This window comes from Manacus candei, unplaced genomic scaffold (assembly GCF_025592945.1).
Source record: "Manacus candei isolate 608988 ecotype Guabito, Panama unplaced genomic scaffold, ASM2559294v1 h1tg000300l, whole genome shotgun sequence".
NCBI lineage: Eukaryota > Metazoa > Chordata > Aves > Passeriformes > Pipridae > Manacus > Manacus candei.
In genome coordinates, this window is record NW_026138348.1 from 1 (window position 1) to 69,477 (window position 69,477).

The following is a 69,477-nucleotide window of genomic DNA, read 5'->3' on the forward strand; positions in this document are numbered from 1 at the left end:
GGATATTCGGGAATTAAGGAGAATTCCTTGGGAGTGCCTTGGGAACGGGATGGTTTGGGTGGGAAGGGATTTTAAGGATCATCTCATTTCAGCCCCCCTGCCATGGACAGGGACACCTTCCAGTAGATCAGGGTGCTCCAAGGGAATCCAAGCTGGCCTTGCACACTTCCAGGCGTGGGGCAGCCAAGGAAAAAGGGGAAGGAAAGGAAAATAAAGGGAAAAGGGGGAAAGGAAAGTGAAACAAAAGGAAAGGAAAGACAAAAAAGGGAGGAAATACGGGGGGAAAGAAAGAAGGGGAAAAAGAGAAAGGAAAGGGGAAAAAAGGGGGAAAGGGGAAAGAAAAGAAAAAAAGGGAAAGGTAAAAAGAAAGAGGAAAGGGAACAATAGGGGGATAGCCAGGAAAAAAGTGGGGAAAGGAAAAGGAAAGACAAAAGGGAAAGGGGAAAAAAAGGAGGAAAGGAAAACGGGAGAATTCAAAAGGGGGGAAGGGGAAAAGAAAAGGAAAAAAGGGGGAAAGGAAAAAGCAGAAAAGGAATGGGAAAGGAGCAAGAGAAAAGGGAAAGAAAGGGGAATTAGAATTTATTATATGATAAAAGCAAATCCAGCTCTGGGTGATCAGGGAGGGGGGTTCAACAGCTCCCAATGCCTGTCACACCCAAAGGAGACAGTTGTTCTACATTTATTTCCAACTAATTAATGAATATTCATTATACATAAACAGTACACATTGTTAAGTCATACATTCAACAGATGTTTTTTTCTTAGACAAGAATATTATCTATAAGTATCCATAATATATTGCCAAGTCAGACATTCAGCAGATGTTTGCTTGTTATCTATACAAAGTTATAAATTTTTAAGAAAGGTGCTATTATCCAGCTAACTAAACAAAATTCCTTCACTATAAATCTTACACAAGGTAAAAGGGAGGTAACTTGTTTTATCTCTTCACAGGGGCCCAATTAAGTTTTACGATTTGTTTTTCTTTTCTCTCTCCAGGTCATATTGACCTTACAGTGTTTTCTTTTAATTAGCCCGAATCATTTTCTCAGTTTACCACAAAAGGGGAAAAAGGGGGAAAGGAAAGGAAAGGAAAAAGCAGAAATGCAAAAGAAAAAAGGGGGAAGAAAAAGGGGAAAAGAAAAAGGGGGGAAGGGAGGAAAAGTGCAAAAAAGGCAAAAAGAAAGGGGGGAAAAGGGAAAGAAAGAGGGAAATGGGAAGGGAAGGAAAGGAAAAAGGGTTAAAGGAAAGAGAAAAGGAAAAGAGAAGAAAACAGGGGGAAAGGGAAAAGGGGGTAGCTGAGGGGAAAAAAAGGAAGGAGGGAAGAGAAACGGTAAAGGAGAAAAAGATTGGAAAGAAAAGGGAAGGAAAAGAAAGAGGGGGACAGGAAAGGGTAAAGAAAGCAGGAAGGGGGGAGAGAAAAAGGGAGAAAGGGGAAAAAAAAAGGGGAAAAGGCAAAACCGGAAAAGGGCAAAGGACGGGCCCTCCCGGCCTCGGCGCCCTCACCGCGCATGCGCGGCGCTCCTTCGGCGCCCTCGGCGCACGCACAGGGTCCCTTTGCGGCGTCGCCTCCCTCATCGCGCATGCGCGGCGCCCAGTCGTCGCCCTCGGCGCACGCGCAGCCCCCCGTTGCTGCCTCGCCGCCCTCACTGCGCATGCGCGGCGCCCTCGGCGCACGCGCAGGCCGCTTTTGCGGCCTCAGCGCCCCCACTGCGCATGCGCGGGCGCATGCGCCGAGCGAGGCCACGCCCCCCCGCCCGAGCCCCCTCCCTCAGGCGGAGCCGGCGGAGCGCCGGGAGCGGGAGGGAAAAGGGCGGTCCGGGAGCTCCGGAGAGCCCCGGGAGCTCCAGCGGCGGCCACGATGGTGTTCTACTTCACCTCCGGCGGTGAGGGGGCGCGGCGGCAGCGGGGGCGGGAGCGGCGGGGGGTTTGAGGAGCGCGGAGCGCGCGTCGGGTGGGAAGGGCCGTGGAATTCATCCGGTCCCACCCACCGGACACCTGACACCGGACACGGTGGGGTGTTCCAGGGAATCCAACCCGGCCCGGGACACTGCCAGGGATCCAGGGGCAGCCACAGCTTCTCTGGGAATTCCAGCCCAGCCCCTCCCCACCCTCCCAGCCAGGAATCCCTTCCCAATCTCCCCCCCAAATCTCCCCTTTCCCACTGGGATCCATTCCCTGGGGCCTGGCATTCCAGGCCCTCATCCCCAGTCCCTCTCCAGCTCTCCTGGAGCCCCTTCAGCCTCTGGAATGTGCTCCAAGCTCTCCCGGGATCCTTCCCTTCTCCAGCCTGGCCATTCCCAGCTCTCCCAGCCTGGAGCCAGAGCCTGCCATTGGATCCATCCCCAGCCCAGCTCCTCCCTGGGAAGGAGTTCCGGGAACAAGGGGGTTCCCTGGGAATCTCGGCACTCAGGGCAGGGTCTCCCTTCCCCTTTCCTGCCTTTTCCATCCCCACATTCCAGAAAAACCCCTCTGAATGGATTGTGAGTGTCCTTTATCCTGGAATCCTGGAATGGTTTAGATGGGAAGGGCCCTTAAGGATCATCCCATTCCATGTTCAGGGACACCTCCTGCTATCCCAGGTGGCTCCAGCCTTTCCTTGGACACTGCCAGGGATCCAGGGGCAGCCACAGCTTCTCTGGGAATTCCAGCCCAGCCCCTCCCCACCCTCCCAGCCAGGAATCCCTTCCCAATCTCCAAATCCCTTCTCCAAATCTCCCTTTTCCCACTGGGATCCATTCCCTGTGTCCTGTCCCTGCATCCCTTGTCCCCAGTCCCTCTCCAGCTCTCCTGGAGCCCCTTCAGGCTCTGGAATGTTCTCCAAGGTCTTTCCCAGCCTGGATCCAGCCCTTGGAGCACCCAGAAATCCATGGGCTGATCCATCACCTTTTTGGTTTCCCCTCCCCTCATTTTCCCAGTGAAACCCCCCCTGCAGAACCTTTCACTGTGGGTTTTTTTTTTTTTACCCCTTCCCCTTTTATCCCACCAGCTGGAATTTTACACCATCACTTTCCTCTGGCTCAGGGATGGAATTCCTCAAGGAAAAGGGTCCCATGGGTGACTCCCCTAATTATGGGAATAACCTCCTTCAATTTAAAATTGTAGTTATTCCAGGGGTTTCTCACCTCATACACGGGCCCTTTCCTGCGTATCCAGGGTGGATTTATCCCAATTTTTCCCTCTGATCCTTGGATATCTTCCCATTCCCGTTGTCCATGGAGCCCTTAATAAATTAAACAGCTTTTTTGGGGGGGCTTTTTGCTGCTGGTTTGGGGGATTTTTAATTAAAAACACTCCAAGGAGAAGGGCTGGGACAGGAGAAATTTTGGGATCTGTGTTGGATTCTGTTGGATTTGGGAAGTTTTGGGAAGCAGGGAAGGAGTTAATTCCAGGCTGGGATGTGCTGTCAGCCTTCCTTAATTAACAGCACCAATTAAAGAGGGAGAATTAGAACCACTGAGGGGGTTTTTCCCACAAATCCACGGGAAAGGCGCTTCCCAAACTGCAGGGAAGAATCTGGGGCAGAAAAACTGGGAGAAATGGGGGGAAAAAAACCTCCTTTACCCCCTCCAGGAGGGAAGGGGGAGGGATGGGATGGTTTTCCTCGGGATCCCATGGTAGGAGTGGGGTTTTTTGGGGGGTTTATCCCGATTTTTTGGGCCCTTTTTAACCCTTTTTTCCCTTCTTTCCCTCCCTCAGCCGTTCCCTCCGTGTACACCATTTACATGGGAAAGGACAAGTACGAGAGTGAGTGCCTGGAATTCCCTGGAATTCCCTTGGGAGGGGGGTTTTGGGGGGATTTCAGGAGAGTGAGTGCCTGGAATTCCGTTGGGAGGGGGGTTTTGGGACATTTTGGGACATTTTGGGTGTGTTAATTCAATGTATTGTTGGAAAACCTGGCCCTCCTGTGGACTGAAACCCGCTTTCCTTGGGATAAATCCGTGTGGGAAACCCTTTGGGCAGCAAAAATACCTTTGGATATGGATCAAAATTAAATTTACTGGGGGAAAAAACACCTTTTGGAGAGAAAAATCCCATTTTTTTGTGGTCTGGTGATTTTTCCTCAACATTTTCCTGCTCCATCCATGTTTTTTCCCCTCTCTCCAACGAGTGTTTCCCTAAGTTTTCCATCCTCTCCTGTTTTCTGCCCACTGTTTTCATCCCCTGGGTGTCCCAGAGCGGGAGATTCCAGGTGGAGAAGGAGTTGGGAATGTGGGGTTGGAGCTCCCGGAATTCCCTGGAAAACCTGGCCCTCCTGTGGACTGAAACCCACTTTCCTTGGGATAAATCCACGTGGGAAACCCTTTGGGAAACAAAAATACTTTGGGATCCGGGTCAAAATTTAATTTACTGGGGGGAAAAAACACCTTTTGGAGAGAAAAATCCCATTTTTTTGTGGTCTGGTGATTTTTCCTCAACCTTTTCCTGCTCAATCCGTGTTTTTTCCCCTCTCTCCAACGAGTGTTTCCATAAGTTTTCCATCCTCTCCTGTTTTTTTGCCCACTGTTTTCATCCCATGGGTGATTCCAGCCAGGGAAGGAGCTGGGAATGTGGGGTGGGAGCTCCCGGAATTCCCTGGAAAACCTGGCCCTTCTCTGGACTGGAACCCGCTTTCCTTGGGATAAATCCACGTGGGAAACCCTTTGGGAAGCAAAAATACCTTTGGATATGGATCAAAATTAAATTTACTGGGGGGAAAAACCACCTTTTGGAGAGAAAAATCCCATTTTTTTCGTGGTCTGGTGATTTTTCCTCAACCTTTTCCTGCTCCATCCATGTTTTTTCCCCTCTCTCCAATGAGTGTTTCCCTAAGTTTTCCATCCTCTCCTGTTTTCTGCCCACTGTTTTCATCCCCTGGGTGTCCCAGAGCGGGAGATTCCAGCCAGGGAAGGAGCTGGGAATGTGGGGTGGGAGCTCCTGGAATTCCCTGGAAAACCTGGCCCTTCTCTGGACTGAAACCCGCTTTCCTTGGGATAAATCCGTGTGGGAAACCCTTTGGGAAGCAAAAATACCTTGGGATATGGATCAAAATTAAATTTACTGGGGGAAAAAACACCTTTTGGGGAGAAAAATCCCATTTTTTTGTGGTCTGGTGATTTTTCCTCAACATTTTCCTGCTCCATCCATGTTTTTTCCCCTCTCTCCAATGAGTGTTTCCCTAAGTTTTCCATCCTCTCCTGTTTTTTTGCCCACTGTTTTCATCCCATGGGTGATTCCAGCCAGGGAAGGAGCTGGGAATGTGGGGTGGGAGCTCCCGGAATTCCCTGGAAAACCTGGCCCTCCTGTGGACTGAAACCCACTTTCCTTGGGATAAATCCATGTGGGAAACCCTTTGGGCAGCAAAAATACCTTTGGATATGGATCAAAATTAAATTTACTGGGGGAAAAAACCACCTTTTGGAGAGAAAAATCCCATTTTTTTGTGGTCTGGTGATTTTTCCTCAACCTTTTCCTGCTCCATCCATGTTTTTTCCCCTCTCTCCAACGAGTGTTTCCATAAGTTTTCCATCCTCTCCTGTTTTCTGCCCACTGTTTTCATCCCATGGGTGATTCCAGCCAGGGAAGGAGTTGGGAATGTGGGGTTGGAGCTCCCGGAATTCCCTGGAAAACCTGGCCCTCCTGTGGACTGAAACCCACTTTCCTTGGGATAAATCCATGTGGGAAACCCTTTGGGCAGCAAAAATACCTTGGGATATGGGTCAAAATTAAATTTACTGGGGGAAAACCCACCTTTTGGGGAGAAAAATCCCATTTTTTTCGTGGTCTGGTGATTTTTCCTCAACCTTTTCCTGCTCAACCTGTATTTTTCCAGTGAGTGTTTCCCTAAGTTTTCCATCCTCTCCTGTTTTCTGCCCACTGTTTTCATCCCCTGGGTGTCCCAGAGCGGGAGATTCTGGGTGGGGAGGGAGTTGGGAATGTGGGCTTGGAGCTCCTGGAATTCCCTGATGGATGTTTTTCCCTTCCCACAGACGAGGATCTCATCAAGTATGGATGGCCTGAGGACATCTGGTGGGTGCTGGGAATCCCTGGAAAAACACCCTTCCCGTGCTCACCCTCGGGGAATCAACCACTGCCAGGGCTGGAAAAGCCCTTTCCATGTGGGAATTGTTCCCAATATCCCAGCTGAGCCTGCCCTGGGACAGCCCTTTCCATGTGGGAATTGTTCCCAATATCCCAGCTGAGCCTGCCCTGGCACAGCCCTTTCCATGTGGGAATTGTTCCCAGTATCCCAGCTGAGCCTGCCCTGGGACAGCCCTTTCCATGGGGGAATTGTTCCCAATATCCCAGCTGAGCCTGGAGGGATGTTGGAGGTTGTTCCCTCTCCTCCTGTCCCTCGTTCCCTGGGAATTGGGGACCTCCTGGAATGAACTTCCAGGGAATTGTGGAGAGCTGGGACAGTGCCAGGATGGCACAGGATCCTTAGGGATGGGTCAGGTTGGAAAATCCCTCTGGGATCAAGGAATCCAACCATTCCCACCCCTGCCCCGTGTCCCCAAGGGCCACATCCACAGGGATCTGAAATCCCTCTGGGAATGGCGACTCCAGCCCTGCCCTGGGAAGTTCATTCCAGGGCCTGACAGCCCTTTCCATGTGGGAATTGTTCCCAATATCCCACCTGCCCCTCCCCTGGCCCAGCTGGAGGCCGTTCCCTCTCCTCCTGTCCCTCGTTCCCTGGGAATTGGGGACCCCTGGCAGGGAGTTGTGGGGTGGGAAAAGGTCCCTCCTGATCCCTCTTTTCTCTGGGATGAGCCCCTCCAGCTCCCTCAGCCATTCCCAGATTTCCAGCCCCTTCCCAGCTCCCTCAGCCATTCCCTGTTCTCCAGCCCCTTCCCAGCTCCGTTCCCTGCTCCAGCCCCTTCCATGTCTTGGATTGAGGATCCCAGAACCCCTCCCAGTCCATCACTGTCCAGGTGAATCCATCACCTCAGACTCTCCAAACATTCCTCCATCCATGCTGGGAAGGAAAAAGGAAACTCCCAAGGCTCCCTCACAGATGCCAGGAATAAAAACACTTTTCCCACCCTCAAACCATCCCAAATCCCAGACTGGTTTGGGTGGGAAGGGCCCTCAAATCCCATCCCATTCCATGGGCAGGGACACCTCCCACTATCCCAGGGGATCCAACCCAGCCTTGGACACTGCCAGGGATCCAGGGGCAGCCACAGCTTCTCTGGGAATTCCAGCCCAGCCCCTCCCCACCCTCCCAGCCAGGAATCCCTTCCCAATCTCCCCCCCAAATCTCCCCTTTCCCACTGGGATCCATTCCCTGGGGCCTGGCATTCCAGGCCCTCATCCCCAGTCCCTCTCCAGCTCTCCTGGAGCCCCTTTGGGCTCTGGAATGTTCTCCAGGCTCTCCCTGGATCCTTCCCCTCTCCAGGCTCCCCGGGGATGTTTTCCCAGCCCTGGGCACTCCAATATCCCTTTCCCAGGGAATATTTTCCCTGTTCCAGCAGAACAGCCTGTCCTTGAGCTGGGAAGCCTTTCCTGCCCCTGGATCACATTCCTGTCCTGGCTCAGGTTCATCCCGTTCCTGAATAATTCATGGCCCTGCCTTTATTTAGGGATGACCTTGGGATTCAGCCTCGGGTTTCCTGAACCATCCCAATCATCTTCTCCCATCCTTTTTCACCCTTCCCTCCCCTTTTTCTTCCCTTCCCCCCTTTCCTCCCTTTCCCCCCTTCCCTCTCCTTTTTTCCCCCCTTTTCCCTCTCCTTTTTTCCCCTCTCCTTTTTTCCCCTCTCCTTTTTTCCCCTCTCCCTTTTCCCTCTCCCTTTTCCCTCTCCCTTTTCCCTCTCCCTTTTCCCTCTCCCTTTTCCCTCTCCCTTTTCCCTCTCCCTTTTCCCTCTCCCTTTTCCCTCTCCCTTTTCCCTCTCCCTTTTCCTTCTCCCTTTTCCCTCTCCATTTTCCCTCTCCATTTTCCCTCCCCCTTCCCTGTCCCTTTCCTTCCCTTTCCCCCACTTTCCCTCTTTTTCCCCCTCTTTCCCTCTTTTCCCCCCTCTTTCCCTCTTTTCCCCCCTCTTTCCCTCTTTTCCCCCCTCTTTCCCTCTTTTCCCCCCTCTTTCCCTCTTTTCCCCCCTCTTTCCCTCTTTTCCCCCCTCTTTCCCTCTTTTCCCCCCTCTTTCCCTCTTTTTCCCCCTCTTTCCCTCTTTTCCCATTCCCTTTTCCCTCTCCCTTTTCCCTTTCCCTTTCCCCTCCCTTTCCCTCTCCTTTTTTCCCCCCTTTCCCACCCACCCCTCTTTCCCCCTTTCCTTCCCTTTTCCCCCCTTTCCATTTCCTCTCCCTTTTCCCTCTTTTTCCCTCCTTTCCCATTCCCTTTTCCCCTCCTTTCCCTCTCCTTCCCCCCCCTTTCCCATCCCTTTTTCCCCCTTTTCTCCCCCTTTCCCTCTCCTTTCCCCCCTTTCCATTTCCTTTTCCCCCCTCTTTCCCCCTCCCTTTCCCTCTTCTTTTTTCCCCCTTTTCCCACCCCTTCCCCCCCCTTTTCCCCTCCTTTCCCATTCCCTTTTCCCCTCCTTTCCCACCTTTTTTTCCCTCCTTTCCCACCCCCTTTCCCACCCCCTTTTCCCCCCTTTCCCATCCCTTTCCCCCCTTTCCCACACTGACACAATCCCTGGTTTTTTTGGTATCCCGAAGCCACATCAAACAATTTTGCCACATCCTCTCCCAAAGAAACCCCAGGAATTCTCCTCCCAAAGAAACCCCGGGAATTCTCCTCCCAAAGAAACCCCGGGAATTCTCCTCCCAAAGAAACCCCGGGAATTCTCCTCCCAAAGAAACCCCGGGAATTCTCTTCCCAAAGAAACCCCGGGAATTCTCCTCCCGGGGGTGTCTGGCACCTCTCAGATGGAATTCCCTGTGGGATGGATCCCGTGGGATTGGGCTGGGAGGCTCAGGAAGTGGCAGTGGGAATTCCTCGGGATTCCTGGGGGTTTTCCTGGGCTGGAGCAGGGAGGGAAAAATTCCTGCTGGGAAAAAATGGGGTTTATGGGGAAAAATGGGGTTTTATGGGAAAAATGGGGTTTTATGGGAAAAATGGGGGTTTATGGGAAAAATGGGGTTTTATGGGAAAAATGGGGGTTTATGGGAAAAAATGGGGTTTATGGGAAAAATGGGGTTAAACTGGGAAAAATGGGGGTTTATGGGAAAAATGGGGTTGGACTGGGAAAAATGGGCTTTTATGGGAAAAATGGGGTTTTATGGGAAAAATGGGGTTGAACTGGGAAAAATGGGGTTTTATGGGAAGAATGGGGTTTTATGGGGAAAATGGGGTTTTATGGGGAAAAATGGGGTTTATGGGAAAAATGGGGTTGAACTGGGAAAAATGGGGTTTATGGGAAAAACGGGGTTTTATGGGAAAAATGGGGTTGAACTGGGAAAAATGGGGTTTTATGGGAAAAATGGGGTTGAACTGGGAAAAATGGGGTTGAACTGGGAAAAATGGGGTTTTATGGGAAAAATGGGGTTTTATGGGAAAAAATGGGGTTGAACTGGGAAAAAATGGGGTTGAACTGGGAAAAATGGGGTTTTATGGGAAAAATGGGGGTTTATGGGAAAAATGGACTTTTATGGGAAAAATGGGGTTGAACTGGGAAAAATGGGGTTTTATCAGAAAAATGGGGTTTTATGGGAAAAATGGGGTTTTATGGGAAAAATGGGTTTTTATGGGAAAAATGGGGATTTATGGGAAAAATGGGTTTGAACTGGGAAAAATGTGGTTGGACTGGGAAAAATGGGGTTGGACTGGGAAAAATGGGGTTGGACTGGGAAAAATAGGGTTTTATGGGAAAAATGGGGTTTTATGGGAAAAATGGGGTTGGACTGGGAAAAATGGGCTTTTATGGGAAAAATGGGGTTTTATGGGAAAAATGGGGTTTATGGGAAAAATGGGGTTGAACTGGGAAAAATGGGGTTGGACTGGGAAAAATGGGGTTGAACTGGGAAAAATGGGGTTTTATGGGAAAAATGGGGTTGAACTGGGAAAAATGGGGTTGAACTGGGAAAAATGGGGTTTTATGGGAAAAATGGGGTTGGACTGGGAAAAATGGGCTTTTATGGGAAAAATGGGGTTTTATGGGAAAAATGGGGTTTATGGGAAAAATGGGGTTGAACTGGGAAAAATGGGGTTGGACTGGGAAAAATGGGGTTGAACTGGGAAAAATGGGGTTTTATGGGAAAAATGGGGTTGAACTGGGAAAAATGGGGTTGAACTGGGAAAAATGGGGTTGAACTGGGAAAAATGGGGTTTTATGGGAAAAATGGGGTTTTATGGGAAAAAATGGGGTTGAACTGGGAAAAAATGGGGTTGAACTGGGAAAAATGGGGTTTTATGGGAAAAATGGGGGTTTATGGGAAAAATGGACTTTTATGGGAAAAATGGGGTTGAACTGGGAAAAATGGGGTTTTATCAGAAAAATGGGGTTTTATGGGAAAAATGGGGTTTTATGGGAAAAATGGGTTTTTATGGGAAAAATGGGGATTTATGGGAAAAATGGGTTTGAACTGGGAAAAATGTGGTTGGACTGGGAAAAATGTGGTTGGACTGGGAAAAATGGGGTTGGACTGGGAAAAATGGGGTTTTATGGGAAAAATGGGGTTTTATGGGAAAAATGGGGTTGGACTGGGAAAAATGGGCTTTTATGGGAAAAATGGGGTTTTATGGGAAAAATGGGGTTTATGGGAAAAATGGGGTTGAACTGGGAAAAATGGGGTTGGACTGGGAAAAATGGGGTTGAACTGGGAAAAATGGGGTTTTATGGGAAAAATGGGGTTGAACTGGGAAAAATGGGGTTGAACTGGGAAAAATGGGGTTTTATGGGAAAAATGGGGTTTTATGGGAAAAAATGGGGTTGAACTGGGAAAAAATGGGGTTGAACTGGGAAAAATGGGGTTTTATGGGAAAAATGGGGGTTTATGGGAAAAATGGACTTTTATGGGAAAAATGGGGTTGAACTGGGAAAAATGGGGTTTTATCAGAAAAATGGGGTTTTATGGGAAAAATGGGGTTTTATGGGAAAAATGGGTTTTTATGGGAAAAATGGGGATTTATGGGAAAAATGGGTTTGAACTGGGAAAAATGTGGTTGGACTGGGAAAAATGGGGTTGGACTGGGAAAAATGGGGTTGGACTGGGAAAAATGGGGTTTTATGGGAAAAATGGGGTTTTATGGGAAAAATGGGGTTGGACTGGGAAAAATGGGCTTTTATGGGAAAAATGGGGTTTTATGGGAAAAATGGGGTTTATGGGAAAAATGGGGTTGAACTGGGAAAAATGGGGTTGGACTGGGAAAAATGGGGTTGAACTGGGAAAAATGGGGTTTTATGGGAAAAATGGGGTTGAACTGGGAAAAAAATGGGGTTGAACTGGGAAAAAATGGGGTTTTATGGGAAAAATGGGGTTGAACTGGGAAAAATGGGGTTGGACTGGGAAAAATGGGGTTGGACTGGGAAAAGGTGGAGAAGAGTTGGGAAGAGAAGTGGGATCAGCTCCTTGGAATTTTGCAGGGCTGAGTCTTGATCAGAGTGGGGGATTTTGGGAGGGAAAAGGAGCTTTTTGGCACTTCCATAAAAAAAAAAAAAAGGGGAAAGGGAGGGGGAAAAGGGGGTTGGTTTTTTTCCATCTCCCAAGGAACAGGAATATTCCCTGGCAGTCCCTGTTCCATGTGCTTCCCATCCCACAGGTTCCACGTGGATAAACTCTCCTCTGCCCACGTGTACCTGCGGCTGCACAAGGTAAAATCTGGGATAGGTCACCAGGAAAAACCCTTCCCTGGGAATTCCAAACCCGGCCTGGAAGGGTCTGCCTTCCCCTTTCCTGCCTTTTCCATCCCCAGGTCCCATAAAAATCCCTCTGAGTGGATTCTGAGTGTCCTTTATCCTGGAGTGGGTTGGGTTGGATCCTCATCCCGGGAATGCCACAGCCCTGGGGGGGTTTGGGTGGAACCTGGGAATGGTTTGGGTGGGAAGGGACCTCAAAGCTCATCCAGGTCCACCTGGAACAGGGACACTTCCCACTATCCCAGGGAATCCAGCCCGGCCTGGGACACTGCCAGGGATCCAGGGGCAGCCACAGCTTCTCTGGGAATTCCAGCCCAGCCCCTCCCCACCCTCCCAGCCAGGAATCCCTTCCCAATCTCCCCCCCAAATCTCCCCTTTCCCACTGGGATCCATTCCCTGGGGCCTGGCATTCCAGGCCCTCATCCCCAGTCCCTCTCCAGCTCTCCTGGAGCCCCTTCAGGCTCTGGAATGTGCTCCAAGCTCTCCCGGGATCCTTCCCTTCTCCAGCCTGGCCATTCCCAGCTCTCCCAGCCTGGAGCCAGAGCCTGCCATTGGATCCAGCCCCAGCCCAGCTCCTCCCTGGGAAGGAGTTCCGGGAACAAGGGGGTTCCCTGGGAATCTCGGCACTCAGGGAAGGGTCTCCCTTCCCCTTTCCTGCCTTTTCCATCCCCACATTCCAGAAAAATCCCTCTGAGTGGATTCTGAGTGTCCTTTATCCTGGAATCCTGGAATGGTTTGGGTGGGAAGGGAACTTAAGGACAATCCCATTCCATGTTCAGGGACACCTCCCGCTGTCCCAGGTGGCTCCAGCTTTTCTTTGGACACTCCCAGGGATCCAGGGGCAGCCACAGCTTCTCTGGGAATTCCAGCCCAGCCCCTCCTCCCATGGAAGGCCCATCCCCATATCCCGATATCCCGATATCCCGATCCCAGCCCTTTCCCTGCTCTCCCCCAGGGCCAGACCGTGGATGACATTCCCAAGGAAGTGTTGATAGACTGTGCCCACCTGGTGAAGGCCAACAGCATCCAAGGTAATCCTCATTCCCAAGAAATGCCTGGAATCCAGGGGGGGCTCTTTCCACTCTTGGATCCCGGATCCGATTCCGGGACGTTCCCCCGTTAATCCCGTGGGATTTAGGGAAGGAGATGTTGTTCAGAATTCCTTGTGAAGAGGGATTTTAAATTCCAACAGGGATGTTTGGGACAGGCAGAAATTCCAGCAGGGATTTCTGGGACAGGGAGGGAGAAATTCCACAGGGATGTTTGGGAAAAGGTGAAATTCCATCGGGGATGTTTGGGAACAGGGAGAAATTCCATCAGGGATGTTTGGGACAGGCAGGAATTCCATCAGGGATGTCTGGGACAGGCAGGAATTCCAGCAGGGATGTTTGGGACAGGCAGGAATTCCATCAGGGATGTTTGGGACAGGCAGGAATTCCATCAGGGATGTTTGGGACAGGCAGGAATTCCATCAGGGATCTCTGGGACAGGCAGGAATTCCATCAGGGATGTCTGGGACAGGCAGGAATTCCATCAGGGATGTTTGGGACAGGCAGGAATTCCATCAGGGATCTCTGGGACAGGCAGGAATTCCATCAGGGATCTCTGGGACAGGCAGGAATTCCATCAGGGATCTCTGGGACAGGCAGGAATTCCATCAGGGATGTCTGGGACAGGCAGGAATTCCACAGGGATGTCTGGGACAGGCAGGAATTCCAGCAGGGATGTTTGGGACAGGCAGGAATTCCAGCAGGGATGTTTGGGACAGGCAGGAATTCCCTCAGGGATGTTTGGGACAGGCAGGAATTCCATCAGGGATGTTTGGGACAGGCAGGAATTCCATCAGGGATGTCTGGGACAGGCAGGAATTCCATCAGGGATGTTTGGGACAGGCAGAAATTCCATCAGGGATGTTTGGGACAGGCAGGAATTCCATCAGGGATCTCTGGGACAGGCAGGAATTCCATGAGGGATGTTTGGGACAGGCAGGAATTCCAGCAGGGATGTTTGGGACAGGGATGGAGAAATTCCACAGGGATGTTTGGGACAGGCAGGAATTCCATCAGGGATGTCTGGGACAGGCAGGAATTCCATCAGGGATGTCTGGGACAGGCAGGAATTCCATCAGGGATGTCTGGGACAGGCAGGAATTCCATCAGGGATGTTTGGGACAGGCAGGAATTCCATCAGGGATGTCTGGGACAGGCAGGAATTCCATCAGGGATGTTTGGGACAGGCAGGAATTCCATCAAGGATGTTTGGGACAGGCAGGAATTCCATCAGGGATGTTTGGGACAGGCAGGAATTCCAGCAGGGATGTCTGGGACAGGCAGGAATTCCATCAGGCATCTCTGGGACAGGCAGGAATTCCATCAGGGATGTCTGGGACAGGCAGGAATTCCACAGGGATGTCTGGGACAGGCAGGAATTCCACAGGGATGTTTGGGACAGGCAGGAATTCCATCAGGGATGTCTGGGACAGGCAGGAATTCCATCAGGGATGTTTGGGACAGGCAGGAATTCCATCAGGGATCTCTGGGACAGGCAGGAATTCCATCAGGGATCTCTGGGACAGGCAGGAATTCCATCAGGGATGTCTGGGACAGGCAGGAATTCCACAGGGATGTCTGGGACAGGCAGGAATTCCATCAGGGATGTTTGGGACAGGCAGAAATTCCATCAGGGATGTTTGGGACAGGCAGGAATTCCATCAGGGATGTTTGGGACAGGCAGGAATTCCATCAGAGATGTTTGGGACAGGCAGGAATTCCATCAGGGATGTTTGAGACAAGGAGAAATTCCACAGGGATGTTTGGGAAAAGGTGAAATTCCATCAGGGATGTTTGGGACAGGGATGGAGAAATTCCACAGGGATGTTTGGGACAGGAGAAAATTCCAGCAGGGATCTCTGGGACAGGCAGGAATTCCAGCAGGGATGTCTGGGACAGGCAGGAATTCCATCAGGGATCTCTGGGACAGGCAGGAATTCCATCAGGGATGTCTGGGACAGGCAGGAATTCCATCAGGGATGTTTGGGACAGGGATGGAGAAATTCCACAGGGATGTTTGGGAAAAGGTGGAATTCCATCAGGGATATTTAGGACAGACAGAAATTCCATCAGGGATGTTTGGGACAGGCAGGAATTCCATCAGGGATGTCTGGGACAGGCAGGAATTCCATCAGGGATCTCTGGGACAGGCAGGAATTCCATCAGGGATTTCTGGGACAGGGAGAAATTCCATCAGGGATGTTTGGGACAGGCAGGAATTCCATCAGGGATGTCTGGGACAGGCAGGAATTCCATCAGAGATGTTTGGGACAGGCAGGAATTCCATCAGGGATGTTTGGGACAGGCAGGAATTCCATCAGGGATGTTTGGGACTGGGATGCTCTCCCCCCCCCCAGGGTGCAAGATGAACAACGTGAGCGTCGTTTACACCCCCTGGAGCAACCTGAAGAAAACCTCGGACATGGACGTGGGGCAGATCGGCTTCCACAGGCAGAAGGACGTGAGTGTTGGTTCCTGGGGCATTCCTGGGGCATTCCTGGGGGCATTCCTGGGGGCATTCCTGGGGCATTCCTGGAGAACTCCTCGTTATCCAGCCCTGGCAGTGCCCAAGGTTGGATTCCCTGGGATAGGGAATTCCCTGGATAGGGAGGTGCCCCTGATCCAGGGGGAGTTAAATGAGCTTTAACGTCCCTTCCCACCCAACCCATTCCGGGATTCCAGGATACAGGACACTCAGAATCCACTGAGAGGGGTTTTTATATTACAATCTGGCAGTTTGAGCCACATTAGGGACCTCAAATCCAACTTCCAAGCTTCCCCAACCCCTTCTCAACAGTTTATCCCAACACTTTGAGGCCAGAGGCTTCTTGCAGGGGAAGGGGGAAGTACATACATTTATTTGCACAAACAAACACTGTACAAACTAAAGGCAACTATATATATATATATATCTATTACATTGCTATCAGTCAGTCCTTTCCAGCCCCTCCTTTAACTTTAGTCCAGGAGCAGCCTTTAAGGCTGATGTGTAACTCAGTCTTTTGCTGTGGGAGTGTTCTGGGCTCCTGAACTCTCCCTCCTCACCAAGTTCCAGCAGTTGTTTGTAGTCTCTCCTCCTCATGAAGTCCAGGATAGCTGTGAGTCCTTGCTCTCCTGCTGCTGGTGATCTCTCCCTCTGGAATCCTCTGGAATCTTCATTCCTCTGAGTCAGGTTTTGGCTGCCCCAGCTCAGCTTCAGTGGCAGCTCCCGAGCCTCTCTTGGCCTGTCTCCCATTTCACCTGGGATTCTTCTCCCAAGCACCAAGCTGATTTTATCACTTGGCTCTGCTCAATTGCTGAGCCTCAAAATCCACCCCCCACCAGCCTAAATGCAGAGGGGTGGAAAAAAAAAGCCCCCCAGCCTTGGCCACAGGCAGCTCGGGTCAGTTGTGCACTGTCCCCAGCATCCCACGGCTGCAGGGGCAGGAAAGAAGGGCTGGGCTGCTCCCTCTTACCCCAGGGGCTGTGAATCTCTCCCTTCACAGCACACACCCCAAATGCTGACTCTAACTCTAGCCAAGGGCTGAGCTGGGGGGGTCACAGGGCTCCCCTCTGCCCCTCCAGGAGGAAGAGAGGGAGCCCAGCCTGGCCTTGTCCACCTACCTGCAGCAGACACCAACAGCAAAACAACCCAGACAGAACTACCAACAGCTCCCCGTGCTGTGACATGTGATTTTTGAGCAGAAACAAACCACATGGACAGTGACTGGCTCTGCAGGGAACTCTGCCCTGGCACCCAAACACCTCTGAGCCCCCCCCAGCTCTCAAGGGGGGGCCAGTTTCAAACTGTGACAAATGTGGGGGATGGAAAAGGCAGGAAAGGGGAAGGGAGACCCTGCCCTGAGTGCCGAGATTCCCAGGGAACCCCCTTGTTCCCGGAACTCCTTCCCAGGGAGGAGCTGGGCTGGGGATGGATCCAATGGCAGGCTCTGGCTCCAGGCTGGGAGAGCTGGGAATGGCCAGGCTGGAGAAGGGAAGGATCCCGGGAGAGCTTGGAGCACATTCCAGAGGCTGAAGGGGCTCCAGGAGAGCTGGAGAGGGACTGGGGATGAGGGCCTGGAATGCCAGGCCCCAGGGAATGGATCCCAGTGGGAAAGGGGAGATTTGGGGGGGAGATTGGGAAGGGATTCCTGGCTGGGAGGGTGGGGAGGGGCTGGGCTGGAATTCCCAGAGAAGCTGTGGCTGCCCCTGGATCCCTGGGAGTGTCCAAGGCCGGGCTGGATTCCCTGGGATAGTGGGAAGTGTCCCTGCCCATGGAATGGGATGGGATTTAAGGTCCCTTCCCACCCAACCCATCCCGTGATCCTTTGGTATCCAAAGAGCCCAATCCCTGTCTGTTGACCATGGAATTATATCCTCAGGAATCCTTTTCCTTATTGTCCCCATAATTCCAAGTTCTGGGAGAGGGGCTCTCCATGCTCTTCCACAACCTGACTGGCGGGGGTTTTCCTCAGGCTCTGGTTTTATGGGATCCAGTCCCATGACAGGGATTTTCCCCAGGCTCTGGTTTTGTGGGATCCAGTCCCGTGGCAGGGCTTTTCCTCAGGATCTGGCCTTGTGGCAGGGATTTCCCTGAGGCTCTGGTTTTGTGGGATCCAGCCCTTTTGGCAGGGATTTTCCTCAGGATCTGGTTTTGTGGGGCTTTTCCTCAGGCTCTGGGTTTGTGGGATCCAGTCCCGTGACAGGGATTTTCCTCAGGCTCTGGTTTTGTAGGGATTTCCCTCAGGATCTGGCCCTTTTGCCAGGATTTTCCCCAGGCTCTGGTTTTGTGGGATCCAGCCCTTTTGCCAGGATTTTCCTGAGGCTCTGGTTTTGTGGGATCCAGTCCTTTTGGCAGGGATTTTCCTCAGGCTCTGGTTCTGTGGGATCCAGTCCCGTGACAGGGATTTTCCTCAGGATCTGGTTCTGTGGGGATTTTCCTGAGGCTCTGGTTTTATGGGATCCAGCCCTTTTGGCCAGGATTTTCCTCAGGGTCTGGGTTTGTGGGGATTTTCCTCAGGTTTTGGGTTTGTGGGGACTTTCCTCACTATATGATTTCGTGAGATCCAGTCCTGTGACAGGGATTTCCCTCAGGATTTGGTTTTGTGGGATCCGGCCCTTTTGGCAGCGTGAGAAATAGAAACCCAGAGTCACTTGATTTCCAATCAGAATTTATTAAGTGATAAAAGCAAATCCAGCTCTGGGTGATCATGGAGGGGGTTCAACAACTCCTAACACCTGTCACACCCAAAGGAGACATTTGTTCTACATTTATTTCCAACTAATTAATGACTATTCATTATACATAAACATTACACATTGTTAAGTCAGACATTTAACAGATGTTTTTCTTAACAAGAGTGTTATCTATAAACATCCATAATATATTGTCAAGTCAGACATTCAGCAGATGTTTGCTTGTTCTCTATACAAAGTTATAAATTTTTAAGAAAGGTGCTATTATCCAGCTAACTAAACAAAATCCCTTCACTATAAATCTTACACAAGGAAAAAGGGAGGTAACTTGTTTTATCTCTTTAGAGGCTGTGGTTCTGTGGGATCCAGTCCCATTGCAGGGATTTCCCTGAGGCTCTGGTTTTATGGGATCCAGCCCTTTTGGCAGGGATTTTCCTCAGGGTCTGTGTTTGTGGGGATTTTCCTCAGGTTTTGGGTTTGTGAGGACATTCCTCACTGTATGATTTTGTGGGATCCAGCCCTGTGACAGGGATTTCCCTCAGGATTTGGTTTTGTGGGATCCAGCCCCATGGCAGGGATTCTCCCCAGGCTCTGGTTCTGTGGGATCCAGTCCTGTGGCCAGAATTTCCCTCAGGATCTGGCCTTTTGGCAGGGATTTTCCTCAGGCTCTGGCTCTGTGGGAACCAGCCCCGTGACAGGGATTTTCTCCAGGCTCTGGTTCTGTGGGATCCAGCCCTTTGGCAGGGATTTCCCTGAGGTTCTGGTTTTGTGGGATCCAGCCCCGTGACAGGGATTTTCCTCAGGATCTGGCCCTTTTGCCAGGATTTTCCTGAGGCTCTGGTTTTGTGGGATCCAGCCCTTTTGGCAGGGATTTTCCCCAGGCTCTGGTTCTGTGTGGTCCAGCCCTTTGGCCAGGATTTTCCTCAGGCTCTGGGTTTGTGGGATCCAGTCCCATTGCAGGGATTTTCCCCAGGCTCTGGTTTTGTGGGATGTAGCCCTTGCGGCAGGGATTTCCCTGAGGCTCTGGTTTTGTGGGATCCAGCCCTTTAGCAGGGATTTTCCTCAGGGTCTGGGTTTGTGGAGATCTTCCTCAGGTTTTGGGTTTGTGGGGATTTTCCTCAGGCTCTGGTTTTGTGGGATCCAGTCCCATGGCAGGGATTTTCCCCAAGATCTGGTTCGTTGGGATCCAGCCCTTTTGGCAGGTATTTTCCTCAGGATCTGGTTTTATGGGATCCAGTCCCATGACAGGGATTTTCCTCAGGATTTGGTTTTGTGGGATTCCACCCTGTGACAGGGATTTTCCTGAGGCTCTGGTTTTGTGGGATCCAGCCCTGTGGCAGAGATTTTCCTCAGGATATGGTTTTGTGGGGATTTCCCTGAGGCTCTGGTTTTGTGGGATCCAGTCCCATGACAGGGATTTTCCTCAGGCTCTGGTTCTGTGGGATCCAGTCCCATTGCAGGGATTTTCCTCAGGATCTAGTTTTGTGGGGCTTTTCCTCAGGCTCTGGTTTTGTGGGGATTTCCCCCAGGATCTGGCCCTTTTGCCAGGATTTTCCCCAGGCTCTGGTTTTGCAGGATCCAGCCCCATGGCAGGGATTGTCCCCAGGCTCTGGTTTTGTGGGATCCAGCCCTTTTGGCAGGGATTTTCCTCAGGATCTGGTTTTGTGGGATCCAGTCCCATTGCAGGGATTTTCCTCAGGATCTGCTTTTGCGGGGATTTCCCTCAGGCTCTGGCCCTTTGGCCAGGATTTTCCCCAAGATCTGGTTTTGTGGGATCCAGCCCTTTGGCCAGGATTTTCCTGAGGCTCTGCTTTTGTGGGATCCATCCCTGTGACAGGGATTTTCCTCAGGCTCTGGTTTTGTGGGATCCAGTCCCATGACAGGGATTCTCCCCAGGCTCTGGTTCTGTGGGATCCAGCCCTTTTGGCCGGGATTTTCCTGAGGCTGTGCTTTTATGGGATCCAGCCCCATGACAGGGATTTTCCTGAGGCTCTGGTTTTGTGGGATCCAGTCCCGTTGCAGGGATTTTCCTCAGGATCTGGTTTTGCGGGGATTTTCCTCAGGTTCTACTTTTGCGGGGATTTTCCTCAGGCTCTGGTTTTGTGGGGATTTTCCTCAGGATCTGGCCCTTTGGCCAGGATTTTCCCCAGGCTCTGGTTCTGTGGGATCCAGCCCTTTGGCCAGGATTTTCCCCAGGCTCTGCTTTTATGGGATCCAGCCCTTTTGGCCGGGATTTTCCTGGGGCTCTGGTTCTGTGGGATCCAGCCCCATGGCAGGGATTTTCCTGGGGCTCTGGTTCTGTGGGATCCAGCCCATTGGCATGGATTTTCCTGAGGCTCTGCTTTTGTGGGATCCATCCCTGTGACAGGGATTTTCCTCAGGGTTTGGTTTTGTGGGATCCAGTCCCATGACAGGGATTCTCCCCAGGCTCTGGTTCTGTGGGATCCAGCCCTGTGGCCAGAATTTTCCTTAGGCTCTGGCCCTGTGGCAGGGATTTCCCTGAGTCTCTGGGTTTGTGAGATCCAGTCCCATTGCAGGGATTTTCCCCGGGCTCTGGTTCTGTGGGATCCAGCCCCGTGACAGGGATTTTCCTCAGGGTTTGGGTTTGTGGGGCTTTTCCTGAGGCTCTGGTTTTGTGGGATCCAGTCCCATTGCAGGGATTTTCCTCAGGCTCTGGTTTTGTGGGGATTTCCCTCAGGCTCTGGCCCTTTGGCCAGGATTCTCCCCAGGCTCTGGTTTTGTGGGATCCAGCCCTTTGGCCAGGATTTTCCTGAGTCTCTGGTTCTGTGGGATCCATCCCTGTGACAGGGATTTTCCTCAGGCTCTGGTTTTGTGGGATCCAGTCCCATGACAGGGATTCTCCCCAGGCTCTGGTTCTGTGGGATCCAGCCCTGTGACAGGGATTTTCCCCAGGCTCTGGTTCTGTGAGATCCAGCCCTTTTGGCAGGGATTTTCCTCAGGCTCTGGTTTTGTGAGATCCAGCCCTTTTGGCAGGGATTTTCCTCAGGCTCTGGTTTTGTGGGATCCAGCCCCATGGCAGGGATTTTCCTCAGGATTTGCTTTTGTGGGATCCAGCCCTTTTGGCAGGGATTTTCCTCAGGATTTGCTTTTGTGGGATCCAGCCCTTTTGGCAGGGATTTTCCCCAGGCTCTGGTTTTGTGGGGATTTTCCTCAGGCTCTACTTTTGTGGGGATTTTCCTCAGGCTCTGCTTTTGTGGGGATTTCCCCCAGGATCTGGCCCTTTTGCCAGGATTTTCCCCAGGCTCTGGTTTTGCAGGATCCAACCCTTTGGCAGGGATTCTCCCCAGGCTCTGGTTTTGTGGGATCCAGCCCTTTTGGCAGGGATTTTCCTCAGGCTCCGGTTCTGTGGGATCCAGCCTTTTGGCCGGGATTTTCCTGAGGCTGTGCTTTTATGGGATCCAGCCCTTTTGGCCAGGATTTTCCCCAGGCTGTGCTTTTATGGGATCCAGCCCTTTTGGCCGGGATTTTCCTGGGGCTGTGATTCTGTGGGATGCAGCCCCGTGCCGGGTGGGCAGCCGCGCCGGGGCCGCTCCCCAAATCCTGGCGCCATTCCAACATCATTCCCAGCATGATTCCCAACGTGTTTCCCTCTGTGATTCCCTCTGTGACTCCCAGGTGAAGGTGCTGACCGTGGAGAAGAAGGTGAACGAGATCCTGAACCGGCTGGAGAAGACGAAGGTGGAGCGGTTCCCGGACCTGGCGGCCGAGCGGGAGGCGCGGGACCGGGAGGAGCGCAACGAGAAGAAGGCCCAGATCCAGGAGATGAAGAGGAGGGAGAAGGAGGAGCTGAAGAAGAAGAAGGAGCTGGAGGAGCTGAGGTGAGGGTCACCGGGCCCTGCTGCTCCCTGTTCTCCACGGCCCGGCGATTCCCTTTGTCCCGCGGCGCTCCCGGAACGACCCCGGCCGTTCCAGCCGCTGCCCGAGGGCTGGGCAGTTCCAGAGCCTTTGGAAGCCTGAGGAAATTGGGGAATTACTGCCCTGGTCCACTTCCAGCTCCCTGGGAGCTTTGGGAATCGCTGAGCCTTCCCCTGGAGCTCAGCGCCTGCCTCTGCCTCCGTTAACATCCCTCTAACTTAATAAATGGCCCTTTTCCTTAAATCCCTCTTCCTTAATATCCCTCTTCCTTAAATCCCTCTTCCTAAATATCCCTCTTCCTTAATAAATATCCCTCTTCCTTGATAAATATCCCTCTTCCTTGATAAATATCCCTCTTCCTTAATAAATATCCCTCTTCCTTAATAAATATCCCTCTTCCTTAAATCCCTCTTCCTTAATAAATATCCCTCTTTGTTAATAAATATCCTTCTTCCTTAATGTCCTTCTCCATTAATATCCCTCTTCCATGATAAATATCCCTCTTCCTTAATAAATATCCCTCTTCCTTAATAAATATCCCTCTCCATTAATATCCCTCTTCCTTAATAAATATCCCTCTTCCTTAATAAATATCCCTCTTCCTTAATAAATGGCCCTTTTCCTTAATAAATATCCCTCTTCCTTGATAAATATCCCTCTTCCTTAAATCCCTCTTCCTTAATAAATGGCCCTCTTCCTTAATAAATATCCTTCTTCCTTAATGTCCTTCTCCATTAATATCCCTCTTCCTTAATAAATATCCCTCTTCCTTGATAAATATCCCTCTTCCTTGATAAATATCCCTCTTCCTTGATAAATATCCATCTTCCTTAATATCCCTCTCCATTAATATCCCTCTGCCTTAATAAATGTCCCTCTTCCTTAATAAATGGCCCTCTTCCTTAATATCCTTCTCCATTAATATCCCTCTTCCTTAAATCCCTCTTCCTTAAATCCCTCTTCCTTAAATCCCTCTTCCTTAAATCCCTCTTCCTTAAATCCCTCTTCCTTGATATCCCTCTTCCTTAAATCCCTCCTCCTTGATATCCCTCTGGCTTAATATCCCTCTTCCTTAATATCCTTCTTCATTAATATCCCTCTTCCTTAACATCTCTCTTCCTTGATATCCTTCTCCATTGATATCCCTCTTCCTTGATATCCCTCTTCCTTAATATTCCTCTTCCTTAAATCTCTCCCTATTAACATCCCTCTCCATTAATATCCCTCTTCCTTAAAATCCCTCTTCCTTGATATCCCTCTTCCTTAATATCCCTATTAATTAATATCCCTATTAATTAATATCCCTCTTCCTTAGTATCCCTATTAATTAATATCCCTTCCTCTCCCATCCCTGCTGCTCGTTAACAGTTAATTAAAGCCCTCAGTCCCCCCCTCCTGGGAGCAGGGAACGAGGGAGGAGGGGCTGGAATGTCGCCCTGACCTCGTTCCCGGGGATTTCTCGCTCCAAAAACTCCCCTTGGAACCTTTCCCCGAGCTCCTCTTTGTCCCTGAAGGGCATCAAAGGGGGGATTGAAAAGAAAATGGGGGATTTCCTGAGCGATCCAACCCCTGGAGAGGTCAGGGAAGGGGGATTGGAGGGGCTGCAGCTCCCGGAATCCGGGATTTCCCACCTCCGGGGCCGGTGGGTCCTGGAGAAAAAAAACACCTTGGAAAAGGCAGTCAGGCATCCCTGAACCTCCCTGCCCCGGGTTTAATTAGCGAGGAGGACGAGGTGAGCGACTAATTATCCCCCCTGGCTGAGCTCCAGGAGGAAAACAAGTGTGCATTTCTGGGATTGTGGGATTTTTGAGCCCGAAATGGCCCCTTTTGGGGGCTTTTGAAGGGATCGGGTTTGGGATAACGGTGGGATTTTTCCTGGCAGGAGCTACTCCTCCCTGATGAAGGCAGAGAACATGTCCTCCAACCAGGTGAGTGGGAGCTGCTGATCCCATGGAATCCCCGGGACGGGGATGGAATTCCAGCCTCCTGCCCAGCACAGCACTGCCTGTGATCCCACTGGGAATGACTTTGGAACTGGGAGGACACTGGGGATCAGTGGGGCTGAGGAAATAGGGATAAAGTGCTCCCAGGTCTTTCATCCCAAGGGAAAAAAGAGGTTCAGGGTGAGGATTAACTGGATGCTCCATCCCTGGAAGTGTTGGATGGGACTTGGAGCAACCTGGGATAGTGGGAGGTGTCCCTGAACATGGAATGGGATGGGATTTAAGGGCCCTTCCCACCCAAACCATTCCAGGATTCCAGGATAAAGGACACTCAGGATCCACTCAGAGGGGTTTTTCTGGAATGTGGGGATGGAAAAGGCAGGAAAGGGGAAGGGAGACCCTTCCCTGAGTGCCGAGATTCCCAGGGAACCCCCTTGTTCCCGGAACTCCTTCCCAGGGAGGAGCTGGGCTGGGGATGGATCCAATGGCAGGCTCTGGCTCCAGGCTGGGAGAGCTGGGAATGGCCAGGCTGGAGAAGGGAAGGATCCCGGGAGAGCTTGGAGCACATTCCAGAGCCTGAAGGGGCTCCAGGAGAGCTGGAGAGGGCCTGGGGATGAGGGCCTGGAATGCCAGGCCCCAGGGAATGGATCCCAGTGGGAAAGGGGAGATTTGGGGGGGAGATTGGGAAGGGATTCCTGGCTGGGAGGGTGGGGAGGGGCTGGGCTGGGATTCCCAGAGAAGCTGTGGCTGCCCCTGGATCCCTGGCAGTGTCCCAGGCCGGGTTGGATCCCCTGGGATAGTGGGAAGTGTCCCTGCCCATGGAATGGGACGAGCTTTGCGTTCCCTCCCACCCAACCCACCCCAGGCCCCCTTTGCTCTGCTTTCCTGGGGTGAAATCCAAGGAACGGGAACAAACGGGAATTCTGCGATGATCCACCCACCATTTCCCACTTCTAACATTCCCAGTGATCCCGATTTTCCCTCTTTTTGTTTCCCCCCTCCCCAGGATGGCAACGACTCCGACGACTTCATGTGAGCGGAGCCGCTCCCGCCCGGCCCCGCCGCTCCAATGCCAAAAAAAACATCCCAAAAAAACCAGCCTGGGAGCCCCTTCCCTCCCGGCTCCGGGCCAGGGACACCCTCTGGAAGGAGCAGCCGGATCCCTGGGATGGCCTCCAGCCCCCTGTGCCCCGTGGTTTTTCCCAGAGACAGTGGTATTTATTTTGGGGAAGGGATCCCCAGGGGCTGGGCTGTGCCCTCGGGGCCCTGCTGGAACTGCTGCTGCCTCTGGAATTCTGCTCTTCCCGCTGGGAATCGCCGGGAAAACCGGAGGGGGGGATCCCTCTGTGATAGATGGGGGGGGAGGGAAAAATCGGGATGAGCTCGGTGGTGGCTCCTGGATGAACCTGGTGGTGAAGATCCAGCTCTGATTCCCGCCCCCGAACCCCCTGGAATCCCACTGCGTTCCCGCTTGGAATCCTCCTCTGGAGGGAGGGGTGGAAGGAGGAGGTTGAGTTTTCCACGGGATTCGCCAGGTGGATCCTCCCACCCGGGCATTCCATGGGGTTTGGGGGGGTGGAATCCCTGGATAATCCTGGTGTACATATCCCCATTAAATTGGTGCCGTGCAGGCAACACCCTGGAGCAGCGGGAATTCTGGGAGAGGGGAAAAACAGGGAAAAGGGCCCCCTCAAGGGGCCCAAACCGGCACGGGCTCGGCGAAAAATCGTGGAATGTTCCGGGAGAAAAGGGCCAATCCCGGTGATAACACACCTGGAAGGAGCTGCTTCCTGCAATTCCCGGCATTCCCGAGGGGAAAAGGGGGTGAAAAATCATGGAATGTTCCGGGAGAAAAGGGCGAGTCCCGGTGATAACACACCTGGAAGGAGCTGCTTCCCGCAATTCCCGGCATTCCCGAGGGGAAAAGGGGCCTAAGGAAAGGCCCAGGCTGCCCTTGAGCCCTCCCCGTTCCCTACTGGGAAGAGCAGGAGGAGGGTGTGGGTTGTGTTTTCCTCTTTTTAGGGATATGGGAAGGGGGGAATCCATGGGAAAACCGAGGCCTGGAGCAGCCACGGGGGTGCTCCCCCCCCCTCCCTTTTCCCAGGAAAAGCAGGGAGAGGGTGGGAGTGTGGGAATGGGGGGTGAGGAGCCGGGGGGCCCCTCCCTGTCCTGCCCCACAAAGGGCCCTTTCATGGATGGGGCGGGAGCGGCTCCGGAGGCTCCGGCACCGCCCCGGCCTGGCAGCTCCAGGGATTTTCCTTGGCGCCGGAATCCGGCGGCTCCAGTGGCCTCGGGAGCCCTCGGGACAGGGAGGCACTGCCTGGGGATCCATGGGAATAATGGGGGGGCCGGCACCCCAGGGGTCCGAGTCCGTGGGCACAGATTCCCAGACACCCCCTGGATCGCTGCTCGTGGAATGGGAGTCCTTGGAGCACCCTGTGGATCACTGTCCATGGAATGTGAGTCCTTGGAACACCCCATGGATCATTGTCCATGGCCATATATTCCCAAACACCCCCTGGATCACTGTCCATGGAATGGGAGTCCTTGGAACACCCCATGGATCATTGTCCATGGGAACATATTCCCAAAACACCCCATGGATCACTGTCCATGGAATGGGAGTCCTTGGAACACCCCATGGATCATTGTCCATGGTCACATATTCCCAAACACCCCCTGGATCATTGTCCATGGAATGGGAGTTCTTGGAACACCCCATGGATCACTGTCCATGGTCACATATTCCCAAAAAAACCCCTGGATCATTGTCCATGGAATGGGAGTCCTTGGAACACCCCATGGATCACTGTCCATGGGAACATATTCCCAAAACACCCCATGGATCACTGTCCATGGAATGGGAGTCCTTGGAACACCCCATGGATCACTGTCCATGGTCACATATTCCCAAACACCCCCTGGATCATTGTCCATGGAATGGGAGTTCTTGGAACACCCTGTGGATCACTGTCCATGGGAACATATTCCCAACACCCCATGGATCACTAATCCATGGGTCTCATATTCCCAAACATCCCCTGGATCACTGTCCATGGTATTTGAGTCCTCAGAACATCCTGTGGATCATTGTCCATGGGAACATATTCCCAAACACCCCTTGGATCACTGATCCATGGGAATGGGGGTCTCAGCACCCTGTGGATCACTGTCCATGGTCTCATATTCCCAAACACCCTCTGGATCACTGTCCCTGGAATGTGAGTCCTTGGAACAGCCCATGGATCATTGTCCATGGAATGGGAGTCCTTGGAACACCCCATGGATCATTGTGCATGGTCACATATTCCCAAACAGCCCCTGGATCATTGTCCATGGTCTCATATTCCCAAACATCCCCTGGATCACTGTCCATGGAATGGGAGTCCTTGGAACACCCCATGGATCACTGTCTATGGGAACATATTCCCAAACACCCCATGGATCACCGTGCATGGAATGGGAGTCCTTGGAACACCCCGTGGATCACTGTCCATGGTCTCATATTCCCAAACACCCCATGGATCATTGTCCATGGACCAGATGTCCCAAACACCCCCTGGATCACTGTCCATGGAATGGGAGTTCCTGGAACACCCCGTGGATCATTGTCCATGGTCTCATATTCCCAAACACCCCCTGGATCACTGTCCATGGGCTGTGAATCCTTGGAACACCCCGTGGATCACTGTCCATGGTCTCATATTCCCAAACACCCCCTGGATCACTGTCCATGGGCTGTGAATCCTTGGAATACCCCGTGGATCACTTCCCATGCCCACACTGTCCCCCCACAGCCCCCTTTGGGACAATCCCTCGGGAATGACCGGGAACGCCGAGCCCCTTTTCCCACCCCTCTCCCTCCGCGGATCCCCCTCTGGAATCCCGCCCATCCCGCCGCCCCCAGCGCTTCCCGCCCCCGCTCCCGGTGGGTTTTTTTTCCCAGGAATGCTGTGAAATCCAATCTCCCGCCGCGGCCGGGGGGAAATTCCCGCCCTCGCACATTTTTTTTCCCTGCCCGGTGTTATCCCGAGGCTGCTCCCGGAGTTTTCCGCGGACTCGGGAGTTTTTGGGAAGGGCCGGGAGGAGTTTTGGGGTGTCCGTGTCCCCCCTTCCCGGCACCGGGCGGATTTTGGGGTCCCCTTTTCGTCCCGTTCCCTGTCCCGTCCCGGGATACCCCCAGCCCCCAAATCCCAGCGGGACGATCCCAACACTTTCCAGGGTGTGTGTGGGGGGTGTCTCCCCCAATCTCTGGGATACCAGGACACCCAATCCCTGGGATATGGGGACCCCAATCCCTGGGACACGGAGACCCCCCAGTCCCTGGGATACCAGGACACCCAATTCCTGGGATATGGGGACCCCCAATCCCTGGGACACCAGGACCCCCAATCCCTGGGATACCAGGACACCCAATCCCTGGGATACAGGGACACCCAATCCCTGGGACACTGGGACCCCAAACCCTGGGATACGGAGACCCTCAATCCCTGGGACCCCAATCCCTGGGATACCAGGACCCCAATGCCTGGGATATCAGGACCCCCAATCTCTGGGATACAGGGACCCCAATCCCTGGGACATGGGGAAATCCCTGGGATACAGGGAACCCCAATCCCTGGGATATGGAGACCCCCAGTCACTGGGATATGGGGATATGGGGACCCCCAATCCCTGGGACACCAGGACACCCAGTTCCTGGGATATGGGGACCCCCAATCCCTGGGATACCAGGACACCCAGTCCCTGGGATATGGAGACCCCAATCCCTGGGACACAGGGACCCCCAATCCCTGGGATATGGGGACCCCAACCCCTGGGATATGGGGACATCTAATCCCTGGGACGCGGAGACCCCCAATCTCTGGGATACAGAGACCACAATCCCTGGGATACAGGGAAATCCCTGGGATACAGGGAACCCCAATCCCTGAGACACGGAGACCCCCAATCCCTGGGACACTGGGACCCCAATCCCTGGGATACAGGGAACCCCAATCTCTGGGATATCAGGACCCCAATCTCTGGGATACAGGGACCCCAGTCCCTGGGATATGGAGACCCCAATTCCTGGGATATCAGGACCCCAATCCCTGGGATATAGGGACACCCAATCCCTGGGATATGGAGACCCCAATTCCTGGGATATCAGGACCCCAATCCCTGGGACATGGGGAAATCACTGGGATACAGGGAACCCCAATCCCTGGGATACGGAGACCCCCAATCCCTGGGATATGGGGATATGGGGACCCCAATCCCTGGGACACCAGGACACCCAGTTCCTGGGATATGGGGACCCCCAATCCCTGGGATACCAGGACACCCAGTCCCTGGGATATGGAGACCCCAATCCCTGGGACACAGGGACCCCCAATCCCTGGGATATGGGGACCCCAAGCCCTGGGACATGGGGACATCTAATCCCTGGGACGCGGAGACCCCCAATCTCTGGGATACAGAGACCACAATCCCTGGGATACAGGGAAATCCCTGGGATACAGGGAACCCCAATCCCTGAGACACGGAGACCCCCAATCCCTGGGACACTGGGACCCCAATCTCTGGGATACAGGGAACCCCAATCTCTGGGATATCAGGACCCCAATCTCTGGGATACAGGGACCCCAATCCCTGGGATATGGAGACCCCCAATCCCTGGGATACCTGGACCCCCAATCCCTGGGATATGGAGACCCCAATCCCTGGGATACAGGGACACCCAATCCCTGGGATATGGAGACCCCAATCCCTGGGACATGGAGACCCCCCAATCCCTGGGATACCAGGACACCCAATCCCTGGTACACTGGGACCCCCAATCCCTGGGATACGGGGACCCCCAATCCCTGGGATACCAGGACCCCCAATCCCTGGGACACGGGGACACCCAATCCCTGGGCCACAGTGAAATCCCTGGGACATTCCCTGTCCCATCCCGGGATCCCCCCAGCCCCCAAATCCCACCGGGACGATCCCAGCCCTTCCCGGGGTGCGTGTGTGTGTGTGTGGGGTCTCCCATCCCCTCCACAAGGAATTCCCAACTCCCGGCCCCCCCAAACCCCCTTCCCAGAGCCCCCCCGACTCCCGCCCCTTCCCAAGGCCGATCCCGGCTTTTCATCCAGCCCAGCCCTGGGTGGGTTTTTTTTGGGATCCAAACAGGAAGCGGAGCTGCCAACACCAATAAACCCGCCCGGGCGGAACGGCCCGGCCCGGGGGGGGCTTTTGGGGGGGCTGAGACCCCCAATTCCCGCTGCCACAGCAGGGACAACCCCTCTAAACCCATCGTGCCCCTCCCACCATTCCCAGTATTCCCAGTGTTCCCAGTTCAGGAACCGCCCGGCCCCAAAGACCTTTATTGTGCCACGAGTACAGTGGGGGGGCACAAACCGGCTGTGCCCCATCCCGGGGGAACCCAATCCCTGGGATACCAGGACACCCAATCCTTGGGATACAGGGACACCCAATCCTGGGGATACTGGGACCCCAATCCCTGGGATACAGGGACACCCAATCCTTGGGATACTGGGACCCCAATCCTTGGGATACCGGGACACCCAATCCCTGAGATACAGGGACACCCAATCCCTGGGATACAGGGACACCCAATCCTTGGGATACAGGGAACTCCAATCTCTGGGATACAGGGAACCCAAATCCCTGGGATACAGGGAACCCAAATCCCTGGGATACAGGACCCCCAATCCCTGGGATACAAGGACACCCAATCCCTGGGATACTGGGACACCCAATCCCTGGGATACCATGACACCCAATCCCTGGGATACTGTGACCCCAATCCCTGGGACACCAGGACCCCGAATCCCTGGGATATGGGGACCCCCAATCCCTGGGATACAGGGTACTCCAATCTCTGGGATACCAGGACACCCAATCCTTGGGATACAGGGAACCCCAATCTCTGGGATACTGGGACCCCAATCCCTGGGACACCAGGACACCCAATCCCTGGGATGCAGGGAACTCCAATCCCTGGGACACCGGGACACCCAATCCCTGGGACACCAGGACCCCCAATCCCTGGGATACCAGGACCAGCCCCAGGCCATCCCAGGGGACCCCCAATCCCTGGAACACTGGGACTCCTATCCCTGGGATACAGAGACCCCAATCCCTGGGATACAGGGACCCCAATCCCTGGGATACCAGGACACCCAATCCCTGGGATACAAGGGACACCAATCTCTGGGACACTGGAAACCCCAATCTTGGGATATGGGGACCCCCAATCCCTGGAAATGGGGACCCCAATCCCTGGGGCACCAGGACACCCCAATCTCTGGGATACCAGGACACCCAATTCCTGGGATACCAGGACACCCAATCCCCGGGGTATGGGGACCCCAATCCCTGGGACATGGTGAAATCCCTGGGATACCAAGACCCCAATCCCTGGGACATCGGGACACCCCAATCCCTGGCATACCAGAACCAGCCCCAGGCCATCCCAGGGGACCCCAATCCCCTGGGACACCAGGACCCCAATCCCTGGGACACAGAGACCCTCAATCCCTGGGACAAAGGGAAATCCCTGGGACAAAGGGAAATCCCTGGGATATTGAGCCCCAATCCCTGGGACACAGAAAACCCCAATCTCTGGGACACCGGGACCCTCAATCCCTGGGATATGAGGAAATCCCTGGGATACAGGGACCGGCCCCAGGCCATCCCAGGGGACCCCCAATCCCTGGGATACCAGGACACCCAATCCCTGGGACACGGGGACCTCCAATCCCTGGGACATGGGGACCCCAATCCCTGGGATACCAGGACCCCAATCCCTGGGATACGGGGACCAGCCCCGGGCCTGAAAACTGGGAGTGACTGGGACACCTCCTGCCCCATCCTGCAGGGGGGCCAGGGGGTGACAATGGGGACCCCCTGTCCCAGTCACTGTCCTGGGGGGGCTGGGGATGGAATTGGGGACCCCCTGTCCCAGTTACTATCCCAGGGGATGGAATTAGAGACCCCCCCACTCCCCCCCAGTCACTGTCCTGGGGGTCTGGGGAGTCCCAGGACATGGAATTGTGGACCCCCTGTCCCAGTTACTGTCCTGGGGGTCCCAGGACATGGAATTGGGGACCCCCTGTCCCAGTCACTGTCCCAGGGGATGGAATTGGGGCCCCCCTGTCCCAGTCACTGTCCCGGGGGTCCCAGGACATGGAATTGGGGACCCCCTGTCCCAGTCACTGTCCCAGGGGATAAATTGGGGCCCCCTGTCCCAGTCACTGTCCCGGGGGTCCCAGGGGATGGAATTGGGGACCCCCTGTCCCAGGCACTGTCCCGGGGGTCCCAGAGGATGGAATTGGGGTCCCCCTGTCCCAGTCACTGTCCCGGGGGTCCCAGGAAATGGAATTGGGGACCCCCTGTCCCAGTTACTGTCCCGGGGGTCCCAGGGGATGGAATTGGGGCCCCCCTGTCCCAGTTACTGTCCCGGGGGTCCCAGGGGATGGAATTGGGGCCCCCCTGTCCCAGTCACTGTCCCGGGGGTCCCAGGGGATAAATTGGGGACCCCCTGTCCCAGTCACTGCCCTGGGGGTCCCAGGGGATAAATTGGGGTCCCCCTGTCCCAGTCACTGTCCCGGGGGTCCCAGAGGATGGAATTGGGGTCCCCCTGTCCCAGTCACTGTCCCGGGGGATGGAATTGGGGTCCCCCTGTCCCAGTCACTGTCCCGGGGGTCCCAGGACATAGAATTGGGGCCCCCTGTCCCAGTCACTGTCCCAGGGGATGGAATTGGGGACCCCCTGTCCCAGTCACTGTCCCAGGGGATGGAATTGGGGCCCCCCTGTCCCAGTTACTGTCCTGGGGGGTCCCAGGGGATAAATTGGGGACCCCTGTCCCAGTCACTGTCCCAGGACATGGAATTGGGGACCCCCTGTCCCAGTCACTGCCCTGGGGGTCCCAGGGGATGGAATTGGGGCCCCCTGTCTCAGTCACTGTCCCAGGGGATAGAATTGGGGTCCCCCTGTCCCAGTCAGTGTCCCAGGACATGGAATTGGGGCCCCCCTGTCCCAGTCACTGTCCCAGGGGATGGAATTGGGGCCCCCCTATCCCAGTCACTGTCCCGGGGGTCCCAGGACATGGAATTGGGGCCCCCTGTCCCAGTCACTGTCCTGGGGGTCCCAGGGGATAAACTGGGGACCCCCTGTCCCAGTCACTGTCCCGGGGGTCCCAGGGGATAAATTGGGGACCCCCTGTCCCAGTCACTGTCCCGGGGGATGGAATTGGGGCCCCCCTGTCCCAGTCACTGTCCTGGGGGTCCCGGGGGATAAATTGGGGACCCCCTGCCCCAGTTACTGTCCCGGGGGTCCCAGGGGATGGAATTGGGGCCCCCCTGTCCCAGTCACTGTCCCAGGGGTCCCAGGGGATAAATTGGGGACCCCCTGTCCCAGTCACTGTCCCAGGACATGGAATTGGGACCCCCCCTGTCCCAGTCACTGCCCCGGGGGTCCCAGAGGATGGAATTGGGGCCCCCCTGTCCCAGTCACTGTCCCAGGGGATGGAATTGGGGCCCCTCTGTCCCAGTCACTGTCCCAGGGGATGGAATTGGGGCCCCCTGTCCCAGTCACTGTCCCAGGGGATGGAATTGGGACCCCCCTGTCCCAGTCACTGTCCCAGGACATGGAATTGGGGCCCTTCTGTCCCAGTCACTGTCCCGGGGGTCCGGGTGGTCCCGGTGGCCCCGGGGGTCCCCTCATGCCGGGCTCTCCCTTGGGTCCCTCGGGCCCTGCCCGTCCCGTGGCCCCGGGGGTCCCGGGCATTCCCGGTGTTCCCTGTGGGCCGGGGGGTCCCGCCTTTCCCGGTTCCCCCTCCGGCCCCGGGGGTCCGGGATCCCCCTCGGGCCCGCCCTGGCCCCGGGACCCCGAGAGTCCAAAGCTGCCCTTGGAGCCCTTGAGCCCCGGGAATCCCCTCGTTCCCAGAGGTCCCCGTTCCCCAGGGGGGCCGGCGGGTCCCGGGGGTCCCGGAGCTCCGGGGGGTCCCGGCGATCCCAGGATCCCGACGTCACCCTTCTGGCCCCCCATTCCCGGGGGGCCGCTGGATCCAACGTCCCCCTTGAGGCCGCGGGGGCCTGGGAGACCCGGAATGCCTGGAAGGAGGGAGAGGAGGGGTGAGGGGGGGGATGCTCCGACCTCGGGGGTCTTGCTGAGGCCGGGATGGATGGAGAGTTCCATCCACGGAAGGATTTGGGCGCCCTCAGCCAGGGGGGGCTGCTCCCTCTCCACTGGGACCGGGGAGAGGAGGCACTGGCACTGGGGGAAGGACATGGAAGGACGTTGGGAGGATATGGAAGGATATGGAAGATATGGAAGCACATGGAAGGACATGGAAGGATATGGAAGGACATGGAAGGACATGGAAGGATATGGAAGGACATGGAAGGACATGGAAGGATATGGAAGGATATGGAAGGATATAGAAGGACATGGAAGGACAAGGAAGGACATGGAAGGACATGGAAGCACATGGAAGGACATGGAAGGACATGGAAGGACATGGAAGGACAAGGAAGGATATGGAAGGACATGGAAGGACATGGAAGGACATGGAAGGACAAGGAAGGATATGGAAAGATATGGAAGGAGATGGAAGGACATGGAAGGATATGGAAGATATGGAAGGACATGGAAGGACATGGAAGGACATGGAAGGATATAGAAGGACATGGAAGGATATAGAAGGACATGGAAGGACATGGAAGGACATGGAAGCACATGGAAGGATATGGAAGGACATGGAAGGACATGGAAGGGTATGGAAGGACATGGAAGCACATGGAAGGATATGGAAGGACATGGAAGGACATGGAAGGACAAGGAAGGACAAGGAAGGACATGGAAGGACATGGAAGCACATGGAAGGACATGGAAGCACATGGAAGGACATGGAAGGGTATGGAAGGACATGGAAGCACATGGAAGGACATGGAAGGACATGGAAGCACATGGAAGCACATGGAAGGACATGGAAGGACATGGAAGGATATGGAAGGACATGGAAGCACATGGAAGGACATGGAAGGACAAGGAAGGACATGGAAGGACGTGGAAGGATATGGAAGGATATGGAAGCACATGGAAGGACATGGAAGGATATGGAAGGACATGGGAAGATATGGAAGGACATGGAAGGACATGGAAGCACATGGAAGGACATGGAAGGACGTGGAAGGATATGGAAGGACATGGAAGCACATGGAAGGACAAGGAAGGATATGGAAGATATGGAAGGACATGGAAGCACATGGAAGGACATGGAAGCACATGGAAGCACATGGAAGGACATGGAAGGACATGGAAGGACATGGAATGATATGGAAGGACATGGAAGGACCTCCCTGCCGTGCCCCCATTGTGGGACATCTCCTCATCCATGGGATGCTCCGGGTGCCTTCCTGCACATCCCAGCCCTTCCTTGACCTCAGCACGGGTGGTTGGGACCCTCCTCCACCTCCCTCGGGATCAGGATCCCCCAAATCCCACCACATCCAAGGAACCTCCCTTTTCCTCCCCACACCTCGGAGCAGGGGGACGTTCCTGAGCACGTCCCCCAAATCCCACCCAATCCTTCAAAATCCCACCCAATCCTTCAAAATCCCACCCAATCCCAGAGACACCTCCCCTTTCCCCCCTATCCCTTACCTCGGAGCAGGGTGACATTCTGGACCGCGTCCCCATGCCGAGCATCCACTAAATCCCAAAAAATCCCACCCAATCCCAGAAACACCTCCCCAGCTCCCCCTTTCCCCGCTATCCATTCACCTCGGAGCAGGGTGACATTCCTGAGCACATCCCTGTGCCATGTGTCCACCAAATCCCACCCAATCCCATCCAGTCCCAGGAACACCTCCCCGGATCCCCCCTTTTCCCCCCTGTCCCTTACCTCAGAGCAGGGTGACATTCCAGAATGCATCCCTGTGCCACATATCCACCAAATCCCACCCAATCCCACCCAATCCCAGGAACACTTCCCCAGATCCCCATTTCCCTCACCTCGGAGCAGGGCGATGTCCCGCAGCGCATCCCCCAATCCCACCCAATCCCACTCAATCCCAGGAACACCTCCCCTTTCCCCCGTTTCCCTCACCTCAGAGCAGGGTGATATCCTGCAGCACGTCCCCCAGTCCCACCCAATCCCACCCAATCCCAGGAACACCTCCCCTTTCCCACCCCGTTTCCCTCACCTTGGAGCAGGGTGAGGTCCCACAGCGTGTCCCCCCAACCCCACCCAATCCCAGGAACACCTCCCCAGATCCCCCCTGTCCCTCACCTCGGAGCAGGGGGACGTTCCTGAGCTGCAGGTCCACCCAATCCCACCCAATCCCTCAAAATCCCACCCAATCCCAGGAACACCTCCCCTTTCCCCCCTGTCCCTTACCTCGGAGCAGGGTGACGTTCCTGAGCACATCCCTGTGCCATGTGTCCACCAAATCCCCCAAAATCCCACCCAATCCCAGGAACACCTCCCTGGATCCCCCTTTCCCCCGTTTCCCTCACCTCGGAGCAGGGTGACATTCTAGAGTGCATCCCCGTGCCACACATCCACCAAATCCCACCCAATCCCCCAAAATCCCACCCAATCCCAGGAACACCTCCCTGGATCCCCCTTTCCCCCGTTTCCCTCACCTCGGAGCAGGGTGATGTCCCACAGCGCTTCCCCGTGCCACACATCCCCCAATCCCACCCAATCCCAGGAACACCTCCCCTTTTCCCCCCTGTTTCCCTCACCTCGGAGCAGGGCGATGCCCCGCAGCGCGTCCCCGTGCCACACATCCCCCAATCCCACCCAATCCCACCCAATCCCAGGAACACCTCCCCTTTTCCCCCCCTTTCCCCCATTTCCCTGACCTTGGAGCAGGGCGATGTCCCGCAGCGCGTCCCCCAATCCCACCCAATCCCAGGAACACCTCCCCTTTCCCCCCCATCCCTCACCTCGGAGCAGGGCGATGTCCCACAGCACATCCCCCCAATCCCTCAAAATCCCACCCAATCCCAGGAACACCTCCCCAGATCCCCGTTTCCCCCCATCCCTCACCTCGGAGCAGGGTGATGTCCCGCAGCGCGTCCCCCAATCCCACCCAATCCCAGGAACACCTCCCCTTTTCCCCCCCTTTCCCCCATTTCCCTCACCTCGGAGCAGGGCGATGTCCCGCAGCGCGTCCCCCAATCCCACCCAATCCCACCCAATCCCAGGAACACCTCCCCTTTCCCCCCCGTCCCTCACCTCGGAGCAGGGCGATGTCCCACAGCGCGTCCCTGTGCCACACATCCACCAAATACCATCCAACCCCTCAAAATCCCACCCAATCCCAGGAACACCTCCCTGGATCCCCCTTTCCCCCATTTCCCTGACCTTGGAGCAGGGCGATGTCCTGCAGTGCGTCCCCGTGCCACACATCCACCCAATCCCACCCAATCCCAGGAACACCTCCCTGGATCCCCCCATCCCTCACCTCGGAGCAGGGCGATGTCCCGCAGCGCGTCCCCCAATCCCACCCAATCCCAGGAACACCTCCCTGGATCCCCCTTTCCCCCCGTCCCTCACCTCGGAGCAGGGCGATGTCCCGCAGCGCGTCCCCCAATCCCACCCAATCCCACCCAATCCCAGGAACACCTCCCCTTTCCCCCCCGTCCCTCACCTCGGAGCAGGGCGATGTCCCGCAGCGCGTCCCCCAATCCCACCCAATCCCAGGAACACCTCTCCTTTTCCCCCCCTTTCCCCCCCGTCCCTCACCTCGGAGCAGGGCGATGTCCCGCAGCACGTCCCCCAATCCCACCCAATCCCACCCAATCCCAGGAACACCTCCCCTTTCCCCCCTGTTTCCCTGACCTTGGAGCAGGGCGATGTCCCACAGTGCATCCCCCAATCCCACCCAATCCCAGGAACACCTCCCCTTTCCCCCCTGTTTCCCTCACCTCGGAGCAGGGCGATGTCCCGCAGCGCGTCCCCCAATCCCACCCAATCCCACCCAATCCCAGGAACACCTCCCCTTTTCCCCCCCTTTCCCCCCGTCCCTCACCTCGGAGCAGGGCGATGTCCCGCAGCACGTCCCCCAATCCCACCCAATCCCACCCAATCCCAGGAACACCTCCCCTTTCCCCCCCATCCCTCACCTCGGAGCAGGGCGATGTCCCACAGCACATCCCCCCAATCCCTCAAAATCCCACCCAATCCCAGGAACACCTCCCTGGATCCCCCTTTCCCCCCGTCCCTCACCTCGGAGCAGGGCGATGTCCCGCAGTGCGTCCCCGTGCCACACATCCACAAAATCCCACCCAATCCCAGGAACACCTCCCCTTTTCCCCCCTGTTTCCCTCACCTCGGAGCAGGGCGATGTCCCGCAGCGCGTCCCCGTGCCACACATCCACCCAATCCCACCCAATCCCAGGAACACCTCCCTGGATCCCCCTTTCCCCCCTGTTTCCCTCACCTCGGAGCAGGGCGATGTCCCGCAGCGCGTCCCCGTGCCACACATCCCCCAATCCCACCCAATCCCAGGAACACCTCCCCTTTTCCCCCCCTTTCCCCCATTTCCCTCACCTCGGAGCAGGGCGATGTCCCGCAGCGCGTCCCCCAATCCCACCCAATCCCACCCAATCCCAGGAACACCTCCCCTTTCCCCCCCATCCCTCACCTCGGAGCAGGGCGATGTCCCACAGCACATCCCCCCAATCCCTCAAAATCCCACCCAATCCCAGGAACACCTCCCTGGATCCCCCTTTCCCCCCGTCCCTCACCTCGGAGCAGGGCGATGTCCCGCAGTGCGTCCCCGTGCCACACATCCACAAAATCCCACCCAATCCCAGGAACACCTCCCCTTTTCCCCCCTGTTTCCCTCACCTCGGAGCAGGGCGATGTCCCGCAGCGCGTCCCCGTGCCACACATCCACCCAATCCCACCCAATCCCAGGAACACCTCCCTGGATCCCCCTTTCCCCCCTGTTTCCCTCACCTCGGAGCAGGGCGATGTCCCGCAGCGCGTCCCCGTGCCACACATCCCCCAATCCCACCCAATCCCAGGAACACCTCCCCTTTTCCCCCCCTTTCCCCCATTTCCCTCACCTCGGAGCAGGGCGATGTCCCGCAGCGCGTCCCCCAATCCCACCCAATCCCACCCAATCCCAGGAACACCTCCCTGGATCCCCCCCGTCCCTCACCTCGGAGCAGGGCGATGTCCCACAGTGCATCCCCCAATCCCACCCAATCCCAGGAACACCCCCCCTTTCCCCCCTGTTTCCCTCACCTCGGAGCAGGGCGATGTCCCGCAGCGCGTCCCCCAATCCCACCCAATCCCAGGAACACCTCCCCTTTTCCCCCCCTTTCCCCCCGTCCCTCACCTCGGAGCAGGGCGATGTCCCGCAGCGCGTCCCCCAATCCCACCCAATCCCACCCAATCCCAGGAACACCTCCCCTTTTCCCCCCTGTTTCCCTGACCTCGGAGCAGGGCGATGCCCCGCAGCGCGTCCCCGTGCCACACATCCACCCAATCCCACCCAATCCCAGGAACACCTCCCTGGATCCCCCTTTCCCCCCTGTTTCCCTCACCTCGGAGCAGGGCGATGTCCCGCAGCGCATCCCCCAATCCCACCCAATCCCAGGAACACCTCCCCTTTTCCCCCCTGTTTCCCTGACCTCGGAGCAGGGCGATGTCCCGCAGCGCGTCCCCGTGCCACACATCCCCCAATCCCACCCAATCCCAGGAACACCTCCCCTTTTCCCCCCCTTTCCCCCATTTCCCTCACCTCGGAGCAGGGCGATGTCCCGCAGCGCGTCCCCCAGTCCCACCCAATCCCACCCAATCCCAGGAACACCTCCCCTTTCCCCCCCGTCCCTCACCTCGGAGCAGGGCGATGTCCCACAGTGCATCCCCCAATCCCACCCAATCCCAGGAACACCTCCCCTTTCCCCCCTGTTTCCCTCACCTCGGAGCAGGGCGATGTCCCGCAGCGCGTCCCCCAATCCCACCCAATCCCACCCAATCCCAGGAACACCTCCCCTTTTCCCCCCCTTTCCCCCCTGTTTCCCTCACCTCGGAGCAGGGCGATGTCCCGCAGCGCGTCCCCGTGCCGCGCGTCCACCGCCCTCATCTCCTCGAGCAGCAGGGACACGTTGCGGACGCCGACGTCCAGGCGGGCCCCGAGGATCCCGAAGCGCTCCCGCAGGACCCCGGCGGACCCCCGGAGCTCCGCCAGGGACCCGTTGAGGCTCAGGATGTGGCGGGCGTGGGCGCGCAGGCCGCGGGCGCAGGCCTCCCGCACGGAGCCCAGGTAGCGCAGCATGGCCAGCACGTGCCCGCCCGTGGCCTCCAGGTTGGCCGAGATGGTCCCGACCTCCTCCCCGTGGGAGGCCAGGAGCCCTTCCAGCGCCCGGAACCCGTCGGCCGTGCGGTTCTGGGCGTGGGCCCGGTGGTACCTGCGGGGAGAAGGGGGGGCGGGTTGTGGGGTCACGAAGAGCTGGAGGGGAACGGGAAGGGGTGGGAGGTGGTGGGGCGGCCCCAAATCCCTCAGGGCAGGCCCTGGAGCCCAGGTGGAGTCATGGGGAGACTGGGAAAGCGTCGCCACCCCACAGATCATGGGGGAACGGGTGGGTAGGGACGGTGGGGACACTGCCCTATAACAGCCACAGTTCATATGGGGACAGGGGGACACTGCCCTATAACAGCCACAGCTGATATGGGGACAGGGGGACACTGCCCTATAACACCCACAGTTCATATGGGATGGTGGGGACACTGCCCTATAACACCCCACAGCTGATATGGGGACAGGGGGACACTGCCCTACAACACCCACAGCTCATATGGGACAGTGGGGACACTGCCCTATAACACCCCACAGCTGATATGGGGACAGGGGGACACTGCCCTACAACACCCACAGCTCATATGGGACAGTGGGGACACTGCCCTATAACAGCCACAGCTGATATGGGGACAGGGGGACACTGCCCTATAACAGCCACAGCTGATATGGGGACAGGGGGACACTGCCCTATAACACCCACAGTTCATATGGGATGGTGGGGACACTGCCCTATAACACCCCACAGCTGATATGGGGACAGGGGGACACTGCCCTACAACACCCACAGCTCATATGGGATGGTGGAACACTGCCCTATAACACCCCACAGCTGATATGGGGACAGGGGGACACTGCCCTATAACAGCCACAGCTCATATGGGATGGTGGGGACACTGCCCTATAACACCCACAGCTCATATGGGATGGTGGGGACACTGCCCTATAACACCCCCAGGGACAGGGGGACACTGCCCTATAACACCCACAGCTCACAGGGACAGTGAGGGCACTGCCCTATAACACCCACAGCTCATATGGGATGGTGGAACACTGCCCTATAACACCCCCAGCTCATATGGGGACAGGGGGACACTGCCCTATAACACCCCCAGGGACAGTGAGGACACTGCCCTATAACACCCACAGCTCATATGGGGACAGAGGGACACTGCCCTATAACACCCCCAGGGACAGTGAGGACACTGCCCTATAACACCCACAGCTCACAGGGACAGTGAGGACACTGCCCTATAACCCCCCACAGCTCACAGGGACAGTGAGGACACTGCCCTATAACACCCACAGCTCACAGGGACAGTGAGGACACTGCCCTATAACACCCACAGCTCACAGGGACAGTGAGGACACTGCCCTATAACACCCACAGCTCATATGGGACAGTGGGGACACTGCCCTATAACACCCACAGCTCATATGGGACAGTGAGGACACTGCCCTGTAACACCCACAGCTCATATGGGACAGTGAGGACACTGCCCTATAACACCCACAGCTCATATGGGACAGTGAGGACACTGCCCTATAACACCCCCAGGGACAGTGAGGACACTGCCCTATAACACCCCACAGCTCATATGGGGACAGGGGGACACTGCCCTATAACACCCCACAGCTCATATGGGGACAGGGGGACACTGCCCTATAACACCCACAGCTCATATGGGGTCACTGCCCTATAGATAAAAAATCTATCTAAATATATCTATATATATAATATATATATCCTTAAATAAAATAAAGATAAAATATACAAAACATATATATAATATATATGAAATTTATATATTATATATATGTTAAATATATAGCTAAAATATATATTAAAATTTTTATATAAATATATAATAAATACACTTTAAATGTACATTTTTATATTTTTTACATTATACATGTAAGTATACAACTATATTTTATATACTTTATCTATTTTATTTTATATATATTTGTTATATATTTTAAATATAATATGCTGATATATAAATATATAATATATCTAAATATATATATATATAAAAGATATATACTTAAATAAAATATAGATAAAATATACAAAACATATATATTATATATATGAAATATATATATTATATATATGTTAAATATATAGCTAAAATATATATTAAAATGTTTATAAAAATATATATTAAATATACGTTAAATGTACATTTTTATATTTTTTACATTATATATGTAAGTATAAAAATATATTTTATATACTTTATCTTTATTTTATTTTATATATATTTGTTATATGTATTTATATATATTATATATATATCATATATGTAATATATGTAATATATATTATATATAAGTATATAATATATAAATATGTTATACATATGAATATATAAAAAGTTTCTATAAAATATTTAATATAGATAAAATAAAGAAATATATATTTTAAAGGAATATCTCTAAATATATATAATATATTTTATATAGTTACATAAATATAATCATATATATGTATATATAATATATATGTATAAATAATAATATATAAATATATATAAAATATATAAATAATATATCTAAATATAGAAAATATATATGAACACATAAAAATAAATTTCTATAAAATATTCAAAATACAGATAAAATAAAGGGATGTATATATTTTTAAAGGAATATCCTAAATATACGTTAAATCTCTTTTATATAATTATATAAATATATTATCTGTAAATAATATTGTATAAATATATTATATATAAATAAATAATTGTATAATAGGAAAATATATATTATGTTAATAATAAATATAAATATATAATATATCTTATATAGGAATACATAAATATATAAATATGTATTATATTATATATGAATACATAAATATATGAATATATTATATATTTATTTGTAATATATAAATATATGAATATATATTACATTATATAAATAAATATACAAATGTATAAATATACATTTATATATTATATAGAAATGTATAAATATATATTATATTATATAAAACTTTATTGTATATTATAGATATTATATACATTTGTATATTATATTATATATTATGATATATATTATATTATGTTATATTTATGATATATAATATATTATATTATATATTATGATATATTATATTATATTCATTGTATATAAATATATTAAATTATATATATTATATTATGTATTATATACTAATATATAATATAATATATATAAATGTATAATATATAACTTTAATAATATATAAATATATTATACTATGTATTCTTTATAGATATATAAATATAATATAAAAATAAAAATAAATAATATAAATAAAATATATATAATAAATATAATATATTATATAATATATAATTTTTTATATATAAATATATGATATATATATTTAATAATATATAAATATATTATACTATGTATTCTATATAAATATATAAATATAATATAAAAATAAAAATAAATATAAATAATATAAATAGAATATATATAGTAGATATTATATTATATATTAATATATAATATATATAATTGAATATATAAAAATATATAATATATCTATTTAAAAATATATAATTATATTATATTATGTATTCTATACAGATATATAAATATAATATAAGAATAAATATAAATATAAATAATATAAATATAATATATAATATATATTATATAATATATATTATATAATATATATTATATATTATATATTATATATTGTATTATATATTAATATATATTGTATAATATATAATATATAATGTAATATATATATAACTTAATGTATAAAAATATATAATATATATTTACTAATATATAAATACATTATATTACATATTCTATATAACTATATAAATATAACACAAAAATAAATATAAAAAAAAATTTAAAACACAGATTCCAACAACTCCCTTTTTAAGCCCCTCTCCCTTTTCCCGCGCCCGCGCCCCCCGCGCGCGCACTCCCGGCGGGAATCCCGCTTACCTGGCGTCGCCGAGGTCGTCCTGCTGCTCCTCCAGCTCCGCGCTGGCGTTGTCCACCCGCGCCCGCAGCTCGGCGGCGCGCACCGCCAGCTCCTGCAGCCCGCGGGCGTTACCGCCCTCCCTGCGCGCCGCCGCCCCCGCCGCGCCCTGCGCGCCCCCGAGCAGCTCCCGGGCGCGCTCCCGCCCGGCCCGCAGCTCCGCCAGCTCCCGCCGCCGCTCCCGCCCCTCCTCGCCCAAATCCCGCAGCGCTCGCCCCGCCTCGGCCGCGCCGCCCCGCAGCTCCCGCAGCCGCTCCCGGCCCCGCTCGGCGCTGGAGTTCAGCCGCTCCAGCGCCGCTTCCAGCGCCGAGCCCGCCCGGGACAGGCCCCGCAGCTCCGCGTCCAGCCGCGACGCCTCGTCCCGGCACCGCCCGGCCCGGGCCAGCAGCCGCTCCGCGCCCCGGCCCAGCCCCCGCGCCCAGCCCGCGCAGCCCTCCAGCCGCGCCCCGAGCCCCGCGCCCGCCGCCCAGAGCCGGGAATGGCGCCGGGAAGTCCGCTCCAGCTGCGCCTCCTGCCCCTGCAGCGCCCGCTGGAGCTGCTCCAGCGCGGCCCGCAGCTCCGAGAGCTCCCGGCCCAGCTGGTCCCGGGCCTGGCGCGAGGAGACGTTCCCGGAGCTCCTCTCTCCTGGGCAGGGGGCGGGAGGGGCTCTTAGACCACCCCATCCCCAGAGACGTCTGTTATCCCATCCCACCCCGGGATCCACCTGTTATCCTGTCCTGAGATCCACCTGTTATCCCATCCCAAAATCCACCTGTTATCCCACCCCATCCCGAGATCCACCTGTTATCCCATCCCATCCCATCCCAAGATCCACCTGTTATCCCATCCTGAGATCTACCCGTTATCCCACCCCATCCCAAAATCCACCTGTTATCCCACCCCATCCCAAGAGCCACCTGTTATCCCATCCTGAGATCTACCCATTATCCCACCCCATCCCAAGATCCATCTGTTATCCCACCCCATCCCAAGATCCACCTGTTGTCCCATCCCAAGATCCATCTGTTATCCCACCCTATGCCACCCTCCAGGCCTGGAGATCCATCCGTTATCCCACCCATCCCGAGATCCACCTGTTATCCCATCCCACCCTGAGATCCACCTGTTATCCCATCCCATTCCACCCCATCCCGAGATCCACCTGTTATCCCACCCCATCCCAAGATCCGTCTGTTATCCCATCCTGAGATCTACCCGTTATCCCACCCCATTCCGAGAGCCGTCTGTTATCCCACCCCATCCCACCCTCCAGGCTTGGAAATCCGTTATCCCACCCCATCCCAAGTTCCATCTGTTATCCCACCCCATCCCAAGATCCACCTGTTATCCCATCCCAAGATCCATCTGTTATCCCATCCCAGGATCCGTCTGTTATCCCACCCCACCCCATCCCGAGATCCATCTATTATCCCATCCCGAGATCCACCTGTTATCCCATCCCATCCCATCCCAAGATCCACCTGTTATCCCATCCCATCCCATCCCATCCCATCCCATCCCATCCCATCCCACCCTCTAGGCCTGGAGATCCATCTATTTTCCCATCCCAAGATCCATCTGTTATCCCATCCCATCCTGAGATCCACCTGTTGTCCCACCCCATCCCACTCTCCAGGTCTGGACATCCGTCTGTTATGCCACTCCATCCCAAGATCCACCTGTTATCGCACCCCATCCCATCCTGAGATCCATCTGTTATCCCATCCCATCCCATCCCGAGATCCATCTGTTATCCCATCCCATCCCATCCCAAGATCCACCTGTTATCCCACCCCATCCCAAGTTCCATCTGTTAGCCCACCCCATCCCAAGATCCACCTGTTATCCCATCCCAAGATCCACCTGTTATCCCATCCCAAGATCTACCTGTTATCCCACCCCACCCCATCCCGAGATCCACCTGTTATCCCATCCTGAGATCTACCCATTATCCCACCCCATCCCAAAATCCACCTGTTATCCCACCCTCTAGGCCTGGAGATCCATCCGTTATCCCATCCCATCCCAAGATCCACCTGTTATCCCGTCCCAAGATTCATCTGTTATCCCACCCTATGCCACCCTCCAGGCCTGGAGATCCATCCGTTATCCCACCCCATCCCAAGATCCATGTGTTATCCCACCCCATCCTGAGATCCACCTGTTATCCCACCCGATCCCAAGATCCACCTGTTATCCCACCCCATCCCAAAATCCACCTGTTATCCCACCCCATCCTGAGATCCACCTGTTATCCCACCCCATCCCACCCTCCTAGGCTGGAGATCCACCTGTTATCCCATCCCATCCCAAGATCCCCCCATTATCCCACCCCATCCCAAGATCCACCCATTATCCCACCCCATCCCAAAATCCACCTGTTATCCCACCCCATCCCAAGTTCCATCTGTTATCCCATCCCAAGATCCACCTGTTATCCCATCCCATCCCAAGATCCACCTGTTATCCCATCCCATCCCGAGATCCACCTGTTATCCCATCCAGAGATCCACCTGTTATCCCACCCCATCCCGAGATCCACCTGTCATCCCACCCCATCCCAAGATCCACCTATTATCCCACCCCATCCCACTCTCCAGGCCTGGAGACCCTCTGGATCCATGGCCAGCCCTTCCTTTCCCTCCAGGGAACAAATCCTTCCCTCCAGGACAGTTTGGAGCCACCAGGACTCCTGGGAAGTGCCCCTGGATGCCTCCGGATCCTTAAGGCCCCTTCCCACCCCAACCTCGTCGTGATTCCATGATTCCAGGACCCTGGAGAAGGGAACTCCCCAATCCCACCCTCCTCCTGCTCCTGCAGCTTCTCCAACCCCCCCCTTCCACCCCTTGGGGTCCGACGTTCATCCCTGCCCAAAATCCTGGGAGAAAAGCAGGGGGTTGGCTCCGGGGGAGCCCCGGGAGCCGGGAAAGGGAGATCCCTCATTCCCTGGCGGGATGGGCACCCGGAAAAGGCCTCTCCGGGTGCGGGTCCAGGCCACTCACCCAAGCCCTGGAGATCCTCCCGGATGGAGAGCAGCTTCTCCTCGTAGAAGGCCTGGGCCGAGCTGATCCGGCTGGAGATGGAATCCACCCTCCGGAACGCTGCGGGGGGAACGGGGCAGTCAGGAGAGGTGGGAATGCCCGGGAATACCGTCCTGCTCCACACCTTCCCTCCCAGGAAGGCACTTAAGCTGTCCAGGGATTGCTGAGCCAGGCTGGGATGGGCATCCCCAGGTGCTTCCAGGTCTGGGATTTGCCAAAGCATCTCCAAGATTCCACCCCTGAGGAGCACCTTGTCCCTCTGATCCGTCTGGGAAGCACTTGGGAAGCACTTGGGAGGTGATGGGATGGGATGGGATGGGATGGGATGGGATGGGATGGGATGGGATGGGATCCAACCTCCAGGCTCTGAGGTGGTTCCTGAGATCCAGAGGGATCCCAGTGTTGCCAAACCCAGGGTGATCCCACCAGAATTCCAGCTGCTCCCCTCCACACCTGGGAGCTTCTGGGCAGTCAGGAGAGGTGGGAATGCCCGGGAACACCGTCCTGCTCCACACCTTCCCTCCAGGAAGGCACTTAAGCTGTCCAGGGATTGCTGAGCCAGGCTGGGATGGGCATCCCCAGGCACTTCCAAGTCTGGGATTTGCCAAAGCATCTCCAAGATTCCACCCCTGAGGAGCACCTTGTCCCTCTGCTCCGTCTGGGAAGCACCTGGGAGGTGATGGGATGGGATGGGATCCAACCTCCAGGCTCTGAGGTGGTTCCTGAGATCCAGAGGGATCCCAGTGTTGCCAAACCCAGGGTGATCCCACCAGAATTCCAGCTGCTCCCCTTCAGACATAGGAGCTTCTGGGCAGTCAGGAGAGGTGGGAATGCCCGGGAATACCGTCCTGCTCCACACCTTTCCTCCCAGGAAGGCACTTAAGCTGTCCAGGGATTGCTGAGCCAGGCTGGGATGGGCATCCCAAGGTGCTTCCAGGTCTGGGATTTGCCAAAGCATCTCCAAGATTCCACCCCTGAGGAGCACCTTGTCCCTCTGCTCCATCTGGGAAGCACTTGGGAAGCACTTGGGAGGTGATGGGATCCAACTTCCAGGCTCTGAGGTGGTTCCTGAGATCCAGAGGGATCCCAGTGTCACCACACCCAGGGTGATCCCACCAGAATTCCAGCTGCTCCCCTCCACACCTGGGAGCTTCTGGGGAGTCAGGAGAGGTGGGAATGCCCAGGAATATCATCCCTCTCCACACCTTCCCTCCCAGGAAGGCACTTAAGCTGTCCAGGGATTGCTGAGCCAGGCTGGGATGGGCATCCCCAGGCGCTTCCAGGTCTGGGATTTGCCAAAGCATCTCCAAGATTCCACCCTTGAGGAACACCTTGTCCCTCTGCTCCGTCTGGGAAGCACCTGGGAGGTGATGGGATGGGATGGGATCCAACCTCCAGGCTCTGAGGTGGTTCCTGAGATCCAGAGGGATCCCAGTGTCACCACACCCAGGGTGATCCCACCAGAATTCCAGCTGCTCCCCTCCACACCTGGGAGCTTCTGGGGAGTCAGGAGAGGTGGGAATGCCCGGGAATATCATCCCTCTCCACACCTTCCCTCCAGGAAGGCACTTAAGCTGTCCAGGGATTGCTGAGCCAGGCTGGGATGGGCATCCCCAGGCGCTTCCAGGTCTGGGATTTGCCTGAATATCTCCAAGATTCCACCCCTGAGGAACACCTTGTCCCTCTACTCCGTCTGGGAAGCACTTGGGAGGTGATGGGATGGGATGGGATCCAACCTCCAGGCTCTGAGGTGGTTCCTGAGATCCAGAGGGATCCCAGTGTTGCCAAACCCAGGGTGATCCCACCAGAATTCCAGCTGCTCCCTTTCAGACATAGGAGCTTCTGGGCAGTCAGGAGAGGTGGGAATGCCCGGGAATACCGTCCTGCTCCACACTTTTCCTCCCAGAAAGGCACTTAAGCTGTCCAGGGATTGCTGAGCCAGGCTGGGATGGGCATCCCCAGGCGCTTCCAGGTCTGGGATTTGCCTGAATATCTCCAAGATTCCACCCCTGAAGAGCACCTTGTCCCTCTGCTCCGTCTGGGAAGCACTTGGGAAGCACTTGGGAGGTGATGGGATGGGATGGGATGGGATGGGATGGGATGGGATGGGATGGGATGGGATGGGATCCAACCTCCAGGCTCTGAGGTGGTTCCTGAGATCCAGAGGGATCCCGGTGTCACCACACCCAGGGCGCTCCCACCAGAATTCCAGCTGCTCCCCTCCACACCTGGGAGCTTCTGGGGAGTCAGGAGAGGTGGGAATGCCCAGGAATATCATCCCTCTCCACACCTTCCCTCCCAGGAAGGCACTTAAGCTGTCCAGGGATTGCTGAGCCAGGCTGGGATGGGCATCCCCAGGTGCTTCCAGGTCTGGGATTTGCCAAAGCATCTCCAAGATTCCACCCCTGAGGAACACCTTGTCCCTCTGCTCCGTCTGGGAAGCACCTGGAATGTGCCGGGATCCAACCTCGGGGCTCTGGGTCGGTCCCTGATGCTCCCACGCAGGTAACACCCCCAGGTAACACCCCCATTCCTGAGGCATCTCCACCCCCGGGGCGCTCCCAGCCGGAATTCCAGCCGCCCCCCCTCCACCCCGGGATGCCTCAGCTCTCCCCCCCCCAAATTCCCAGCCCAGCATTCCCAGCCCTTTCCCGGCTCACCCAGCGCTCCCAGCACGGCCACGGCCAGCGCCAGGAGCAGGGCCAGGGCGTAGAGGCCGCGCAGGGCGCTCCGCAGGGACGGGCACGGGGACGGGGACAGCGACAGCCTCCTCCGGCAGCTGCTCCGGGCCCTTCCTGCGGGAACAGAGGGACGGATCAGGCCCTGCCGGCCCCTCTTCCCGCCCCCCCCCCCCCCCTCGGAATTCCTTACCCCTGGATCCGCGGCTGGAGGTGGATTCCACCATCGCCATCTCCTCGCGCTCGCCTCCCGACGGGTCGTGTCCTGGAAGGGGACGCGGAGCGGCCTCAGCTCCCCCCGCCCCCCCTCGCCCTCCTGATACCATTCCAGGGATGCCTGAGGATTCCCGGGAACCGCCCCAGCCGCGTCCTGCCCCGGCATTCCCGGGGGAAAGCCGGGAAGGAGCCACCGGTGCCACCCTGAGCAAAATCCCGGGAGCATCGGGATGCGCGTCCCTGTCCCCCCCCAGCGCCCAGTGGGACCTTTGGGCACCAAATCCATAAATTTGGGTGTGATCCCATTCCCAGGATGCCTGAGGATTCCTGGGAACCGCCCCAGCCGCGTCCTGCCCCGGCATTCCCGGGGGAAAGTTGGGAAGGAGCCACCGGTGCCACCCTGAGCAAAATCCCGGGAGCATCGGGATGCGCGTCCCTGTCCCCCCTCCCGGCGCCCAGTGGGACCTTTGGGCACCAAATCCATAAATTTGGGTGGGATCCCATTCCCGGGGGAGGGCTGAGGATCCCTGGGAAACTCCCCAGCATCATCCTGCCCCGGTATTCCCGGGGGAAAGTTGGGAATGAGCCACCGGTGCCACCCTGAGCAAAATCCCGGGAGCAGCAGGACGGGCGTCCCTGGCCCCCCCCCCGGCGCCCAGCGGGACCTTTGGGCACCAAATCTATAAATTTGGGTGTGATCCCATTCCCAGGATGCCTGAGGATTCCTGGGAACAGCCCCAGCCGCGTCCTGCCCCGGCATTCCCGGGGGAAAGTTGGGAAGGAGCCACCGGTGCCACCCTGAGCAAAATCCCGGGAGCATCGGGATGCGCGTCCCTGTCCCCTCCCGGCGCCCGGTGGGACCTTTGGGCAGCAAATCCATAAATTTGGGTGGGATTTGGACCAGAAATCTGTGGAAATTTGGCTGCATTTGGCCCAAAAGTGGGAGATGGGCACAGGGAGGGTTCCTGGCTCCGGCTCCAAGGGGCTTCCTGGGAATAAAAACCACGGGAGCAAAGGAAAAACAACCCCTCCCTGTGTGAAGGGGGAAATCTGGGCACCAGATCCATAAATTTTGGTGGGATTTGGAGCATAAAACTGTGGAAACTTGGCTGGATTTGACCCAAAATGGGTGATGGACACAGGGAGGGCTCCTGGGTTTGGGGAAATTTGGACTGTAAATTTTGGGAAACTTGGCCCCAAAGTGGTTGGATTTGGTTCCTGGCTCCGAGGGGCTTCCCAGGAATAAAAAACCCACGGGATCAAAGGAATCTTTCCCCCCCCCTCCCGGCTCCCCCCAGCCCGGCCCCCCAGTGTGTGTGTGGGGGGGGAAATTTGGGATCCTCCCGGTGTCCCTCCCCTTTTATTCCATCCGGAACCCCCAAAAGTGGGGGGCGGGGGGGGGGGGCGGCAAAGAGGGGCTTTGGGGGCGGGGGAAAGAAATTCCCGTCCTTCCCATCCCAAATCTGGCTTTTCCTCCCTATGGAATCCACAAGCGACGGGATCTGAGGGAGCAGGGGGAGCCCCGGGACCCCCCCCAATCCCTCTTCCCCCCCCTTCCCAAATTTGGGGCTCCCCGGTCATGCCCAGACCCCATTCCCGGGAATCCCCTTCCCACGGGAAGCAGGAAGGGGGTGGGTGGGGGGGATTTTGGGGCCCCCCACCCCCACTCCGGCACATCCATCCCGTCCATCCGCCCCATCCCCCTCTTCCCAGCCCCCCCAATCCCGCCGGGAATGTTCCCCCTTCCCCTCACCTCTCATGGCCCCTTTTCCCGCATCCGCCTCTTCCCGGCGATCCTCAGGCTCCGGATCCAGCCGGAGCCGCTTCCCGGCGCTTTCCCCGCGCTCCCAAAACTTTCCCGGGAGCCTCCCGGAGCCCCCCCAGCGCTGGAGCATCCCCGGCGCCCATCCGGGACCGGGCGGGGGGGACGGACGGGACACCGGGAATGGGGCGCGGGCGGGACACCGGCCGCCAAAAATAAAAAACCGGGAGCGGGGAGAGGAGCTGGAAAGGGAAAAAAAAGGGGCCGGGAAGGAGAGTCCTGAGCCCGCCCCAAATCCACACCCCCACACCCCCCCCACCCCCCGGCCCCAATGACTCACAAACGGCCGAGAGGGGAGGGGGGGAGACGGGCCCGATCCAAAGGGATTGGGAATAGCGGGATTGGGAAAAGGGGGGAGCTGGGCCAAGGGGAGAGGGGGTGGGAGGGGGGGGGGAATAGGGAATGGGGGGGCTGGGGACAGGGATTTGGGGATGGGAGGTGGGAGAGGGGTCCGGGGGCTGATCCCTGGGAGTGGGCAGGGATAGGGGGAAGTGGATGTGGGATCCTGGGAATGGGCCCTGGATGTGGGACAGGGATAGGGGAGATGGGTGTGGGATCCTGGGAATGGTCCCTGGATGTGGGGCAGGGATAGGGGAGATGGGTGTGGGATCCTGGGAATGGTCCCTGGATCTGGGATAGGGGAGATGGGTCTGGAGTGCTGGGAATGGTCCCTGGATCTGGGATAAGGGAGATGGGTGTGGGATCCTGGGAATGGTCCCTGGATGTGGGACAGGGATAGGGGAGATGGGTCTGGAGTGCTGGGAATGGTCCCTGGATCTGGGGCAGGGATAGGGGAGATGGGTCTGGAGTGCTGGGAATGGTCCCTGGATCTGGGGCAGGGATAGGGGAGATGGGTCTGGGATCCTGGGAATGGTCCCTGAATTGGGGACAGGGACATGGGGAAATGTGTCTGGGATCTGATCCTTGGATTTGGGGTCTGATCCCTGGATTTGGGGCAGGGACAGGGGATCTGATCCCTGAATCTGGGGCAAGGACATGGGGAAATGTGTCTGGGATCTGATCCCTGGATCTGGGGCAGGGACAGGGGGAAATGGGTCTGGGATCTGATCCCTGGATTTGGGGTCTGATCCCTGGATTTGGGACAGGGCCATGGGATCTGATCCCTGAATCTGGGGCAAGGACACGGGGAAATGGGTCTGGGATCTGAACCCTGGATTTGGGATCTGATCCCTAGATTTGGGGTCTGATCCCTGGATTTGGGGCAAGGACATGGGGAAATGTGTCTGGGATCTGATCCCTGGATTTGGGATCTGATCCCTGGATTTGGGATCTGATCCCTGGATTTGGGATCTGATCCCTGGATTTGGGGCAAGGACATGGGGAAATGTGTCTGGGATCTGATCCCTGGATTTGGGGTCTGATCCCTGGATTTGGGGTCTGATCCCTGGATTTGGGGCAGGGATCTGGGATCTGGTCCCATGTCCTGGGGCAAGGACATGGGGAAATTGGTCTGGGATCTGATCCCTGGATCTGGGGCAGGGACAGGGGGAAATGGGTCTGGGATCTGATCCCTGGATTTTGGGGTCTGATCCCTGGATTTGGGGTCTGATTCCTAGATTTGGGGTCTGATCCCTGGATTTCGGGCAGGGACATGGGATCTGATCCCTGAATCTGGGGCAAGGACATGGGGAAATGTGTCTGGGATCTGACCCCTGTATTTGGGGTCTGATTCCTGGATTTGGGGTCTGATCCCTGGATTTGGGGTCTGATTCCTAGATTTGGGATCTGATCCCTAGATTTGGGGTCTGATCCCTGGATTTGGGGCAGGGATCTGGGATCTGGTCCCATGTCCTGGATCTGGGGCAGGGACATGGGGAAATGGGTCTGGGATCTGATCCCTGGATTTGGGGTCTGATCCCTGGATCTGGGGCATGGACCCGGGGAAACGGGTCTGAATTCCCGGTGCAGGGAATCTGGCCTTTGGATCAGGGATCCCGGGAATGGCCCCTGGATCTGGGGCCCTGCCTGGGCCCCCCCGTGCTGGTCCCACTCCCAGCTCCTGGTCCGGAGGGTGATCCCACCTCGGAAACACGGGATGGGGATCCCGAGGGATCGGGGACATTCGGGGAACGAAGACATTCCCTGTATCCCGGGAATTTTTTAGCCCCCCCCCGTGCAGTTTTGTCCTTCATCACCTCATCCCACGGGATATTCCACGGCATTCCATGATTTTTTTTGGGGGGGGGTGTGTCACAAGCTGCCAGCTGAGCTCTTCCTCCCCCTCGTCCCTCAGCCCTTCCCTGAGGATTCCCGGGAGCTGATCCAGAGGGATCCAAGTCTCGGGGTGATCCCGGATTCCTGCCCTGATCCCGGGATTCAGCGGCTCGTGGAACGGAGTCCGGGATTCCCCGGAACTGGGGGACTCCCTGGGGGTTTAGGGGTGGGATTTGATGCCCTTTCAGGGTCTTTTCCAACCTAAACCATTCCCAGTTTTTAAGCGGCAGGGCCTTCACCGGGAAGGAGGTGGATCCACAGCCCCCCCGGAATACCACGGGAGAGCACCTGGAATCCTGGAATCGGGATTCAAAGCGGCCCCTCCCTCCTTTTCCACCGTTTCCAAGGGCTGCCCATTCCCTGGGACGTGGGAGGACCCTCCCTGAGCCCCTTTGGAATGTGAGGAGGAGGAAAAGGCCTTGGAGGGCGATAAACCCCCCTGGAACAATTCCCAAACAACTCCCTGTTCTCACCCCCTTCCCAGCAACAATTCCCAAACAACTCCCTGTTCTCAGCCCCTTCCCAGCCCCGGAGCTGATCCCAAGGATTTAACCCCGTCCCAGCCAAACCCAGTAGGGAAAGGGAATTCCGAGAAAAAGCAGGAAAACTCCCGGATTGAGGGGGGGGAAAAAAAAAACCCCAGGTTTAATGAACTCAACGAGCAGAAAAACAGGGAAAGGGAAACCAGGGAATGCCGAGGGCTGCCGGGATCCACAGGCTTGGGAACGGGGGAACCATCCCAGTGCTCCCAGTACGGCCCAGAGGGGGGGGAAAGCCGAGCCCATCCCAGTCCTAACCAGTAGGACCAGGAGCTTTCCCTCCCTGTGCAGGGCAGCGAGAGCTTGGCCATTGCTTGGTCCAGCCTAAGAGCCACTCCCAGGCCTAGAAGTCCCTCAGTCCAGCCTAAAGGCCTCCCCAGTCCAGCCTAAAAGCTTCAGAAATCCTAAAAGCTCCTAAATCCTGCCTAAAACCACTCCCAGGCCTAGAAGTCCCTCAGTCCAGCCTAAAGGCCTCCCCAGTCCAGCCTAAAAGCTTCAGAAATCCTAAAAGCTCCTAAATCCTGCCTAAAACCACTCCCAGGCCTAGAAGTCCCTCAGTCCGGCCTAAAGGCCCCCCAGTCCAGCCTAAAAGCTTCAGAAATCCTAAAAGCTCTTAAATCCTGCCTAAAAGCACTCCCAGGCCTAAAAGTCCAGCCTAAAAGCTTCAGAAACCCTAAAAGCTCCTAAATCTTGCCTAAAACCACCCCCAGGCCTAAAAGTGAATCCTAAAAGCTTCAGTAATCCTAAAAGTTCCTAAATCCTGCCTAAAACCACCCCCAGGCCTAAAAGTCCAGCCTAAAAGCCCCCCAGTCCAGGCTTAAAGCTTCAGTAATCCTAAAAGCTCCTAAATCTTGCCTAAAACCACTCCCAGGCCTAGAAGTCCCTCAGTCCAGCCTAAAGGCCCCCCCAGTCCAGCCTAAAAGCTTCAGAAATCCTAAAAGCTCCCAAATCTTGCCTAAAACCACTCCCAGGCCTAGAAGTCCCTCAGTCCAGCCTAAAGGCCTCCCCAGTCCAGCCTAAAAGCTTCAGAAATCCTAAAAGCTCTTAAATCCTGCCTAAAAGCACTCCCAGGCCTAAAAGTCCAGCCTAAAAGCTTCAGAAACCCTAAAAGCTCCTAAATCTTGCCTAAAACCACCCCCAGGCCTAAAAGTCCACCCTAAAAGCCCCCTAGTCCTGCCTAAAAGCTTCAGCAATCCTAAAAGCTCCTAAATCCTGCCTAAAAGCACACCCAGGCCTAAAAGCCCCCCAGTCCAGCCTAAAGGATTCACCAGCTCTAAAAACTTCACCAGTTCTAAAAGCTCCCAAATCCTGCCTAAAACCACTCCCAGTCCAGCCTAAACCCCTTCCCAGTCCTAAAACTTCCCCCCAGTTCCACCTAAAATCCCCTCAGTCCCGCTGAAACCTCTCCCAGGTTTAAAAGCTCCCTCAGTCCCACCCGGAAGTCCCAGTTCCGCCTAAAACCACCCCCAGTCCAGCCTAAAACCTCTCCCAGTCCTGAAACCTCGCCCAGTCCCACCTAAACCCTCCCCCAGTCCCACCTGAAAGTCCTTCAGTCCCACTTAAAAGCTCCCCAGTCCAGCCTAAACCCTCCCCCAGTCCAGCCTAAACCCTTTCCCAGTCCTAACCCCTCCCTGAGTGCCACCTAAACCCTCTCCCAGTCCAGCCTAATGCCCTCCAGTCCCACTTAAAAGCTCCCTAGTCCTGCCTGAAACCTCCCCCCAGTCCCACCTAAACCCTCCCCCATTCCAGCCTAAACCCTTTCCCAACCTTAGCCCCCCCCAAGTCTCACTTAAACCCTCCCCCATTCCAGCCTAAACCCTTTCCCAGTCCTAAATCTTCCCCTAGTCTCACTTAAACCCCCTCCCAGTCCCAAACCTAAGACCTCCCCCATTCCAGCCTAAACCCTTTCCCAACCTTAACCCCCAGAAAGTCTCACCTAAACCCTCCCCCATTCCAGCCTAAACCCTTTCCCAGTCCTAACCCCTCCCTGAGTCCCATCTAAACCCTCTCCCAGTCCTGCCTAAACCCTCCCCCATTCCAGCCTAAACCCTTTCCCAACCCTAACCCCCCCCCCCCAGTCTCACTTAAACCCTCTCCCAGTCCCACCTAAAACCTCCCCCATTCCAGCCTAAACCCTTTCCCAACCCTAAACCCCCCCCCCAGTCTCACTTAAACCCTCTCCCAGTCTCACCTAAACCCTCTCCCAGTCTCACCTAAACCCTCTCCCAGTCCCACCTAAACCCTCCCCCAGTCCCACCTAAACCCTCTCCCAGTCTCACCTAAACCCTCTCCCAGTCTCACCTAACCCCCCCCCCCAGTCTCACTTAAACCCTCTCCCAGTCCCACCTAAACCCTCTCCCAGTTCCACCTAAACCCTCTCCCAGTCCAGTCTAAACCCTCTCCCATTCCAGCCTAAACCCTTTCCCAACCTTAACCCCCCCAGTCCCACCTAAAACCTCCCCTATTCCAGCCTAAACCCTTTCCCAGTCCCAAAGCCTCCCCGACTCCCACCTAAACCCTCTCCCATTCCAGTCTAAACCCTTTCCCAACCTTAACCCCCCCCAAGTCTCACTTAAACCCTCCCTGAGTCCCACCTAAACCCTCCCCCATTCCAGCCTAAACCCTTTCCCAGTCCTAAACCTAAAACCTCCCCCCCCCCCCCCTTCCCCGGAGTCTCACTTAAATCCTCCCTGAGTCCCACCTAAACCCTCTCCCAGTCTCACCTAAACCCCCCCCCCAGTCCCACCTAACCCCTCTCCCAGTCCCACCTAAACCCTCCCCCAGTCCCACCTAAACCCTCCCCCAGTCCCACCTAAACCCTCTCCCAGTCCAGTCTAAACCCTTTCCTAACCTTAACCCCCCCCAGTCTCACCTAAACCCTCCCCCAGTCCCACCTAAACCCTCCCCCAGTCCCACCTAAACCCTCTCCCAGTCCCACCTAAACCTTCTCTCAGTCCCACCTAAACCCTCTCCCAGTCCCACCCACCTAAACCCTCTCCCAGTCCCACCTAACCCCTCTCCCAGTCCCACCTAACCCCTCTCCCAGTCCCACCTAAACCCTCCCCCAGTCTCACCTAAACCCTCCCCCAGTCCCACCTAAACCCTCCCCCAGTCCCACCTAAACCCTCTCCCAGTCCCACCTAAACCCTCTCCCAGTCCCACCTAAACCTTCTCTCAGTCCCACCTAAACCCTCTCCCAGTCCCACCTAAACCCTCTCCCATTCCAGCCTAAACCCTTTCCCAACCCTAACCCCCCCCCAGTCCTACTGAAACCCTCTCCCAGTTCCACCTAAACCCTCTCCCAGTCCAGTCTAAACCCTCTCCCATTCCAGCCTAAACCCTTTCCCAACCTTAACCCCCCCAGTCCCACCTAAAACCTCCCCTATTCCAGCCTAAACCCTTTCCCAGTCCCAAAGCCTCCCCGACTCCCACCTAAACCCTCTCCCATTCCAGTCTAAACCCTTTCCCAACCTTAACCCCCCCCAAGTCTCACTTAAACCCTCCCTGAGTCCCACCTAAACCCTCCCCCATTCCAGCCTAAACCCTCTCCCAGTCCCACCTAAACCCTCCCCCATTCCAGCCTAAACCCTTTCCCAACCCTAAACCACCCCCCCCCCCCCCCCCCCTTCCCCGGAGTCTCACTTAAATCCTCCCTGAGTCCCACCTAAACTCCCCCCCAGTCCCACCTAAACTCCCCCCCCAGTCCCACCTAAACCCTCTCCCATTCCAGCCTAAACCCTTTCCCAGTCCTAAACCTTCCCGGACTCCCACCTAAACCCTCCCCCCCCAGTCCCACCTAAACCCTCCCCCAGTCCCACCTAACCCCTCCCCCAGTCCCACCTAAACCCTCTCCCAGTCCCTCCTGCCGCCCTCCAGTCCAGCCCCAGCCCAGCCCTAGTGGAGCTCCATGTCCAGCCCCAGCCCAGCCCTACTCGAGCTCCATGCCCAGCCCCAGCCCAGCCCTAGTCGAGCTCCATGTTGAGCGCGGCCCTGACGCGGTCTCGGTACCCGGCCCGCAGGCGCATCCCGCCCAGCCAGGCCAGCTCGTTCTTCCTGCGGTGCCGCAGCTCCATCTCCTCCCAGAGCACCTCCAGGGCCAGGCCGGGGACGCTGAGCAGCGGCTCCAGCCGGGCCCTGCGGGCGCCGCCGGCCCTCACTCCGGCCAGGATGAGCGGGAGCATCTCTGCCCAGCCCTCCCCGACCTTCTGGGCCACCCTGCGCAGGCTGGCGGCCACGGGGCAGTCCCGGCCGCGCTCCAGCCTGTCCCAGTATCCCCGCAGCTCAAACCGGCACAGGGCGTCGCCGAGCCAGGGCGGCTCGGCCGGGACACGCACCGTGCCCACCTTCCCCAGCACCTCCAACACCTCCCAGCGCAGCCTCAGGGTCGCCTCCCAGTCCCGCAGCTGCCCCAGCGGGAAGGCGTCCACCCAGCCCGACTCCTCGTCCCGCACCACCAGCAGGGCCCGGAACCCCTGGGGATTCTCGGGGAGGTCGCCGGCGACGCCGACGGAGAGGCAGGACCAGGGGCCCTCCGGCCGCTGCGGCCCCTCCGGGCCGTCCCCGCACCGCGGGCAGGCCCGCACCCAGCTCTTCACCTCCCGCGGCGCCCACGACCACCAGGCCACCGCCCGCACCCGCGCCAGCGTCTCCTCCTCCCCGTCGTGCCCCCGGTGGCACTGGGCGATGATCTCCCGCCTCTCGTGCGTGGAAGGCTCCCAGTTCATCCAGCCCGGCCCGGCCCCGTCGGCCGCGGCCCTGGCCCTGCCGCCCGCCCTCGCGATCCAGCCCTTCTCCTCCCAGTCCTCTCCCCCGGCCATCCGCACCCTCCTGAGCTGGAGCTTCCCGGGGTTGTGGTAGAACCAGTGGCGGACGTTCTTCCACGCGGCCCTGGCATTCCAGCCCCTGGCCGGGCCCACCCGCCTCGCCAGCCACTCCACCAGGCACTCGCAGTTGGAATACAGGTAGAGGCGGGAAGAGCTCTGGTGCCGCTCCAGGAGCTCCCAGAGGGCCTCCAGCTCCACCTCCAGCCTGGAGCCCCCCGGGGACGCCCCCAGCAGCCACCGCCCCTCCAGGTTGGTGGCGGCGTAGCCGAGGGAGCGTCCCGAGCAGTAGCTGGCCAGGAACCACACGTCGGATCCGGGGACGTCGGGAGGCAGCCGGCGGAGCGGGGGAGCCTCGGGGAACTCCATGTAACCGCACGTCTTCTTCGGAGCCCGCTCGGGGACCAGGAGCAGCGCCCACCCTTCCGGGAGCCGCGGCCCGCGGGGCCCCAGGGCTTGGCCGCGGGACAGGAACTTCCCGGGGCAATGGGGCAGCTGGAGCAGGATGGGCGCCGGCCCCGTGAAGGGCTGGAATTCCTGGACGGCCCAGGCGGCCGCCACGCAGCCCTTCTCCTCCAGGGGAAGGCTCTTCTGGCCCTCCAGGACGCGGGAGATGTGTTGCACCGGCGCCAGGGCCCCCCCCTCGTCCTGCTCCTGCAGGAGGGCGGCTCCCGCCGTCTCCGCGTGGAGGCTCATCCTGATGAGGAAGGGCCGGGATTTATCCGGGAAGGGCAGGACGGGCACGAGGGCTTCTCGCAGCTCCCTCAGCCTCTGCTGCTGCTCCTCCTGCCACTCCCACCGCACCCCGTCCCCGGTGAGCCGCTGCAGCGGCCGGGCCAGCTCGGAGTAGTCCGGGATGTGACTCCGCCAGTAGCCGAATTTCCCGAGGAGGCTGCGGAGCTCCTTGGCGTCGCGGGGGCTGGGAATGCTGCGGAGCTCCTCCAGCGCGGCGTCCGGGATCCCCCTCCCCGCGGCTCCGACGGCGACCCCCAGGTACGTCACCCGGCTCCGGACGAGCTGCGCCTTCTCCCACTTGGCCTTGAACCCGGCGGCCTGGATGAGCTCCAGGACCCTCCGCGTCCGCGCCGCCGCCTCCTCGGCCGTTCTGCCGGCGATCAGGATGTCGTCGCTGTAGTTGAAGGCCCAGGGGCGGTCCCCCCGGCCCCCCAGCCGGGAGAGCATCCGCGCCACGCGCCGGTGCGTGATGGAGCCGGTGCTCCGGAACCCCGGCGGGAGCCGCGTGAACAGGAACTGCTGCCCCTGGAAGGTGAAGGCGAACCTGTGCCAGCAGCTCGGCGCCAAGGGGATGGCGAAGGAGGCGCAGGCCAGGTCCAGCACGGAGAACCACCGGCTCCCGGCGGGCACGGACGCCAGGATGCGATCCCTGCTCAGGCTCTCCTCGGGCTCCGTGGGGGTGGCCTTGTTGAGGGCTTTGCACTTCAGGGTCAGGCGCCACTGGGTCCCTTTCCGGGTGGGAACAACGAGGTTGTTGTAGTCGGAGGCGCCTTTCACCACGATCCCTTCCTTCAGCAATTCCGGCAGCAGCTCCTCCACGGCCTCCCTCTCGTCCGGCGGCAAGGGCTGCTCCCTTTGGGGGGGCACCGGGCTCCCATCGAGATCCACCTCCTCGGCCACCCTCCCGCAGTCCATCCGGTACCGCGCCCACACCGCCGGGAATTCCCTCCTCCACGGGTCCTCGATTTCCACCCGGAGCACCCGGGAACGCCCGGGAAGAGGTCCCGTCCCCCTTCCGCCGTCGGAGCCCCCGCCGGCCTGGTTGCTCACGGACAGCATTCCGAGGAAGTTAGGCCGGCTCCCGGACACGGACACGCCGAGGTCCTGCCGCGCCGTGGCCGCGGCCACGACGGCGTTCCCGGTTCCCGGCTGCCGGGAGCGGGGCCTGGGAGCGGCTCCCCGCTCCGTGGGGTAGCTGTGGGTGTGCGTCTGCAGGGCCAGCTCCGCCAGCCTGGCCGCCAGGGCTCCCAGGGGCTGCCCTTCCCACCTCTCCATGGGCTCTCCCAGGCGCTCCAGCTTCTCCCACACTCGGCTCCTCGGCTCCTCTCCGGGCGTTCCCTCCGCTGGCCGAGGCTCCAGGTCCTCTCCAGGGGCGGTGGGAGTGTCCCTGCCCTCCACACGTGACTCCAGGAGCTGGGGGGAGCTGCCCCCGCTCAGTCCCTCCTCATCCTCCTCATCCTCGCTGGCTCCTCCCTGGGCCGGGAGCTGGGGCTGATCCATCCCCTTCCCAAGGCCACCACCACCTTCCCTTGGCACGTTCCCATCCCGTGCTCTGCATCCCACGCTCGCCTCATCCCAGCCGTCCCCCTCGAGGGGTTGGATCGCGCTGCAGATGTCCAGCTTTTCCTGCTGGGCTTTCCCCCCTCCGGAATTCCGGCAGGCCCCGGGCTCTTCCAGCTTTCCAAGTGCCTTCTCCATCCTGGCACATCCGGGCACATCCCGTGCTCTGCATCCCAGGCTCGGCTCATCCCAGCTGAGGGACTGCTTCCCCTGCTCGAATTCCCGCCTCTGGAATTCCTCCCACTGAAACAGAGGAAGGGTTTTAAAGGATTAGCCAGGGCAGGGGTTGGCACCAGGCTCTGGCTGGAATATAACAGAGGCAGCTTGTTCCGTCCTGCCGGAGCAAGAGACGGGAGAAACGGGCTGTAATTAACTCAGCGGCCATAAATAAAGATAAGGTGGCGTCTGAAGGAGATAAGAGGGGGGGGCCGGGAGTCAAGAGGCTTTGCCAGCCCCAGGAAACCAGGCCAGGGAGCAAAGGGAGTTGAAAAGTTCAAGTGAGGAAGAAGAGTGAGAGGCCCCCAAAGCGAGGATGGAAACAACCACCCCGAAAGACGATCCTAGAAGAGACTCCGCCCTCAAGCTCCGCCTGTTCCGTGATAATTAGATGTCAGAATCAAATGAATACGTAGGTAAAGATGTTGGAACCCCTCGGGAAAACTGTCTAAATTCCCGGGCTTTTCCCTGAGAACCCGGGAGCTGGTTTGCCCGGTGCCGCCCTGCCAGCCCCCCCCATCCCCCCCGACGCTGCACCAGAGAAACACAGAAACAAAAATAAGAGACAAAAAACTTCGTCTCTGAGCAGTTTGGCACCAGTTTGCCGGGTTCGGCCACCAGCCTGGCACGTCCCTCACCTCCGCCTGCCTCCCGCTGCCTCCGGAGCTCTTCCCGAATCCTGGGGAAGCGAATCCTGGGGAAGCGAATCCTCGGGAAGCGAATCCTCGGGAAGCGAATCCTCGGGAAGCGCGGCTCCCGCCCCGCAACAGCCACAGCCACCTCCAGACCCGGCTCGGGCCCCCCCGCCGCTCCTTCCTCCTGCTCCAGAAAGTCGGCATCGCCTCGGGAAAACCGGGAAGCGGAGCGAGGATCCCGAGGCTCGTGGCAGCCGGGGGGGGGTAAAGGTCCCCCGATTCCAGGGAAAGGTCCCCCGATTCCAGGGAAACGCCGCCTCCTCCTCCTCCTCCTCCACCTGCGGCAGAGCGGGATGTGAAACCCCGGGAAAGGAGGGGGAGAAACAGCCCCGACCCCCCCCGGAGCCGGATCCCACCTTTCCCTGCCGTGACCCCGGAGGGGAAAAAAACCAGAACCTCCCGCAAAACCTCCTGGGAAAACGCGGCCCAACATGTCCCAACATGGCCCCGCGTGGCCCCTGTGCGGGGCAGGCATCGATCCCGGCATCCCGGTCCCGGAATCCCGCACCCCCAGGGACTCGCGTGTCCCGCTCCCAATCCCGGGAATCCCGCACCCCCAGGCACTCCCGTGTCCCGCTCCAAATCCCGGGAATCCCGCACCCCCAGGCACTCCCGTGTCCCGCTCCCAATCCCGGGAATCCCGCACCTCCAGGCACTCCCGTGTCCCGCTCCCAATCCCGGGAATCCCGCACCCCTCGGTGGTCGCAGCAGCCGGGCCGGGGGGTCTCGGCTCCCGCGGGGCCGTTCCCTCCTCGGGCCGTTCCTCCTCGGGCCGCTTCCTCTTCCTCTTCCTCCTCCTCCTCCTCCTCCTCCTCCTGCGGGCCGGGGGCGATCCAGGAGCTTCCCCGCCCCTTTCCCGGGAGCCAACCAGTGCTCCCAGTTGGCCCCTGGCTGGAGCGGGCTGGGAACTGGTCCAAGGGGAGAGGGGGTGGGGGGGGGGCGGTGGGGGAGAATAGGGAATGGGAGGCTGGGGACAGGGATTGGGGGCTGGGAGATGGGAGAGGGGTCCGGGGGCTGATCCCTGGGAGTGGGCAGGGATAGGGGGGATGGGTCTGGAGTGCTGGGAATGGTCCCTGGATCTGGGGCAGGGATAGGGGAGATGGGTCTGGAGTGCTGGGAATGGTCCCTGGATCTGGGACAGGGATAGGGGAGATGGATGTGGGATCTTGGGAATGGTCCCTGGATCTGGGGCAGGGATAGGGGAGATGGGTCTGGAGTGCTGGGAATGGTCCCTGGATCTGGGACAGGGATAGGGGAGATGGATGTGGGATCCTGGGAATGGTCCCTGGATGTGGGACAGGGATAGGGAAGATGGGTGTGGGATCCTGGGAATGGTCCCTGGATCTGGGACAGGGATAGGGGAGATGGGTCTGGGATCCTGGGAATGGTCCCTGGATGTGGGACAGGGATAGGGGAGATGGGTGTGGGATCCTGGGAATGGTCCCTGGATCTGGGACAGGGATGGGGGAGATGGGTGTGGGATCCTGGGAATGGTCCCTGGATGTGGGGCAGGGATAGGGGGAGATGGATGTGGGATCCTGGGAATGGCCCCTGGATCTGGGACAGGGATAGGGGAGATGGGTCTGGAGTGCTGGGAATGGTCCCTGGATCTGGGATAGGGATAGGGGAGATGGGTCTGGAGTGCTGGGAATTGTAATGAGCGAGTAATGATGAAATAAACAATTTGCTCATCAAATTGTATCTTAAATTAATATACTCTATACCAATATAGCTAATATACTTTATATTTCACGTAATAACTTATATATAGTTAATATACTTTACACCAATGCAGTCAAAGCTTCGCTTAGGCTGAAAAACCACAAGTTTGCAGAACAGTTCGACCACAATGCCGACGTGAGAAACTGTTGTGCTTTGCTAAATGGGTATATTATATCCCGTTATCCTAAAAGCACAATTGTCCAAGTGTGCCTGTAGGGCAGGGAGGAGACAGGATAAGGAGCAGAGGGTCAGGCACAAGGACGATAAGGAGGAGCCAGCACGGCCATCTGGAAAGTCTCCTCAAGGACGGGCTGAGCAGACTGTTGGGGGGAAATCCCCGGCAACCAGAAGCCCGTGAAAGGCAGAGCAGGCAGCACAAAACCAGCCCAGTGAAGGGGGTGACAAGTGACTGTGGGAGGGGAAAATAAAAAGGGGGTAAATGTTGCTGTTTGCCTGTTTGTGCTTGCGGGGCCGTGAGCGGAACCAGGGGCTCCCCGGGCCCCCCAGGGCGCCCTTTTGGCTTATTTGCACTTTAGATAAAGCTTGTAATCAATTTTTCGCTGCTATAAATCAATTTAGTTTTGATTATTAACTATAACGGGGGGGGGGGGGGGAATAGGGAATGGGGGAGCTGGGGACGGGGATTTGGGAGAGGGGAGATGGGAGAGGGCTCTGGGGTCTGATCCCTGGGAGTGGGCAGGGATAGGGGAGATGGGTCTGGGATCCTGGGAATGGTCCCTGGATGTGGGGCAGGGATAGGGGAGATGGGTCTGGGATCCTGGGAATGGTCCCTGGGTGTGGGGCAGGGATAGGGGAGATGGGTCTGGGATCCTGGGAATGGTCCCTGGATGTGGGGCAGGGATAGGGGAGATGGGTGTGGGATCCTGGGAATGGTCCCTGGATGTGGGACAGGGATAGGGGAGATGGGTCTGGGATCCTGGGAATGGTCCCTGGATCTGGGATAGGGATAGGGGAGATGGGTCTGGGATCCTGGGAATGGTCCCTGGATCTGGGGCAGGGATGTGGGAGATGGGTCTGGGATCCCGGGAATGGTCCCTGGATGTGGGGCAGGGATAGGGGAGATGGGTGTGGGATCCTGGGAATGGTCCCTGGATGTGGGACAGGGGAGATGGGTGTGGGATCCTGGGAATGGTCCCTGGAGCTCTCCCGCAGACAGACCGACAGACTGTGCAGGCAGAGCTCTCCCACAGACAGACAGACAGACAGCTCGGGCAGAGCTCTCCCGACCCGTTCTCTCTCCGTTTCTCGCAGACCCACGGCCCAAGCTGTGGGGCCGGCCCGGGGGTTCCTTATCGGCCCCCACATTCCACACGGACACTCCCGCGGCCACTTCGGCCCCTGGAACAGACCCTGGGACAGACCCTGGGACAGACTCCTGGAACAGACCCTGGGACAGACCCTGGGACAGACCCTGGGACAGACCCCTGGAACAGCCCCTGGGACAGACCCTGGGACAGACCCTGGGACAGCCCCTGGGACAGACCCTGGGACAGACCCTGGGACAGACCCCTGGGACAGACCCCCGGGACAGACCCTGGAACAGCCCCTGGGACAGACCCCCGGGACAGACCCTGGGACAGCCCCTGGAACAGCCCCTGGGACAGACCCCCGGGACAGACCCTGGGACAGACCCCTGGAACAGCCCCTGGGACAGACCCCTGGAACAGACCCTGGGACAGACCCTGGGACAGACCCCTGGGACAGACCCCTGGGACAGCCCCTGGGACAGACCCTGGGACAGACCCCTGGAACAGCCCCTGGGACAGACCCCTGGAACAGACCCTGGGACAGACCCTGGGACAGACCCCTGGGACAGACCCCTGGGACAGACCCTGGGACAGACCCCTGGAACAGCCCCTGGGACAGACCCTGGGACAGACCCTGGGACAGACCCTGGAACAGACCCTGGGACAGACCCTGGGACAGACCCCTGGAACAGACCCTGGGACAGACCCTGGGACAGACCCCTGGGACAGACCCCTGGGACAGACCCTGGGACAGACCCCTGGAACAGCCCCTGGGACAGACCCTGGACAGACCCTGGGACAGACCCTGGAACAGACCCTGGGACAGACCCTGGAACAGACCCTGGGACAGACCCTGGGACAGACCCTGGGACAGACCCCCGGGACAGACCCTGGGACAGACCCTGGGACAGACCCCTGGAACAACCTCGCTCCGAGCGGCTCCTGCAGCTGCCCCTCTCGGTTCCCTCCGCGCAGCGCTCGTTTTAGCTCGGGCTCGATCGCAGTTTCGTTTTCGTTTATTTATTTTTTTTGTTTTGGTTTGGTTTTTTTTTTTTTTGTTTGGGGTTTTTTTTTGTGTGTTTTTCTTTTCTTTTATTTTATTTTTTCCTTTCCCCTTTCCTTTCCTTTCCTTTCCTTTCCTTTCCTTTCCTTTCTTTCCTTTCCTTTCCTTTTCCTTTCCTTTCCTTTCCTTTCCTTTTCCTTTCCTTTCCTTTCCTTTCCTTTCCTTTCCTTTCCTTTCCTTTCCTTTCCTTTCCTTTCCTTTCCTTTTCCTTTCCTTTCCTTTCCTTTCCTTTCCTTTCCTTTCCTTTCCTTTCCTTTCCTTTCCTTTCCTTTCCTTTCTTTTCCTTTCTTTTTCTTTTTCCTTTCTTCTCTTTTTTCTTTTTTCTTTTTCTTTTTCTTTTTCTTTTTCTTTTTCTTTTTCTTTTTCTTTTTCTTTTCCTTTTTCTTTTTCTTTTTCTTTTTCTTTTTCTTTTCCTTTTTCTTTTTCTTTTTTCTTTTTCTTTTTCTCTTTTTCTTTTTCTTTTTCTTTTTCTCTTTCTCCTTCTCCTCCTCCTCCTCTCCCCCAGTGTCCGGGGTTGTCTTGTTTAGGGGATCCGTGGGATCTGTGGGATCTGTGGGGTCTGTGGGATGTGTGGGATCTCTGGGATCTCTGGGGTCTGTGGGATCCGCGGGATCTGTGGGATCTGTGGGATCTGTGGGGTCTGTGGGATCTCTGGGATCTCTGGGGTCTGTGGGGTCTGGGGGATCTGGGGGATCTGTGGGTCTGGGGGATCTGTGGGATCTCTGGGGTCTGTGGGATCTCTGGGGTCTGTGGGGTCTGTGGGATCTCTGGGATCTGTGGGATCTGTGGGATCTGTGGGATCTCTGGGGTCTGTGGGATCCGCGGGATCTGTGGGATCTGTGGGGTCTGTGGGGTCTGTGGGGTCTGTGGGATCTCTGGGATCTGTGGGATGTGTGGACTCTGTGGGATCTGTGGGGTCTGTGGGATCCATGGGATCTCTGGGGTCTCTGGGATCTGTGGGATCTCTGGGGTCTGTGGGGTCTGTGGGATGTGTGGGATATGTGGGATCCGTGGGATGTGTGGGATCCATGGGGTCCGTGGGGTCTGTGGGGTCTGTGGGATCTGTGGGATGTGTGGGATGTGTGGGATGTGTGGGATGTGTGGGATCTCTGGGATCTGTGGGGTCCGTGGGGTCCGTGGGATCTCTGGGGTCTGTGGGGTCTGTGGGATCTCTGGGATCTGTGGGATCCGTGGGATCTGTGGGATCTGTGGGATGTGTGGGATCTCTGGGATCTCTGGGGTCTGTGGGGTCTGTGGATGTGTGGGATCTGTGGGGTCTGTGGGATCTCTGGGATCTCTGGGATCTCTGGGGTCTGTGGGGTCTGTGGGATGTGTGGGATCTGTGGGATCTGTGGGATCTGTGGGGTCTGGGGGATCTCTGGGATCTCTGGGGTCTGTGGGATCCGCGGGATCTGTGGGATCTGTGGGGGTCTGTGGGGTCTGTGGGGTCTGTGGGATCTCTGGGATCTGTGGGATGTGTGGACTCTGTGGGATCTGTGGGATCTGTGGGGTCTGTGGGATCCATGGGATCTCTGGGGTCTCTGGGATCTGTGGGATCTCTGGGGTCTGTGGGGTCTGTGGGATGTGTGGGATATGTGGGATCCGTGGGATGTGTGGGATCCATGGGGTCCGTGGGGTCTGTGGGGTCTGTGGGATCTGTGGGATGTGTGGGATGTGTGGGATGTGTGGGATGTGTGGGATCTCTGGGATCTGTGGGATGTGTGGGATGTGTGGGATGTGTGGGATCTCTGGGATCTGTGGGGTCCGTGGGGTCCGTGGGATCTCTGGGATCTGTGGGATCCGTGGGATCTGTGGGATCTGTGGGATGTGTGGGATCTCTGGGATCTCTGGGGTCTGTGGGGTCTGGGGGATCTGGGGGATCTGTGGGATCCGTGGGGTCTGTGGGATCCGTGGGATCTCTGGGGTCTGTGGGATGTGTGGGGTCTGTGGGGTCTGTGGGATCTCTGGGATCTCTGGGGTCTGTGGGGTCTGTGGGATCTCTGGGATCTGTGGGATGTGTGGACTCTGTGGGATCTGTGGGATCTGTGGGTCTGTGGGATCCATGGGATCTCTGGGATCTGTGGGATGTGTGGACTCTGTGGGATCTGTGGGATCCGTGGGGTCTGTGGGGTCTGTGGGATCTCTGGGATCTGTGGGATGTGTGGGATCTCTGGGATGTGTGGGATATGTGGATCTCTGGGATGTGTGGGATCTGTGGGATGTGTGGGATCTCTGGGATCTCTGGGTTCTCTGGGATGTGTGGGATCTCTGGATGTGTGGGATGTGTGGGATCAGTGGGATCTCTGGGATCTCTGGGATCTCTGGGATCCGTGGATCTGTGGGATCCGTGGGATCTGTGGGATCTCTGGGATCTGTGGGGTCTGTGGGATCTGTGGGGGTCTGTGGGATCTCTTGGATCTGTGGGATCTGTGGGATGTGTGGGATCCATGGGGTCCGTGGGGTCTGTGGGATCTGTGGGATGTGTGGGATGTGTGGGATGTGTGGGATGTGTGGGATCTCTGGGATGTGTGGGATCTGTGGGATGTGTGGGATGTGTGGGATCTCTGGGATCTGTGGGATGTGTGGGATCTCTGGGATGTGTGGGATGTGTGGGATCTCTGGGATGTGTGGGATCTGTGGGATGTGTGGGATCTCTGGGATGTGTGGGATCTCTGGGATCTGTGGGATCTGTGGGATCTCTGGGATGTGTGGGATCTGTGGGGTCTGTGGGATCTGTGGGATCTGT

General features: G+C 56.0%; 2 protein-coding genes and 2 long non-coding RNA genes across 16 annotated transcripts; 1 reads left to right on the forward strand and 3 right to left on the reverse strand.

Moving 5' to 3' along the window:
* Window positions 1-1,736: 1,736 nt before the first annotated feature.
* CCDC25 (coiled-coil domain containing 25) lies at window positions 1,737-25,458 on the forward strand. Of its 2 annotated transcripts, none has more exons than XM_051775466.1 (9): window positions 1,737-1,886; window positions 3,700-3,747; window positions 5,970-6,009; window positions 11,675-11,726; window positions 12,727-12,802; window positions 15,126-15,281; window positions 21,632-21,834; window positions 23,754-23,799; window positions 24,821-25,458. In XM_051775466.1, the coding sequence occupies exons 1-9, from the start codon at window positions 1,862-1,864 to the stop codon at window positions 25,162-25,164; spliced, it is 990 nt and encodes a 329-aa protein (XP_051631426.1). In that variant the 5' UTR covers window positions 1,737-1,861; the 3' UTR covers window positions 25,165-25,458. The 2 variants fall into 2 exon arrangements, with proteins under 2 accessions (XP_051631426.1, XP_051631428.1); XM_051775468.1 differs by having other exon boundaries at window positions 15,178-15,281; window positions 24,821-24,978.
* On the reverse strand, window positions 3,764-5,558 carry LOC127464990 (uncharacterized). 2 transcript variants are annotated; one of them, XR_007901793.1, is made up of 3 exons: window positions 5,395-5,558; window positions 4,585-4,705; window positions 3,764-3,896 (listed from the first exon to the last, which is right to left on the reverse strand). It is a non-coding gene; the product is annotated as an uncharacterized LOC127464990 (long non-coding RNA). The 2 variants fall into 2 exon arrangements; XR_007901794.1 differs by lacking the exon at window positions 3,764-3,896 and adding an exon at window positions 4,030-4,246.
* An 8,022-nt stretch (window positions 25,459-33,480) lies between the features above and the next one.
* Window positions 33,481-52,005, reverse strand: SCARA3 (scavenger receptor class A member 3). The gene is made up of 8 exons (XM_051775469.1): window positions 51,810-52,005; window positions 50,034-50,105; window positions 49,823-49,957; window positions 47,124-47,222; window positions 44,438-44,766; window positions 44,106-44,383; window positions 39,863-40,245; window positions 33,481-33,923 (listed from the first exon to the last, which is right to left on the reverse strand). Exons 1-8 carry the CDS (start codon window positions 51,949-51,951, stop codon window positions 33,484-33,486), a joined length of 1,878 nt encoding a protein of 625 aa, XP_051631429.1. The 5' UTR covers window positions 51,952-52,005; the 3' UTR covers window positions 33,481-33,483.
* A 2,734-nt stretch (window positions 52,006-54,739) lies between these two features.
* On the reverse strand, window positions 54,740-58,436 carry LOC127464991 (uncharacterized). 11 transcript variants are annotated; one of them, XR_007901797.1, is made up of 5 exons: window positions 58,023-58,063; window positions 57,247-57,292; window positions 56,737-56,798; window positions 56,589-56,650; window positions 54,740-56,527 (listed from the first exon to the last, which is right to left on the reverse strand). It is a non-coding gene; the product is annotated as an uncharacterized LOC127464991 (long non-coding RNA). The 11 variants fall into 11 exon arrangements; XR_007901799.1 differs by lacking the exon at window positions 58,023-58,063 and adding an exon at window positions 57,815-57,854 and having other exon boundaries at window positions 57,247-57,286; XR_007901796.1 differs by lacking the exon at window positions 56,589-56,650 and having other exon boundaries at window positions 56,759-56,798.
* Between the last annotated feature and the right edge of the window lie 11,041 nt (window positions 58,437-69,477).

What these genes read in the sequence shown, in the direction of transcription:
- CCDC25 (XM_051775466.1), top strand. Translation starts at nt 1,862, where the DNA reads ATGGTGTTCTACTTCACCTCCGGCG. An exon ending in GAAGGCCAACAGCATCCAAG is followed by an intron (nt 12,803 to 15,125) that starts GTAATCCTCATT and finishes TGTTTGGGACAG; the next exon opens with GCAGGAATTCCATCAGGGAT. An exon ending in GCTTCCACAGGCAGAAGGAC is followed by an intron (nt 15,282 to 21,631) that starts GTGAGTGTTGGT and finishes TGTGACTCCCAG; the next exon opens with GTGAAGGTGCTGACCGTGGA.
- SCARA3 (XM_051775469.1), bottom strand. Translation starts at nt 51,951, where the DNA reads ATGCTCCAGCGCTGGGGGGGCTCCGGGAGGCTCCCGGGAAAGTTTTGG. An exon ending in GGCCGTGCTGGGAGCGCTGG is followed by an intron (nt 47,223 to 49,822) that starts GTGAGCCGGGAA and finishes TTCCCCCCGCAG; the next exon opens with CGTTCCGGAGGGTGGATTCC. An exon ending in GGACATCGCCCTGCTCCGAG is followed by an intron (nt 33,924 to 39,862) that starts GTGAGGGAAACA and finishes CCCTCCTTCCAG; the next exon opens with GCATTCCGGGTCTCCCAGGC.